The sequence below is a fragment of the Pinus tabuliformis genome, chromosome 6 (genome assembly GCF_031772625.1).
Source record: "Pinus tabuliformis cultivar Carrire ecotype Pingquan chromosome 6, CPIR1, whole genome shotgun sequence".
In the NCBI taxonomy this organism is placed as follows: Eukaryota; Viridiplantae; Streptophyta; class Pinopsida; order Pinales; family Pinaceae; genus Pinus; species Pinus tabuliformis.
Window position 1 is genome coordinate 822,298,118 of NC_142292.1, and position 72,089 is coordinate 822,370,206.

The following is a 72,089-nucleotide window of genomic DNA, read 5'->3' on the forward strand; positions in this document are numbered from 1 at the left end:
TTTACTTTAAGAAGTAGGATTAAGAATAAGAAAACTTCATACCATTTATGGCATTACCTGTGCTTCGTCTCTAAGTTTACGAAACACTGGGGTTGACAATTAAGTTTTGAGGAGTTTACTTAAGTGCAATTCCTGCACCCAACAAGGACACAATATCTATATTAACAATTTCTTTTCTTAGGAGCATGCATATATATAGGGGATATATTTGAAGGTTTCATAAAATATAGTAGATGGAGTAGTTAATGACTATATTTTCAATCAAGAAAAAAATATAACTAAAGAGATTAGATATCGTATTCAATGAATAATCTCATTAGTAGAATCCTTTTTGAGATCGTGAATTCTTCATGGATTCAATACCTAAATGTCTCACACAATTCTATCGATGAAAAACTTTCTAAAAAAATTTGGTCCATGGTGGAATTACTAGTATTCTCTTCTCCTTTCACAAAGCTATCAAGCAACTTTCTTTCCTTCACCAAATAGAATTCGCTTCAAAGGCAGTGTTCCATTACCTCCATTACACTACTAATTACTTACAACCTGCTACAGCTCCTTGATCTAAAAATTCTCAATATGAATGGAAATATATTAAATGGAAACTACATATCTATATCTCTATGATAACAAGTTCCTTGACTCAATTCTTTAGATCATCAACTTGCTAAAATATCTCAAAGAGGTCAACTTAAACATGAATAAATGTTAGAGAATGGTATCACTATAAAATGAGTAGTGAAAGTATATGAGGCTCCTTTATGTCTTGCGAAACAAGATATATATTGCATGTTGTTATAAAAGGGCCTTCCAATATTATCCTTGCCAAGGAGAAGATAGATCATTTCTCCAATATACTTGATAGATAATTTCTGTTGGGATAGTTTTGGGATACCCAAATGCTTCCTATGAGCTTCAGCTCCTCCTCTAAAGAACTATGGTAGGCCTCCTCCTAACCAATACAAGATGGACATATATGGAGTATGTATTGATCTTATCTACAAGATTCATAATATTGATAACCAATTTCTATGTCCACGATGTCTCAACACCTATCTCTCTTTAACAGACTACAAAACACTCACACCAAAGCAACTCACTCTAATACCAAAATAAGGAAACAAAGAAACAGAATAGAACTGTCTCAATATGGGACTTTTATTAGTTCAAGCTCTCAAGCACATGTTGAATACATGAAAGAGTCTCATCTTATAGAAATGGAATCAATAGATTGGATAAATACAGCAACCTAGAAAGATAATGACTCCTACTCAACTCCAAATAGCTCTTACATTGGAAAACTACGCATTCTAGAATAATACCTTCAAACTCTATATAACAATATAAAATCTTCATTTCTCTATTATCTCTAACATATCTTTAATTCCTATTTTTTCTATTCTAAAAAACTATTTTGAGTTTCCACAAGAGACACGCCTCTCTCTTAATCATGATGTCTCCAACCTATAACACCATAAATAAAGGCTATACTCAACTTATTTGTGACCCACCTGACTTTTGGTGGGAAAATAGTTTACAAGCCCTCATATAAGTATTTGTTTCATTTTAAATATGTTTTTATTAGTATTTGTTGGAGTTATAAAGGCGCAAGACCATATGGTTCCATTTTAATCAACATTCTTTGGCTTATTATTTGTTTCTTCACAATTTTTGAATAGTATTAATGTTTTTCTTATCATTTTTAAATTTGGTAATTAAATTAAACTATATGGCTATTGGATATTTTATTTATTCTTGGTACATGAACATATATTTCCAACAACAACATATCATGTCTAGTGATGCTAAGAAAGTAACATGAAATATACTATACTTCATCAATTTGGTAAAGGAAAAAATAAATGTCTACTTATTTCAACTAGATATTCAACACTTCATCATTAATTTAACCATCATACAAATTAGTATTCCAAGATTCTCATAAAATTTAAATGAAATAATGAAACATAATGGAATACACTTATTTTTACTTGATTGTCTTGGAATATCACATTAGGAATATCTGCATCATCAATTCATTCTTCATACTAAAAAATGATTGAGTGCCTTCCCGTATATTTAATCAGTTGTATCTATGTTAGTATCTCTTTCAATGCAAAAATGCTTTGTTCTATCTACATAGACCTAGAATACAAGTCTTCATTGTCATGTTATTCATGAGAAATAACCACAATATACATTTTTGTACTCCTCTTTATACCATGTATCACTGTGTATACACTATTTTGGCATCTCACTATGGGCATTTATACTATAGGATATTAATGAATATCTTAAAAACATGGTCTTGTTGAATTATCTTTGTACCCTGCCACCATTACTCTATATAATATACTGTACCCTTAAAATATTGTACTTACACGTTTTTGTACAAACATCATGTGTAGAAACATTGGATTTCCCCACACTCTACACATATACACTCTTCCACAAACTACTTCCCACACCCTCATACACTTAATCATTTTAATGTGCATCGAACAAATACATAACCCAACCCTCCACGCACCTCTCACTTCACACATCCATTTGTTCCACACGATTCATCTTGCACACAATTCAACATCCAACATGTCCTTTTCCCTGGACAAGCAATCTCCACACGTATCAAATATTCATGCACTATTGGTCATAAAATCCACTCCACTACCTTTATTCCATACTCAATGGAAATTAGTCATTTTATCCTTTTGAGGCTAATTGAAAGTTCATCTAGGAAAGTCTGATCTAAGAGGAAAAAAGAGGTTCTTGATATAATAGTATGTGAATTAGCTTCTAACACACCTCTTAAATACTTTCTCTAATTTATTAACTTCTCATTGCTCATTCTTGCATGGAATGATGAAGGTGGTATGTGAAGATGTAAAATCCTACTAAATTATATCATAAAAGGAGAAATTAACAGTTAAGATTTCCAACAAATACCGCATTATCTATCTCATATTCCTAAGTACAATGAATAAATAAGAAAGATGGTGATAGAAAGGAAGAAGGATTCATTTTTTGTTGATACAACCAACTCGCTATATTTTCAAGGCAATAACTTCCACTGTTCAACAACATATCATTGGTATTTAAATGTGACTCTAAAGCAAAGGAAAATTAATAATGTTTATAGTACAAGGTTAGCTAATGCGACATGCATCACATAAGTGTCCGACTTCGAGGAAATAGTTAACTAATGTACCCACAAATTTAACACTAATATCAAGACCACTAAGATTGACATGAAGAAGAAAAAGTTTCCATTAATTCCTAAGGTTTTCAAGAAGATATTCAAACTGCTAGAGCCCACTAAACAGTTGAAGTTACCTAAAGTTGATGTTTCTCTAGATTATCAAGGTGATGGAATGAATTCCATTCACAAATCCATGGCATGTTCTACATAGGTTCCAACCAACCTGTCTTTTATTGATATCTCTATACTCATAAACCCTTCTAAATATTTCTCCTAGTTATTTTCTTGGGCCATGGGACATGAAAATACTACTAATGTACTAGGTCAAGTTTGTATATACTTTATTTTTATTTCAAAAATGTTGTCGTATTTGACTGGGATGAAGTCATTTCATATGAAATTTCCTTTTAGTTAGATAATTTCATCAATACCCAATGAATCTTGATGAAAATATACCTAGCAATGGCAATTTATTATTGAAATTCATTCCAAATAATGCCCTGCGAAAGAAAGTTAAATCTTGAAATAGAGCCTATGCAATTATAATATCCCATTCTATGGAGGCATAAGGCCCCATTCCAATTTTTCAACTTCAAGACCAAATTTTCAAAGAATTTAACCCTCTAGTAATAGGGAAGGAGCCTTCGAGAATATCCTTAGAGGCCTAAAAGTTCTTATGGGTAAAGGGGATACATCAGTAAAATACCATACTCTCACTATACTATATGTCTATTATGATAAACCTGTGTTACTGCCAAATTTTATTTTGGATAGATTTTTTTACAAAAAAGGTTTACAGATAGTATCACCCATGCCTTATTTTATTTGAGAGAAAGAAGAAGTATTTTATAACATTTTCACTTACTATTTGAGAAATTATTGTGAAGAATTATGCTCACCTTGCGAAATTCTAAAGACCTTTAATTTTGCTAAGGTTGAAAACACCTAAGGATTTAAACCCGATGGAATATTTTTGAAAGCCTATATTTGGTCAGATATGGACATTTTCTTACTATTTTTGTTAAAGAAAGTAGAGAAAAGATATTTTTGAAACACCTAGCTTTGGTTAATATGGAAAATTGCTTACTAGTTTTGTTGAAGAAAGTAGAGAAAGTCACACCAATGCATCCAAGGACAAGGAGACACCCACACCTACTGATGATATAATTACAAAAGCACCAATACTGAAGTGTAAACCAATGAATTATGAAATAATTATATTATTGCTCCACTAGTTTCAACTCCATAGGCTTTCTAGAGTTCCTCTTCAACCTAAATAAGGAAATATATTATAATAGTTAGAGAGAGTAATAATTGCCATTTTGATGAAGGAGAATGGGAAGAACCACCTCTATGAGTCACCCTAGAAAAGTTTCACATTGTTACTTCATCAAGGAGTAAAATATTGAGAGAAATGGCATCCTAGAATGTAGAAGGACCTATAGATGGCATTGGATAGTGCCACTAGGCTAGACTAGGTGGTATCATGCATGGACAAGACTCAAAAATTAGTTAGAGAATTGGATGTTGAAGGTTGGTCACCTTTGATGGAGACTCTTTAACCATGCAAAATATCTACTATAATAGGACTACCAAGAAGTTGCAATTTGATAATGTAAGCATGTGAAATAAGAAAATTACTAATCAATGGAAACCTAAGGTGGACATTTTCAAGATTGGACCCACAAGACTCTTAAAATTACACCAAGCTACAAGAGATTCCCTTTTTCACTCTGCCAGAAAGCTAGAGGAAACTAATCTAAAGTTCAAAAGAAAAATAAAATAAGCTCAAGAACCTCTTTTTCCCACTACCCTATTCATGATCCCTTTGACTATCCAAGCACCTGAATTTTCATGAAGTACGCCTAACACACCCTAAAGCATGAGAGAGACATCGTATTTAATGGTAGATATTAGCTCTTATGCCACATAAAACATAAATAAGTGACTGGAAATTATTGATGGAGCATGGGAGTTTTCTTCTACATCTGAGAAACCTATCTCAAAGAGTTCATTCATTCACTATGTAACGCCCTCCTCCCACATCTACCCAAGCAACCAAACCGCTCAAGTAAACATACAATGAGAGGAAACTATGATATGATTCAACATCCTAAATCATGTTAAGGAAGTGGAACCAATGGAAACACACCATACATACATTCAACATCAGCTTTAGAACCTTCATGAACGAATCCAAAACTTCAGAAAACCTTCCCTTAGGTCCCACTAAAATTTTGGACAACTTAAGCCTCAGTCACTCTCATGTTATAGGCATGACAGCGTCCAGAAACCCAAAGTCACTCTCACAGGCTTGACTTCAAGCATCTAGAGAATAAACTTGTCAGTGCTATGCTAGTGTCCCAAGGATTTGAGCCACTTTTTTTAGGCCCAAAGCCTAGGTCACTGCCCAAAATTTCATGACACCTTCATAACAATAAAATAACATGCGAATTATAGTACTAAAGCAAATTCTTGAATGAAACCTTGATTGGACCCCTACTAGCCAAGGCAAGCATTTTTTCAAACATGTCACGAATATGTCAACTACAGGTGTAAATAATATCTCTGAGCATAAGGGTCTCGTACTTAGCTGAGAATCACTGAGAACCATTGATGCCTCAACACATAAACTTCCATTCTATCCATTAGGTCATAGATACATTGATGATTCATTCACAATTAAAAACATGGTGAAAGCCATACATAGTTGTTGTCATAAAACACATACATAACCAACATAATAGAAACAAGAATACTCATGAAAGTATAGCCATGTAGACCACATACGATCTATCAAAATTCTCATAGAAATACAAGGAGAAAAAACCTTTCATTAATGATACAAAATCCAAACCTGGGATGGGACTTCCATGTTCCACTCAACCATAGAATGGCTGAACCAAATTTCTCTTTAGCCATTCACCCCCGTGCCACATTCCAAGCATGAATGTGGGATCTCTTAGAACACATCAATCAAAATTCATCCAAGCCTTCCAGAGTCCATGCACCTCAACCCATCAAATAGTGATTCCACCTCACGTTCGGACATCACAAAACCATCATCAGACCGGTCTCTCTCCCAACCATCCAGGGCTCTAGAGCATTTGTTTCAACCAAGGCCCCAGGACTAGTAACCCAACCCACAGTTGCCTTCAGGCTCCAAATAATTTTTTCAACCAAGCATCCAGGAACTAGTAACTCAACCCAAGCTAAGGAAACATGAGAACCAATAAAAAACAATAAATGAAAGTAAACCCACAATCAACATGGCCATATAGGAAATTGCAAGGCTAAGTAATCCACTGTCAATCTAGTTAATCCTCCATGCCAATGGCAAATCAAAACCAACAAACCACATGCATATGCCATGCATGCAAAAACTAGTGAATGAAACATACATGCAACTCGATACATGCACTAAAATATGATATAGTTGTTGATCTCGATGCCCTCTTGCGGTTTCTTGATCTTCCTTTGCCTTCTTGATACAAGAATCCAAGTATGCCACACCCACCAAGAGTTCTCCAAGAAAACTCTAAGTCTCCAAGAGTATGAGAGAGAGAGAGAGAATAATGAGAGCGCTCCAAAAATGAACTGACAAAAGGTTACCAACTAATCCTCAAAATCCTTTTTATGAATGAGGACTCTATTTTCTTCAATTTCCATTATTTTCCTTCATCTACCTCCTCACATTCAACCTGTGAAATTTCACATCGTTTTTCTCCTAATTTCCATTATTTTCATAAATAAATGTGACAAAAATTCCATTTTTCCTTTCCAAAGGCTTATCCATTGCCTTTGCTAATTTCCTTAGCCATAAACAATCACAAGTGATCCCCATCACTAGGATTTTTCCGAACATTCAACCTAGAATAAGTGTCCCATCATCCATGATTATTATTTTTCTTTTATTTACTTTTATTACATGTAATCTTCACCAGGGTTGTTATAAAGCCCTCCCCCTTGAGGGAACACCGTCCTCAGTGTTCAACAACACGTATAACCACAAAAATGTTACAAGCAAAATATACTATCGATGAACGTTTATAACTTAGCTAGTTGTAGTATTTACAATGATCAACCTGCTAAGAAGAAAACCAACATGAAACATAAAAAGAATAACATCATAATGACATGACCCCCATACCGCTTATTGGAGATTTATAACATAGCCCATGGTGGTATTTACATCCATATACATATGTGCATAAACCATCGCCACTAAAACTTATATCAAAACATATACCAAAGCATATACCAAAACACCATACTAAAACACCAAGCCAAAATTGCTTTGCCTCAACTAGAAAACAAGGAAGGATACATAGCCCACATCTGATCTTCCATCTCCCATGTAGCTTCATCGGGACCCAAGTGGTTCCATTGTACCTTAAATTTCCCAATTTCTCGGTTCTGGAGCATGAGCACCTTTTTTTACAATATACACTGAGGCTTTGATAGGAATTCTCCATCTGGTTCCACTTGCAATACATCCTAGTCAGTCACATGATCAACATCCTTAACATACTTCTTAAGCAATGATACATGGAAAACATCATGGACTTTCATTGTTAGAGGGAGTGCGAGCTGATAGACTACTGGCCCAATCCTCTCAATAATATTGAAGGGTCCACAAAATTGTGGTGTCATCTTGCCACATGATCCAATCTGCAAGGAGTTCTTCTTCGGTTTGATGCACAAGTACACCTCTTCTCCAACCTTGAACTCCTTGAACAACATGTTCCGATCTGCATAGCTCTTTTTCCTATCATGTGTTACCTTTATATTTTTCTTGATTACCTTCATTTCTTATTTCATGTCTTCCAATATATCTAATCCAATCAACACCATGTTAACCAAATCAATCCAACTGATAGGAGTATTGTAACTCGCCCATACAATTCCTCAAACATAATCATTCCAAAGATACCTGATACACATTGTTGTATGCGAATTATACCAAGGGAAGATACTCCTCCCACTTTTTCTGTTGATGCATCACAAACATCTTTAACATGTCTAACACGATACTTGGAAGTGAACTTTGCATCCCTGTTCGACACAATCTACTTTGGAACAACATAAAATTTGACCACATATATGATGACTACCTGTGCTACATCGCTAGCTGAGAATGTAGACTTCACTAGAATTAAGAATGGAACCTTTTTCAACCTGTCCACAATGACCATGATGGAATCATGTCGTCTCACTGTTTTCGGCAATCCTATGATGAATTCCATGGAAATGACTTCCGATTTCCACTCTAGAATTGCAATCAACTGTAACAATCCACCTAGATTTTTACACTCTACCTTCACTCGTTGACAATCAAAACATCTAGCCACAAAGTTTGCTACATCCCTCTTCAAATTTGGACAATAAGAAAATATCTTCACTGCTCTTAGTGTCTTCTAGTAGGCTGGGTGACCTGAATAAGGTTTTGCATGAAGTTCCCTAAATATCACCTTCTTGATCTCACTTCTATCTAGCACATATATCCTATCTCAGAACGTGACCAATCCATCTGTTGTAAGTGACAATAATCCTTATCCTATGCACCTTCACCTGTACATGTAATTGCACCTATACATGTACTATCATTTGTACCTATACCATCACTTGTACCTCTACCTATACTATCACCTATACCTATACCATCACTTGTACTATCACCTTTACCTGTACCTGTACCAATACCCTTATGTAACTTGTGCACAATATCCATATATTTGACATCCCACTTACCTGCTTGTAAGATCCTATCCTGTAGCTTTGTCCGATAGGAGCTCATAGTTTCTAAGTGGTTTACTTGTATCTGCCTACTAAGAGAATCTACCATTCTATTCCTTTTATCTTTGATATATCTGATCTCAAAATCAAACTCACTGATTGTAGCCAACCACCGAGCCTGCGTACCATTCAGATTCATTTGGTCAAATATATATCACAAACCAATGTGATCACTCATCAATGTGAACCTCTTTCCCAGAAGATAATGTCTCCACATCTTCAATGCATGTATAATTGTTGCTAACTTAAGATCATGCATGGTGTTGGGCTGTGAATATGACCAAATTTTAAACACTTATTTCATCCATTTTTACTCTTCTTTATTAGATCATTTATTATATAAATCCATTTTATAATGATTTATGCTCTTATGGATGAATATTATTTATTTTCCTTTATTTCTAAGAAATTGATGATTACGCATGATTTTATCAATGATAGTTTTAGTTAAGTGGTTGTAACATTATTCACCATTTTTAGCCTCCAATACAATTTCCAAATTGAAGATTTGATCATTAAATATTCCAACTCAGAAATTCACAGGAATAAGAAGTGATAGTTTTGCGGTTGAAATTCTAGGCAAATGAAGAAGAATCTGGAAAATCCAGAACATGGGTTTTGTCCAAAACGGACCAAATTAACTTTTAAAAGAATGGTTTGCCCAAATTTGGCTTGTATTGAGAGAAACACAGGGTTCTTTGAGCACGATTATCTCAGATTTGCTGTGTGGATGTTTTCCAAACCTTACCTACAAAGCCAAATTCGCCTTGATCTTGTTGAAAGATGGATGGAAATATATTTTCTTGTTGATCAATTGCTTAGAAACAATCCAATTTTGTAATAATGATCATATTTTAATTATCACAGTTGTAACTACTCTCTGCTCTCTGTGTATTTAAATCAAAACAGAGATCAGAGAATGGGGAGGATGGATTCGAGATTCAGAATTGAGGCTTTAGAATTATGGATTCATGATCCATGACAGATGATTAGAGAGAGATAATAGGATAGGATAGGAAGAAAGAGAATGGGTCTCTATTATTTCAAATTGTAATTCTGATTTACAGACTTATGGTGCCAAGAGGACGTCATCATATTGTAATGCCAACCAAGTTTAATGATTAATATATGATTTGGGAGTTGTTGTTCATTCTTCTCATATGAAGTAGCCCAGCAACATCCACTAGTGGCTAAGGGCCCAGCCTTTGGTGGATCACACTGCTACTGTGTATCATATCTTTACAATTTCTGTCGTGTGATGGTTTGGTTTCATTTATATTTATCGTAATCATATTACTTTACTGTTTCGTATTGCTAGATTTAATGAATTGATCTGTTTTATATACTGTACTTAAATTGTGTTGCTATTCATTTCCTTCTTAATAGAGATCACTGCTTTTCGCAAGCAGATTGTTGTGTTGTTCATTTCATCTACAGAGCTGAAGAGCTGCGCTGTTCATTCCAGTAATTTAACAGTTTTCTATTCATTATAGCTATATAACTTTGTTGTTCATTACAGATTGTTGTTAATTTAGCTTTGCTGTTGTTCATTTCCATTAATTTAGTGTTGTTGTTCATTTCTGGTAAATTAGCTTTGTTGTTCAAATATACTTTTTGTTATCTCTTTCATGCAAGGATTTGTTTTTGCCTTTTAAATGTTATTGCAGCAAACGTGCTTATTCCATTTCTGTTGGCAGCATTATTGATTTCAGTTTATTGCTTTAGTATGGATTGTAAGATCAATGACTGTAAAGGACATTGGATATCACTGCCTAAGTTCCCAGATTGTGGATCTTGTTTATGTTTGATTTAATTTATATCAGTTAAACAAGGAATGAGTTATTACTACTGCATCCTTGACTGATAAATTGCTGTAGTTTTCTAAGTGAATGATTTAAGTTTCAGAGTGTTAAATTTCTTTTAATCATAAGTAGATTTTGTTTCAAGCATTCATTTACTTTTGGAGTTTAAGCACTATACTGCAAAACATTACGCTTGAGTAAATAATTGCCTCAGACTAAGTACCTTCTTGAAATAAAAAAGTCGCCCCTGGGTTGACAATTAATGTGAAGATAATTAGGAGTTAAAAAGAAACCTTTTATCGCTCAACACATGGGGTAGTTATTCTCGTGCTCATTCAGTTTTCGTAAATCATAGCATACCACCTATTGATCCGGCATAAGGACTCCACCAAGTCCTTTCTTGCAAGCATCTGTTCATACTACAAATTCTTTGTTCAGATCTGCAATCTTTAACAGTAGTGCATGTGTCAACAACTGCTTAAGTTGCTTAAAACTAACCTCACACTCCTCTGTACATTCAAAATTATTACATTTCCATTGCAATGATGTAATAGGATAAGTAATCTATGAGAAGTTCGTAATAAACCCCCTCTAATAGTCTGCCAACCATATGAAAGATCTCACCTCATCCACAACCTGAGGAGTTACCCATCTGATGATGTCTCTTCTCCTTTCTGGATCTACTGCAATGCCCTCATTGAGGACCACATGTCCCAAGTAGTGTACCTTAGTCTGAAAGAAAATGCACTTATTGAGGTTAGCATACAACTAATGCTCTATCAACAACCTCAAAACTGCTGTTAAATGTTCAACATGCTCTTCCTCATTTTTATAATATACCAGTATATCATCAATGAACACAATAACAATCTTATCAAAATACATACATAACACACTATTCATCAAGCACATAAACATAGTTGGAGAGTTAGTTAATCCAAATGGAACTATAACAAACTCATAATTCCCATAATTGGTCCAGAAAGTTGTCTTGTAAATTTTTTCCTCTTTGATGCGTACCTGATGGTATCCAAACCTCAAATCAATCTTAGAGAACATTGTTGCTCCCTTAAACTGATCAAACAAATCATCAATCCTCGGCAATAGATATCTATTCTTGACGGTCACTTTCTTCAACTGCCTGTAGTCAATGCATAATTTGAGAGTACCATCTTTCTTCTTCACAAACAATATTGGTGCGCCCCATGGTGATACACTGGGCCTAATGTATCCCTTGTCCAACATTTCCTTCAACTATAGCTTCAACTCAACCACCTCAAGTGTGCTCATATTGTAAGGTGATTTTGATGTTGGAGCTGCCCTTGGTACTAACTAAATATAAAAGTCTACCTCCCTGTGAGGTGGCAACTCTGTAATGTCCTCAGGAAATACATCCTTGAACTGCTGCAAAAATGGGTACCTTCTCAACACATCTATATCCTCAACTTCCTTACAATTATCACTAGAAATGTGTACTGAAAATAGCTTGCACCCTTTCCCATGGCTGCACTTTGCTTGCATAGTTGTCACCATCCTAATTAATGTGTCTTTCTTCTTTCCCTGTAAGACTCTTGGTTCCCCATTGTCATCAACACACTCAATATCTTTGTCATAACAGTCTGCCTTGGTTCTATGAAGATACAACCAATACATGCCCAACATCATACTGTATGATCCCAATGGTAATACATTTAGATGTGTTGTTGTAGTCATACCACTTAAATCAAATGTGCAAGATCTTAACCAATGATGAATTGGATTCTTTGTACCTGTAGCCAATTGTACCAACCAAGACTCTGCATGCAATTCCTTACTCAAACCACACTTATCCACCAAGTTAGGACTAGCATAGCTATAATTATATCTAGGGTCAATCAAAATAGAAATAACTTGATAAAAAGTATTACCGTACATCTCAATGATAGATACCTGATGCTCTTCCTATTTTTTATCCAATGCTGAATAGATATGTGGAATACTCTGACCAACATCCACAACAATCTGTGCTTCCTATGCACTGTAACAACCCTAGTAAAAAATCCATGTAAAAATATATAAGACCATGGTTTACGGGACAAGTATTCCAAGCTGAATGGTGGGCAAGACATCCTAGTGTGGGTGTTCATTTGGTTGTTTATGGCTAAGGAAATTGGCAAAGGAAATGGCTAAGGCTTTGGAAAGGTAAAATGGCATTTTAAGCACATTTATTTAAGAAAATAATGGGAATTAGGAGAAAGGGAAGGTGAAAGGTCATGGGTTTCATGTGAGGAGGAAATTGAAGGAAAATGAAGGAAAATTAAGAAAATAAAGGCCTCATTGATAAAAGGCTTCTGAGCATTAGTTGGCAAGCTTAATCAGTTCAGTTTTAGAGCTCTCTTCTACTCTCTGTCTCTGTCACTCTTGGACACTTAGATTTTTCTTGGATCACCTTGGCATTGGAGGAAGAAAGGCATAGAAGGTAAGAGGAAGTAAATATCAAGCAATGAAGGGCACGAACAAGAAGCTACAATAGGATTCAATGTAGATATTGATTTTCATGTGTATTTCCCTTGTTAGATTTTTCATCCATGGTATTGCATGTGGTTATTTTTTATCATGGAATGGTTTTTGCCAGGTGTGATAGCGTTCTTCAGCCTAGCCTTGTGATCTGAAAATAGGGCTCTTAGGCTTCTTTTCTGGCTTACAAGGACCTCTCTCACTTCGAAAGCTTGAATTTTCCCCAGTCTATTTGATTAACCAATGCGGAATTAAGAAATGCTTGAAAATATGGGTGTATGCTTGTATTTGTTTTCAAATGATTACTTGATTTAATTTCTATTGTTATGTTGTAAATTAGTGTGTTGATACTGATGTATAAATACAGATAACAAAAAAAAAACAGCAGAGATAATGCAGTAATAAAACACACACAGAAACAACGATTTAATTTAGAGTTCACCCATGACTCTTGGGCTATGTCTCCGTGAGCTCTAGTCAACTCTACTAGACTCTCTAGGATTATGGTATTAGTCTTTTTTACAAGCTCTTGGCCCAACTCCTGCTATTCTACATAAAAATAGTGCATTCAGACACCATTTAATCCCCTGGATCTTGAAGCTCTGGCTCTTGGCTTTGGCTCTTTGGCTCTTGGCTCTGACTCTGGCTCTTGGCTCTAGCTCTGGCTCTCTGGCTCTTTAGCTCTGGCTTCTTTCTCCCTTCTACAACCTTCAACTCTCTCGCTTTCCACTTGAACTTCAAGTGACCCCAAAAGCTCCCTCAGCTGCTCTTTTTCTTCTTGTGCTGCCTCTTTGGCTTCAATGTTGCCTCTTTGGCTTCTTCTTTGCAGTAAAACCCCAACAACAACCTTCAACAGCAACAGCAACCCTGCCACCATCAAAAATTCAGTAGCCCCGATAGTCTTTGACATTCATGGCTTAAAATCCAAATCAACACTGTCTATTGGTTTTCCCTTTCGGGCTCTCTGTATTCCTACCACAGTCTGTTCAAATCCCATCTCTGGCATTAGCAATCATTGCTAAATGCCCTTAGGGATGAATGCCACCTATTTGGTAATGGAAGGGGTCTATCGGCGCTTTGAATCCTTCAAAAATGGTCGCTCTGTGTTTACATAGAGAACATTGCAATACATGGAAAAATCCATAGAAACACTGTTCCCCAGACTTGAAACATTCATAACTGTGCTTTACAGCGCCATCGGGTCCGCTTGGGAATCGCTATCTCATATCGCAATTGGCCTACTCCATGGTTTCCCCTTTGTATTTTAAAATACATTGAAACAGTGAAAATAATGCAAACATGGCTTTGGCGGATTTCAAATGTTATACATTTTCATTCCCAAACCCTTTCGGGTCCGGTTTACATCGCATCGCGCTTCCCTTCACTTTTCGTTTACTAAATGAAATATGCAAAAATGCATGTAAAACTGCCTTTTCAATGGACTTCAAAATATATCAAATGTCATTTACCGCCCCGTCGGGTCTGACCATCGCATCGGGCATATATATATGTATATCGACCCCGCTCTTCTGTAATGTGCCGATGCGATATTGCGATGCAACTTTTCGCAATCGCATATCACATAAGCCCGTGGCCTTCCCATATACATGGTTCATGCCAACGCCGATTGCGATTACCGATCTGCATGTCACCACTGATGCGATATGTCGATTGGATCTAGACCATTGATTGGCCAGATCTGACCGCCCCTGTGCAACCACTATTCAAGCCTATGATAGCCTTGTTTTCATGGTTTTCTTCATGTTTTTAACCTTTGAAGTGTTATCTACCTTCTCCATAACTTCTCCTTTTTTCTGTGGTTTTGCCCTTTCTGGAAATTTGGAAGACTTAGAGGGTTTTTAGACCCATTATTCAAGGGATTTTGCCTCTTTTTCCTTTGAAAAAGGGAAGCTTCATTTTATGATAGCTTTCCCATTTGAAGTCCATTTTTTCCCATTTAAGTTGAGTTGGATTCAAAATGGAGGGATCCCTGCGGTGAGACTATTTCTGAGAGTGGCCCATGATTTTCATTTTCCTCTGATTTACAAAGGATTTGTGCCATTTGGCACCTTTTACCTCTTGCATGAAGTCTTTTAGACTTAAAGGTTTATCCAGGATCCATTTTTGGATCACACCTTCCCACTAAAAGAACTTTTTGTCTCCAAAAGACTGATATATTGATCTGAACAGTAAATGAGAGTGACTCACCCTCTTCTTTTAGCCTCCCTACACTTGCCTTTGCATAGTGCCTCTAAACCAAAGTTTCTAACCACTTCCCTTCTGTGGATGGGCTGGTTTTCTTAGGAAGAATTGTCTTCCTTCTTGCCTTCCTACAGAACTTCTATGGAAATGGTCATAGAAGGTAGTTTGAGCTTCTTGGCCTTGATCATATATCCAAGGTGGCTCAACAAATGTGAAGTACATTTGCTCCACAAAACATTCATTTGTACCTATTTCACAAGCTGACAATAACAACTGTTAATAAAAACAAGTATACAGACAACAAATGGATGGACTAATTCTTGCTTCAAAAAAAGAAATAGATTTCACATCTTGTGAACACCTCCATGTCTTACATCTGCATACAAATGATGGACTAGAAAACAAGCCCACAAAACATGCCTTTAAACTAATTACCCTTAAGTCAAGTAGTAGAAAAAGACCATTAGGACTCTTTTTCAAAAGATGAAACACTTATCATTATCTCCATTTGGAGACCGAGTTAACTTCCTTCAAGTCAACATGGAATCACATGCATGTCAAGGCAATCAACCCTGCAAGTTAATTATACATACATGTTCAAAAATAAGAAAATCATCAACATACCTATGCTCATGCATGCATTTCATCCTTCAACTTTCACTTAAGCACACTGTACTTTCGAATTTGTAATGAAATATAATGTAGATGCATCAATAGACATGCAATATTAATCGGATAAGAACTCTAACTGTTCCTTACCAATCCCTTTCAAAGGTACTACCCTTGCTTGCACATCAGCATCAACATGTGAATCATTTTGACACACATCATTCATGGAATCTTCACTTCCAATTTTGCCATCTTCTCTTTCCGCTTTATTCAGCTTTGGTGGAAGCATTGTTGGATTCAGTGTCCAACACTTTGTAGCAAGATGTCCTTGCTTATGGAAGTATGTGCACTGCATGTGCATCCTCTTGATAGCATGGTTTGCCTTGTCCAATGGACCTTTGGCTGCTTGCTCCTTTTCCTTCTTCTGCTTCTTGTATGTGGCCATTCTCTTCCAACATCTAAAAACATCATGGTTATCCAAAACACAAAAGGAACATGCAACACTTTCCCCATACTTATGTGGAAATTTATCATTCTTGGCAAAAGTAAAAGGAATATAATTAGAACCAAATTTATACCTGCCTCTTTCACCTTTATTTCCCTCATGAGGAGGTGAAGCAAATCAAGAAGTGGATCCCTTTGGAACACCATCAAACTCTCAAGGCTATTAGAGTCTACCCAACTCTTTGGTTCAAGTGTGTGCTTCTAAACACCTGCGTCTTGCAATTGATGTTTCAAGCTATTGCATTCCTCTTCGATACAACCTTCACACTTCTGAGGTAGAGGACATGAAATGAACCTCCTTCTTGGGATTGTTTCAGTGGCTTTCATGGTAGCTTTGGAATTCTCTCCATAAGACTACCCATAGCCAAGACCCAAATATTTAGGCCTTTCCTCAACCATTATTGGTTCAACAATACCTTTTGCATGCTTTCCCAAGCCCTTTCATTCATAGAACATCTTGGACATTAGCTTGGAACATATGCCTTTAATATGTTTTTCAAAAGAACCAATACAAGCATTCTCAAAAGAATTTGAAGACAAATTGGAATGGCTTACCTCTTCTTCAAGATGGTACTTAACTAAGGCTTCTTGGGAAACAAAGAGCTATGTTTCTAACTCATGCATCCTCTTCAGGTTCATATTTGCAATATGAAGTTGCCTCTCCATTTCCTGCAATTTGTCAGCAAGCAACTGCTTCTCTTCCTTCATGAAATTCTGCTGCTTTCTAAGCATTCTGCTCTTCCTTCCATCCTCATACATTTCTCTCACCATATCCATCATGGTGGACAACTCTTGCTTCATGTCTTCATCAAAGAATATTGTGAAGAGAGCAGAATTTGAGGACCCACTTGTAGAAGTTGTCATTATGCCAATGAACAAAAAAACTTCAACAAGATAAATAAAGAGCTTATTCAAGTAACCTTTTGCGGCAAACCCCGTGTACTCCAAGGACTGCTTTGAGGTCCTTTGGGATAAGAAGAGTGCCTTCAACCCTTCTTCCTTCTTGTCCTTCTTGGAATGAGCTATCAATAGCTTTCCCTTAACCACTGCAAACTCAGAAAATAGTGAGTCTTCAAAACAAGCATACAATCAGCCTCTTGCTGTTCAAACACCTTTCAGACAAGCAGTCTTTGCTCTATCAATCAAGCATTCTAATATAATCTTTCCTTGAAGCCTGAGTTAATCAAACTTGGCATTGATACCGCCTGATCTCAAAATGGGGCTCTTAGGCTTCTTGTCTAGCTTACAAGAACCTCTCCCACTTCCAAAGCTTGAATTTTCCCAAGTCTATTTGATTAACCAATGCAGAATTAAGAAATTCTTGAAAATATGGGTGTATGCTTATATTTGTTTTCAACTGATTACTTGCTTTAATTTCTATTGTTATGTTGTAAATTAGTGTGCTGATACTGATTTATAAATACATATAACAGAAAAAAACAAGAGAGATAATGCAACAATAAAGCACACATAGAAACAACAACTGAATTTGGAGTTCACCCACAACTCTTGGGCTACGTCTCCGTGAGCTCTAGTCAACTCAACTAGGTTCTCTAGGATTATGGTATTAGTCTTTTTTACAAGCTCTTGGCCCAACTCCTGTTGTTCTACACAAAAATAACGCATTCAGACACCGTTTAATCCCTTGTCTCTTGAAGCTCTGTCTCTTGGATCTGGCTCTTGGCTCTAGTTCTTTAGCTCTTGGTTCTGGCTTTTGGCTCTGACTCTGGCTCTTTAGCTCTGGTTCAGGCTCTTGGCTCTGACTCTAGCTCTTGGCTCTAGCTCTGGCTCTCTGGCTCTTCGGCTCTAGCTTCTTTTTGCTTTCTACAACCTTCAACTCTTTTGCTTTTCACTTGAACTGCAAGTGACCCCAAAGGCTCCCTTAGCTACTCTTTTTCTTCTTGTGCTGCCTCTTTGGATCCTACATTGCCTCTTTGGCTTCCGCTTCACAGCAAAACCCCAACAGAAACCTTCAACAACAACAGTAACCCGACCACCGTCAACAATTCAGCAGCCCCAACAGTCTTTGACATCCATGGCTTCAAAGCCAAATCAACGCTGTTTGTTGGTTTTCCCTTTTGGGCTCTTTGTCTTCCTACCACAGTCCATTCAAAACCTATCTCCGGGAGTCAGCAATCATTGCTAAATGCCCTCAGGGATGAATGCCACCTATTTGTTAACAGAAGGGGTCTATCGGCACTTTGAATCCTTAAAAAACAATCGCTCTATGTTTACACAGAGAACGCTGCAATACATGGAAAAATCCACAAAAACACTGTTCTCCGGACTTGAAACATTCATAATTGTGCTTTACAGTCCCATCAGGTCTACTTGGGAATCGTTATCGCATATCACAATTGGCCTGCTCCATGGTTTCCCCTTTTTATTTTAAGATACATTGAAATTGTGAAAATAACGCAAACATGGCTTTAGCAGATTTCAAATGTTATATATTTTCATTCTCGAACCCTTTCAGGTCCAGTTTATATTACATCATGCTTCCCTTTGATTTTAATTTACTAAACGAAATATGCGAAAATGCATGTAAAACTGCCTTTTCAACGGACTTCAAAATATATCAAGGGGGTCCTTTTTGGTAAATTTGTGTCCCTCGAGCCCGAAAAAGTAGAAAATGATACTCGAGAGAACCGCTTTACCATTTCGATCAAGGAGTACTTTTCATAATTAGTGGCTCCAATCCAAAAAAGTAAAAAAGCGATCGAAGGCACGTCGTTTCATAACCAATATAGAACTCGAAACGACAAAAGTTTTGGGATCTTTTCATGTTTATATGGTCGGAAAAGAGCTGAAAGTGGACCACCTTTTATTCCGTTTAGCGAGTCAAAGAGGAAAACTCAGCAATCTTTTCGTCTTTAAATAGTCAGAAAAGAGCTGAAAGCAGACCTCCATTTTTATTCTCTTTAACGAGTCAAAAAAGGGAAAAATACTCGACAATCTTTTCATCTTTTACGAGTCAGAAAAGAGCTTAATTGAGACTCATCCTGGAGGAACGAGTGGTATAAAGGGTAGCAACTGGTTCCGACAATGGTGGAACTGCTCAAAACATGTAATGGTTAAGAGGCTGGATAATAAAACCACTCATCGTTGCGGTTCCTCAGGAAAGGAAGAACAACCAAGTGAAAGCATATGATCGGCCCAAGAGATGGTGAGGATGGAATGAAACGACCAAGGTTCATCTAGCAGAATTTAGCAGATAAAAAATAACAATCACGAGGTGTAAATCGGGTATGGGTTCATTTTTACATAAGCTTGAACCATGGAGAACTCTGCTTGGATTTGGTTTCATGTTTACACAAGATTGAAATGAAAAACTATGCTTGTTATAAGTTCACATGCCCCCAGCATAATAACGCAAATTGAGGTACATGCCCCCCAAGCTTCGTTGCATTCAACGGAGTGGATGGAATGAAGGTTCATTTTGAGATCTTGGAAAGACTCGACTTGGATTTTATGAGATCTTAAGCAAAGAATCGATTTGGAAAGGGAGTGGTTTCATTTTTTAATGAGGTTGAAATGGTAAAAGAACTATCCTCATAACCCTTGTTTCATTTTTTAACGAGCTTGACACAAGACAAGGAACTATGCTCCATGACTCCTCGATTCATTTTTTAACGAGCTTGACACAAGGTTGGGAACCATGCTCATCACCCCTGTTTTCATTTTTTTAATGAGGTTGACAGAGGAATAAACTATCCTCATACAACTTGTTTCATAGTTCAACGATGTTGAAAACAAGATCAAACCATCCTCAGACACCTTGTTTCATTGTTTAACGAGGTTGAAAACAAGATCAAACCATCCTTGGACACCTTGTTTCATTGTTTAACGAGCTTGACACAAGACAAGGAACTATGCTCCATGATCCTGTTCATGGGGCATATGAGAACATGGCTCCCAAGAGGTCTTCGCAGGATGGAAGAAACACACTTTGGGAGGAACACATGTCATTAGACACCAATGACAGGTCAGGTTCCAATGCTCCTAGTACATGATGTACGAGACCATCTGCATGATCATCAGCAGAGGTGGGGATGGAATGGATAGCCACATAATTGACTTGTGGCAAGGAAGGTACTGCTTGCGAGTAAGAACCGATAGGAGACGACGGCTGCACAAGAGGCACCGGGGGACTAAAGAACGATAATTGATCTATAGTCACCATTATTTCATCGTGTGGAAAACAAATCACATGGAAAAGTGAAGAGACAAGGGCCCCCATGGCATAAATATAGTCACGACCAAGGAGAAGACTGAAATCTAAAGCACTTTGAACAACCATTACGTCTATATAGACGATTTTGCCTCCCAAAGTAATAGGGAACTTCACGAGGATCTGTAAAGGTTGACTGGTTCCTCCGTCAAATGCCAACAGACTTTGAGTGACTAGCACAAGTTGTGGGGAGCTTGAAACTTGCCAAGTAGTGAAAGGCATGAGGCTAACCGATGCACCCTCATCCAAGACAGTGCCAGGTATTGCCTTATCATAGGCATGTACTGTAATCTAGAAAGGCACATAGGATGGAAGGCGAAAAGCAGTCAAGTGGCTCTAGTTGAAAGAAATGACTAAACTACTTGGTGGAGGTATCATATGATTGCCCCCATGCTCTACAAGAATCGAAGAAGGACTCTTTGAATCAGCTGGGATAGGAGGGTCATTCTCGGACTCAGGAGAATCTGACAAGATGAGAAGAACATGAGTAGTATAATCATGATGTTCTTCAAGAACAGAGTGAACCACTGGTAGTGAATCCAAGTCGACACTCTTTCCGACCAATGGTTAGTCAGGAATAGGCTGAGCATAGCCAAGTTCAGGAAGAGAAGGGTGGACAAGAGAAGAATCTAAGTTAATCTCTTTGTCAACTGGGAGAAGGTCTGAAGAGAGCCTTTGATAACCAATGGGAAGTCAAGGTGAAGAAGTTGTAAGACTTTCTAAAACGGCGGAAGCTTTATCCATGAGCGGACAAAGGTGAAGGGGATGGTTGCCTTCACAGAGCCTACAAAGGAATCAAATATTCCCTTTCTTCTTACCACTGCCAATTGAGGATTGAACATCGACATGAGCTTCAGAGGACGATGAGGGACGAGCCGGATCATGAGACCATACTTCTAAGACCTTAGGAATACCAGGACAATCACGAAGAAGATGGTCACCCTTGCACAATTTACAAGGAAACTTAACATTCCGCGGAGGAGCAGAAGGTGTTCTGACATGAGATGTACTCGAGGGAATAGTTGCACGGGTGGCCTTGCACTTATCCCTTGTGCACTATAGAAAGTCTACAAAAGAAACATAATATCTTATTCAAGCATAGTTAAATAAAGGTTATTACATTAAACAAACTATCATGTTTCACAATCACATTACAAAGTAGTTTTTTGAGCCCAATGCCTTCATGGCATGGTTGTTTCCCACCTTTTGTTACACTTGTAAACTGCATTATATGATCTTTGTCTCTACGTGGAACAATAATTATACATAATAAACTCATCACCTGCAATAGTACTAGTTATAATTCATCTTCTGATTGCAACAAAATAAGCTAGTTTAAAACTATCACTCGATTCTCTGTGAAAGTCGTGATTCTTTCCTACAAACTCTATCATCAACAAACTCTCACAACATGATAAAATAAAATATCAATTCATAAAAATCATATTCAATCTCTTCCAGTTATCATTTTTATGTCAGAATCACTAACATTTTTTTATGGATCATACCTCTTTTCAAGAAAACATTTTCTTCATCATGCATAAATACAAGTAAAATTCATTTTCGTAACTAGCCTTTTACTTTTACATGCATCATCAAGTACAACACCACAACTATTCAACACATGGAACACCTTATTAGTATCTACAAGCTCATACTTTTAATGCATTTAATCAAAATGCAAAACACAACAATGATATTGTTTTCTGAGTTACTCCTCATTGCAAAACCATACTCAGCAATCCACTGGTTCCTTCTAATATGAAACCATTCTTGTTATCACCAACACAACAACATAGGTTACTAACCTAAAGTATGGTTAATCTTATTGTCTGTATTCCCAAAACAGAATACAAATGCACACAATTATAAGTGCACATCTATTTTTCCCATATTTCAAATGCATTAAATAAATGCATAAAGATTATAAAGGCATGCCCATACATTGCATTAAATAAATGTGTATATATTGCAAAATTATGTATATTCATCAATAATTCACATGCATTAAATAAATGCATAAAAATTATAAGAGCATGGGTTCTTATTCATATTTCACATATTTTAAATAAACTCATATAATTATAATATCATGCCTCCTTTTCCATATTTCAAATAATTTAAATAAATGCATTATAGTTATAAAATAGCAATTGCATTTACATAGGTCAACTTTTGTTTTGTTTATAAATGTAAAAACGATCATAATATCATTTTTGTATTGCCCTAATGCAAATATATTTCCATATGCAACCCACATTTATATTATCATCCTCCAGTGCAAGACCATCTTTAACAACATGAAATACTACTATTGTTATTACGAATGTAACATTCAAACAATATAAAATACATCTATCATTTTTGTCCATCTTAACGGTTCATGCCAAATGGCAAGAGCTCTCAAGTTCTTGGTGCCTTCGGTTTGAGGCATTTTATCTTTAGCAAAACTGATCAAGGCTCTCATTGTTTGGGACAAGGTCTATTGTTTCTTCTTTTCTCCATGGTGACGGCTACTCAATACATGGAGCTATGTAATGTTTAGATATAACATGACCGATATATTGTATCTTATCTTGGTATAACTCACACTTGCTGAATTTTGCATATAGCTTGTGGTCAAGCAGAGTTTGTAGCATTATTTCTAAGTGTTATTTGTGCTCTTCCAATGTCTTAAGAGTATATGAATATAATATATAAAATTAAGCACAAACTGTCTAAAAACTTGTAATATTTTATTCATTAAAAATATAAACATAGCATGGGCACTTGTGAGCCTCAAGGGACTGTAAATTCATAATGCTCGTATCTTGTTCGAAAGGATGTCCTTCGAATATATTCTTCCTTAATGCTTTGCCAATGATACTCGATGGTCGAGATTTGCTTTAATCAAACGACCAAGATTGTCTTGATCAGATAACCAATATTTCCCAAATATGACGACCGTTATTTCTCAAATATGATGGTTGAGATCACTCTAATTGAATGGATGAGATTTTCTAGATCGGAGGTGTAAGATCACCCAGATCTAAGGGCCATGATTTACCAAATCGAACAACTTCAATTTCTCAGATTTGATGGTCATAGTTTCCTTGATTGAACGACTGAGATCAAACTAGATGGCCACGATTTCTCATATTTGACTGTCAAGATCGATTTAATCGATCAATCGAGATTGTCTAGATCAAATGACCAAATTTTCCTAGAGCTGGAGCCCTTGATTTGGGTAGTGGATCTCACGCCACTTGGAAGTTAGGTTGATGGTTGGTGTGTATAAGTTGTTTGACACATGGCATCCCTACAGTCATAGATCGATCGGTGAGTCGATATGTGATTTTTCACAATACGGTAAGTTTGTCAGTTGGAGGCGTTGTCTGGTAATTTTGTAGGAATGTGTGTTTGTGAGGTTTATAAAGGATCAATATGATTTAATTTTAATGTATGTAGGAGGAATTCAATGTGGTTTCCCAAAGGAGATGTGCAACCTGCAAAACCTTAGTAATGTAGACAACCATTTAAATCACCTCATGGGGCCTATAATTGTAGTATTCTCCCTAAAGATTAGGAATTAGAGATGGCGGACTTGTCCCAAAAAAATTTAGGGGCTCAATACCTTTGAAAGAGGGTGATTACCACAATATGCAATAACTAGTTGTGCCGCGTAATTCACTGAGTAGAGTGATACCCTCTTTAATCAGCATGATCTCAGCTCCAATACCTCTTTTGTTGGGAAATTTGGCATGATTGAAGACTCTGGAGCTCAATAAAAATCTTTTTAGTGGAGGAATACCCAATACATTTCTAAATCTCACATCTCCATTGGAATTGAACCTATCCTAAAGCTTTCTTGTTGTAATAGTTTTGGTATTGACCATCAAAGAATTCACTACAAATACAATCACTCTACCATAAATCAGATTTGGTTTGTTATGTTTTAAACTTCTTAAACTAATAAACTAGCCATTTTTTAGTAATAAATTAGCCTTGAAGTAAAATCATGAGCAAAAGGCATAGCCTAAGATGAGATATAGTTTATAAGCCACTAGCCTTAAGTTACAACATGTATACTATTGTGTTTAGAATCCTACATACTATGAAGGTATAGGTTATTAATATTTATGATAAGGTTATTTAATGTTTAATAGTTAGTCATGTAGATTATATATATATATATATATATATATATATATATATATATATATATATATATAAACCTACATTTTTATCTACAAAGAGTTTAAAAATTTTAAATTTAAAAATCGAAAAGTATACATTGAAATTTTCTTTGAAGTTTAAAGTCTTGAAAAACATAGTCACATCACAATAAATTTATGTTAGTAAAAGGCAACAATACCTTATGGTTATGGTTATTCCCATGCTTATTCTTAGTGTAGAAAGATCATGTTATATATTAATGTTTTTATCGTTGATGTGAAGTCTCTCAGCTAATGCGGAATTTTTGACATAACAAACATTATATAGTAGAAACAAAGTCATTATGTAGGTGTATGTTGGGTGATCCCATATCCAATAATTGTACCATCTATGTTGACTTGATGGTGTAGGTTTGGTAAAGATTATGTGTTAACTTGATGGTGTAGTTTTGGTAAGATTATATGGTAGGTTTTTACCACTAAGTTCATCCTCTATTGTGCATACCATGAATTACAAATATGTCACCTCCAAGGAGTTTGTGGTGCACTACCTGGTTAAAGATCAATAAGGGTTAATGAGGTTTGACTCACTTGACCCCATAAATAACAAGTTCAAAGTAGATTTGGATTTCCATGTGCCCAAAATAAGGTATTCTAACTATGGTCTAATAAGAACTTTGCACGGATAATTAGATCCATAAATGTAGGAATTGCCCAAGAAAGTGTCCAAAATGTCAAAATGAGTGAAAGTTGGTGAACAAGGGATAAAAAGAATCCAAGGACACCACCTAAGTGTTATACATCGTAGCAAGGCCCCAAATTTATGATAATGTGAAGGGTATTACAAGGAAATGTTCATCACATTAAAATAGTAATTGAGAGGTATTATTTTGTCATTGGGCAAGTTACACATGAATCTAGTGTTGGGTTGAACCACATAATGCACTTCTTATTCTAGATAGGCACATAGGAATCAAGGATGAAGTAGGTGAAAATGCTAGGTTAGATGTATAAAGGGCCAGAGAAAGGAGGTGGAAACACTAGGGTGGCCTTATTGAGTGAAGAGAAGAGAGGTGACTATTCTAGGCTAGATTAGTGAGGACAAAAGAGAAGATAGAGTAATAGGTGTTATTAGTATGATCGGGAAAGTGACCATGTAGCTACAATTAACCACTTAACACCCAATGTCTTGCAGGAGTGGTTGTTGACTAAGATTCCATCTTCTTAATTTGGCCGTACTCAAGATAATGATCCATGAAGAGACCAATCAAATGACCAAAGTAGAAAAACGACCAAGATCTTGGAGAGATGTAGTACACATTTTCACATTTAGGGAGTTCACAAGTTTCTAAATTCTCCATATTTTTCAAGGTTCATCTAACTTTCAAATAAGGAAAAGATCCATGTAAGAAAAAAATAGAAATTGAAAGAAACACTAATATAAGAAAATGCATGCTTGTTGTTTTATTTGAAATTTGTCCACTCCTTGCAACAATATTAGACACAAGCCTCTCGATTTTTATAACGTCAAACAATTATTAAACCACATATTAACATTATATCATAATAAATGAATGTATATCATCAAATTATTATTCTCCCTCAAAGAACTATAAACTTGTGAAGAGTGAGATAATAAACACACTTTTTTCCTTTGAGGAATTTTAGATTAGATATTATGTTGACTCTCCAGAAAAAATTATTATATGTAACATTACTCCACTGGATTTATGCATGTATATTACATACATATGCAACTGCGCGGGAGATCCCATGATCTGTCAGCCCTTGTTTGTCAGCAAATCATGTTTGGAAGATCAGATTCAAGATGGCCGAGGAGGTCTCCTAATCGGTGATGAAAGTAAATTATTATTATTATTATTACTACTACTATTATCCAATTTTAAAGTCACGGCCAAGCCAAACACCAAATTGGTGTATGAGACCGACTTGTTTGTGGGATAAGGGACCCACCTCCGCATAGTGATTTTGACCTTTAAGTCTACGAAGGCATACATACTCTACCCCCTCTGGTTTTGAACATATGACATCTTAGGAGGAAACACATGCTCTTAACCATTAGGCCCACTCAAATTGTATATGTTCGTACATCTTCTTACAATAACATGAAGAAATTGAAAGAAATGTCATCATAATTGGGATTTGGAACTATGCTTGCATTTGTTATTGATTGTAATTTATCTTCACAAACACCATCATAACTCCGAGTTGAAACTATTCTTCCATTTGTTATAGCTTGTAATTTATTTAGGTTAAGAATATGGGTTCTTCAAATTAAATTTTATAATATATAGGGTTTAGAATCTAATATTCACCTAAAAAATACTTTCTTTCGTAACTCAACTCAATAATTTTATGGAGATGAATTAACGCAGTTCATTGCACAATCAGCGAATAAGCAATAGGAAGTTTAGCGAACGAAGGTAGACGAAGGTTGAGCGATCAGTTCTGCCAATTCCTTCCTCCTCCTCATTACTTAACTTAACTTGGCCATTGTACGCAGCTCTCGAAACGACCTCACCTCCAAAGGTAAACGAACGAGATGGCCCCGGGGTTGAACAGTCCTTTTATGACGAACACCTCGGATTAGTTTCATTGAAATCGGCTCATTCTGAACACCTGTAACTTCTTCTCTTTGTCCCACATTGCTAAACGCTACATAATTTAAGCCGAAGAAGTTCAAACGCAGAGTTCAGCAACTAGCCACTTAATGTCTGCCACATGGCGCGATCATCACGGCCCAGATATGGCCACTGAAAGGCTGCTACTTTGCGTAATCTGAATGGCTCAGATTGGCCAATGAGAGGCTGCCACCTGGTGCCATCTGGCTGGCCTAGATCTGGCCTTGAGAGACTGCCACATGGCGAGATCTGGACAGCCCAGATGTGCCCCTGCGAGTATGCCACATGGAGTGATTTGAATGGATTAGATCTAGCCACTCAGAGGCTGCCACTTGACGCGATCTGGATAGCCCAGATCTAGCGACTGAAAGGCTGCCACTTGGCCCTATTCAAACGGCTCAGATCTGCCCATTGATAGCTGCCACATGGCCCGATCTGGCTGGAAAAATCTCGGCCATTGGATGCCTGCCATCTGGCATAACCTGGATGGCCCAAGTTTGACCACCTAGAGACTGCGACTTGGCGCGATCTGGATGGCCAGATCTGGCCACTCGAAGGTTGCCACTTGGCACGATCTGAACGGTTCAGATCTTCCCACTAAGAGGCTTTCACTTGGCACCATCTGGCTGGCCCAGATCTGGCCATTGAGAGGCTGTCACTTGCCGTGATTCAAATGGATCAGAGCTAGCCACCTAGAGGCCACCACTTGGCGGGATCTGGACGGCCCAGATCTGCCCAATGAGAGCCTGCCACGTGATGCGATTTGGATGGCCCAGATTTAGCCACTCAGAGGCTGCCACTTGGTGCGATCTAGACGGCCCAGATCTTCCCATTGAACGTGGCACTATCTGGATGGCCAAATCTGGCCCATTGGATGCCTGCCACTTGAACGGCCCATATCTGGCACTGAGATGTTGCCACTTGGCACAATCTGGATGGGTAGATGTCTCGCAGTTTTCTTGTACAAATAAAGAAATTGAACAGGTCGGTGGTTGAATGTGGGTTATATCCAGATGCGCTCTTGACTGGTCGGCACTCAGTGCCATCTTCTCCCAACGGTGGATACTCAAATGTTAACATAATTCTTCACTGATTCATACATACATACATGAGCAGTATGCATTTACAAAAAATTTCTCTAATCGGGTTTCCTCAAAATGGTTATATTCGTAATATTAAACCTGGTAGGCTCCGTGTGCAGATTTTCAATGTTTCTCATTTTCAGGCGCAAAAGGCGATTTGATGTCCAGATTCAGCCGTCTAGGATTTTGATGGTCAGAATTTAACGTTTACAGAAGATTTCTCTACTTTTACTTTGAAAAGAAATCTAGTTTCCTCCCTACGGTTTAACATAACATTAAACGTGTGCAGCTTCTTGTTTCTCATTTTCATTTTCAGGCGGAAAAGGCGATTTGAAGTGCAGATTCAGTCGTTGACGTTCACACCAAAAGGGTGCGCAATTTTCAGTCGCCATTCCCTAAGGCAGAGAGCTACCATTTTCAATGTGAGGAGCTTTCAGACTCTAAAAGGGCCCTGCTAGCTGCCACTTGTTGTTTAAGATTTTGCATAAAACATGGGTTACAATCATGAATCTGTATTTGCACTTTAACTGAAACATAAAATATCTCTTTATTTATTTAGTGCGAGAGAATGTAAAATATTTATTTATGTTCCAACAACTTGCTAGCATGAAAGTGGTGTATACTCGATAATATAGTGATTCTAATACCATGAGAATACGTTTGGAAAAAAACAAAGGCCCAATATAATTAATTAATGATCATTATATGATATTTTTTTTATAAAAAATAGATAATTTTAATTTTAATTTAGAAATATTTTTTAATAATTAAAATATGAAATTTATTTATTGAGTGGAGAGGCTCATTCAGTAACCTTGTCTCGTCTCATTATGAAAGTTGAAATTTTATTCATGTTAGCCTACATAATAATAATAATAATAATAATAATAATAATAATAAATATTTAAATAATGTTGGTTGATAAAAAAAATTCCACTTGAAGAAATTAGATCCCTCTCAACTGATGTATTTAAGATGGATCTATGCTAGTAAATTAGTACATTTATAAATTCATTTTAAAATTAGATTCCTCTCGACTCATGTTAGATTCGTATTTAAGATGGACCTATGCTGGTAAATTAGTACATTTATAGTAAACCTCTTCACAAAATTTCAAGAAAGCTTTTTCACCTAGAGATTCTTTCCAAGCATCAAGCTAGTGATTAAAATTTACATAAAAAGTGGGTTTATGTATGTCGTTATCAAAATTTGAGCTCCCAATTTACAAGTACCCATCGTAGACCAACCAACTCAATATTAGATTCTTTTGCCCCTTATAGTTTTCACACATTAGCACTCCATATGAGAAAAAATAAAATAAAATAAATAATATAATAATAAAGCAATATTAGATTATTTTGCCTCCTTACAAGTTTGGCCCATTAGCACTCCATATGGAAAAAAATAATAATAATAATAATAATTAGTAACATAATAATAAAGCAATATTAAATTATTTTACCCTTTAAAGTTTCACACATTATATAAAAATAAAATAAAAAAATAATAATATAATAATAAAACAATATTAGATTTTTTTGCCATTACAGGTTTTACAGGGAAAAAATAAAAATAAAAATAAAATAAAAAAATAATAATATAATAATAAAGCGTAAAATGTAATAATGTTAAATAAATTATAAATATATAAAGCATATTTTATCATTTAAGATTAATTTGAAACAATTACTTGAAATACAGAGGATCTATCTGATAACTGAAACCATGGATTCAAATTTAATGAAAATATTGAAGAGTTTACTTGCAGCGAGACACAAAGTGCAAACAGAGGAAAACCATTTCAACTATTCATATAAATGGAATCTGTAAATTGCTCCACTACGAGATATGCGAGCACAACATCAAATGAATAGAAAACAGGAAAGTTAAATACCCACAGGGCGAGACACATCGCCATACGTTCATACTTCTGCGGTCTCTGAACTTTTAATCAAACAAAATTCCTCCTCTGCCTCCTGTTCTTTCAACATAAATATGAATCAACCAAAGGCCAAGATCCATGATTAAATATAACTCCTCATTACAAATATAAATTGTTATCATGGATCCTCCTCCGCCTCCGGATCTGGCATTCCTTTCCGCCTGTGGTTCAATCAGGGAGGGCATATGGATTATCTCCCGAGATATGCAACTTCTTCTCTGTTATGTGACTAAATTCATCGGGATATACGAGTTTGTGGGCTGGATATCTCCATGGATATGCAAGTTTTCTCGCCTGGATTTGTGTTTTGTCACGCGGGCTATATGCGGATTATCACCGCCGAACATGACGATTACCACCGTTGATGCGCGACTTGACTCCCCAAAATGCGAATTATCATCCGCTAATATGCACATTATCACTCGATACGCGGATTATCACCGCGGAACATGCCGATTACCATGGTTGATGTGTGAAGTTAACTACCCAATATGCGAGTTATCATCAATTGATATGCGCGTTATCTCTACATACACGAATAATCACACGATACGCGATTTTTCAAGGGATACGCGAATTATAACCATTGGATACGCGATTTTCAATCGGTACGCGGATTATCAAGTCTTAACTACTCAGATACGCTGGTTATCACCGCATGACATGCGGGTCAACTTTGCCGTTTACACGAGTGTTTTCCGACGAATTTGCGGTTAATGACCACCAAAAATACCAAATATGTGGGTTCTCTCTCCGTTATGCGACCTATCACCGCCAATATGCGAATTATCAGAGCTGAATACGCGAATTATCAAATGATACGCGAATTATCAATTCATACGCGAATTATCATCAAATACGCTGGTTATCACGGGTAGTATATGCGATTTATCACCGGAAAAGCGGATTATCACGGGAGCATATGCGAATTCTGATAGGATACGTGGATTATCACGGCAGTGCCAGGTTATCTCAACGCGGGCCAATGTGATGTCCACGAGATTTGTAAATACGGCCAATTATCATGTGATCTCCATGAAATATGCAAATTATCTGCGCTCAAACTATCAATGGTACTGATCAAATGAATTATGGCTCCGTCCAATATATGAATTACGTCATGAAAACTCGACAAGGAAACTGCTGGCCTTCGTCGTTAGGTAAACATCGAGTAAAACGAAACCTTATGTTCGGCCCGCTGCGCCTTTTATTTTATTGCAAGGGCGCCTCGAGGTAGTTCTTCCCACTTTATCTTCGGCCCGCTGCGCCTTTTATTTTACTACAATACAGGGGCACCTCGACATAGTTCTTCCATTTGATTATATTCACTGCAATTACCACCGTTCGGCTGCTTCTTCTTTGACTTTTCAAGATCGATGGAGATGGGCAGGATTGGCGACATTACTGGAAATGAAGGGCAGATCAGGTGACACTGCGCTCTTGTTAACTGAACTACATTAACTGCACGCGTGCGTAACATTCTTTACTCATTTCCCTAAATGCATAAATTCTTTTAACATTCTTTGCTCATTTCCCTAAATGCATAAATTCTTTTCTTTCCCTAAAACAGTATAGGTGTTGTTGTTCGAGAGGGTGACAATGCTATAAAGGTGCGAGCTGAACGATGCAAATATACGTTTCTGAATGTAACCACGGATACATTTTGAACCACTTCCGCTCAAAAATATTTTCGAAGGAAATGGATTGCATTATTATATATATATATATGTTTGGGGTCATTCTATTTAATATTTATTTCGAACCAAACTTGTATATCTGGATTCCGAGAGTAGCAAATCCGAAAGTAAAGCAGATTGTTAAAGTATCAAATTCCATGATATCATTACAGATAGGTGTTGGTATCATAGAATACACAGGTATATTTCAGCAGGATAGAAAGTTCGTATTTTCTTCGACGTGTTTAATTTGTGTGCATTTCTTTTTCAGGCATCTTATTATCCTTTTGGTTTAATTTGTAGTTAAATTCTTTTTACAATATAAATTTTAGTGGTGTAATTTATAACATTTGAGTCCGTATTTGAGTATTAAATTGATCTATCAATAAATTATTAAAATTTTAAGATATTGTAAATTATAAGAAATAATATGTATTTTTTTAATTAGGATAACGTGTAACCTAGTGTATATGTATGGATAAACATTAGCGAAATGTGATGTCTTCTACGTAAACATTCTTACCTGAAAGCATGCTTGCATCTACCTTTAAGTGTGCAACTAGGTGGTCTCCTTGAGAGTTCTAAGACCAACTTTTGACATCATAGAACAATGAGAACAAAATGCCACAAGAAAAGTTTCAAGAATGCTTTTCTTTGATATTCATAGAAATATTGGTAACACTTACTTGAAGAGGTCATCATAGCCTTCTTGTAAGCATGGAGGTCATTCCCACTAAAGAAACAACACTTATGCTGGTGTTGACCTTCTCAGAGGTTTCACCTATGGGATGGTTTGCAACGACTGTCTTGTTGGAGCAAGTTTGCTCCTTCTCCATATGGTTGAAAGTGTTGGGACAACCTCGTACCTTTTCCTTCTTTTTTTGAAACCCAAGATGTTTAGGGTTCGTAGGCTTGGTACCTTGACAAATCAAGTTTCCATTATCCCAATTGTTTGCCGAGTTGGAGGAACCTAGAGGAGGGGGTGGAGGAGGGAATTGAATTCCTCGAGCATGTGACATGACCCTTAAAGTAGAGCGAGCCTGGACTAGATGGAGATATATGTCAAAAATTCTTCTTTCCCTAACACACATGACCTATTCCCGATCCCTCTAACAAGAAAGCAAGTTCTAGACTTCCTCATGACCATTGCTAGAGTTCCTAAGATCTTACGTGTCCATAAATGTGACCAAGTGTCTAATATATCGAGGAAAATCTTCATCAAGTTGTTCCACCCCTTGGCCATTCCATGGTGGGGGACGTTGATGGCCTCTTTCTTTCCCTCCTCTCCTAGCACATCCTCGTTCAGAGACGATAGCTATCATGTAAGAAAAATCTCTTCCCTTAGTGCCGAGGCCATCAACCTTCACTACTTTGCAAATGCAATAGAGAACAACCACCTACAGAGCAGTTTGAATGTGGGAATGAATGCCACCCTGACTAATAATGTTTGAATCCATGTCCCAAGTAAGGTATGTATGTCGATTCCTTTTCCATCCACCGCCTTCCCCTCTACATCAAATGTGATCTACAAGGTTGAATCAACAGTATCACCAACGAACCTCATTCATTAATGCTCTAGATTGAGTTGGCATGGGAGGCATGACATACATAGTAATTCGAGAGGGCACATTGATCCAGGGTTTGTACATGGAGTATTATATAAGCTTTCAAAATAAATTAGTTATGATGATAGAAGTTCTAGAATGTTTTCTAGGAGGAATTAAGAGTACAACTAAATTATTATATAAGTTACTTTATAAGAAATTTGGAAGAAGTAGATTATGTGTACATTAGATATGAACCTATAGATCTAATTCCTACCTAGAGGAATAAAAAACTAAGGGAAATTAGAATTTCCAATCTAGGATTGACCTAAGCTTGAAAGTAATCTTAATGCAATATAAACCATCTAACATATTCAAATTGAATTTTCAATTGTTGAAGATGCAAGAATTTGTAATCACAATTGAAGATTATTGCAAACCTATAATTAATATTTAAGAGAATTTTCATTCATTTAATTTCAATTAAAATTTTGAAATAGAAAAGAAAAGGCTACTACTTAATCAGAAGGAGATAAAAAGAAAAAGAATGATAGGTTATTAAAATAAGTGGAATTCAAGTAGTCTTCCTAAATGCCTTACAATAGTAATAGATGGGTGTGGAAATTTGAAAGCCAACTAGTCAATGTGAAGGAGATCAAAAGAAAAAAGATGATAGGTTTTTAAAATAAGTGGAATGTAGTTAGTCTTGAAAAAAACTTTACAATAGTAATAGATGGGGGTAGAAATTTGAACAAGGATAAAAAATTGAGTGTAAAGCTTGTGGAAGAAAAAAGATAAGAGCATCATAGTGGATAAGTAATAAAAGATACTTAAGAATAGAGCCATATGGATATAACCATAGTGATGACAATACCAATTATTTTCTTAGACATGTAATAATGGGAACAACATGAACTCATTTTGGAAAATTGACAAAGGAAATGATAGTTCCACAAGACGTTGCCAAAGGAGTCAATTTCTTGTAGGAACCCTATGGTTGATATAATTATCTAAGTAGTATGGCTATCCAAATCATTTACTAGACTTGTAAATAAGAGAGAAAAAGAGGTTCTAAAAGAAAAATTGAAAGAAATTTTATAGACATTTTAAAAGGATAATATGGCCACATGGCCTTCCTATATAATTATTCTTAGGATTTTTTCATTTCTTCGAAAATTACTTAAAGAACAGGAGATTATAACACTACTTTTCTAAAATTTAATCCTAAAAAAGAAATGAAAACAACCTTCAGAAAAATAAATCCAATATCCTTATACAAATCCATCTATAAAATTATCTCAAACTTTATTGAAAAAATAAAGAAATATGTTTTATCAAAGAAAATTTATTGCGAATAGTTTGATTTTTTAGAGGGAATGGAAATCCACAAGACAATTGGGATCACATAAGAAAATATTCACTCAATCAAGATTAGGGGTCAAAGATAAATGGTGATTAAAATGGAAACTCTCGAAATCATATGACATTGTAAGATTGATTTACACTAGACTTATTATTATACACTTATGTTTGTTATTTGGGTGATGATGTATATTACTTCACTATCTCTGGATCATAATCAATTAGGTGACAAAATGATGCCCTTGAATAGGGAGGGGTATTACATAAGTGTTCCCCTCATTGATTTTTATATTCTTTTTAATTTCTAAAGTTCTAACTAGGTTAATAAAGGAGGCTTCAAAAAAAGGTTCTTTCAAAGTGATAATCATTGGAACAACATATAACAAAACACGACTCTTTTTTATGGTTGATGTCAAAAAATAAATAAATAATGGGACATGAAAATAAATTTAAAAAGTTGGAGGTATATTGAATATATTTTGCAAAGAAACTCGTAAGATTGTAAATCCTAAATATTCTTCTATCATTGTGGGGTATAACTATGCAAGAAAAGGATTATTTTGCTAAATTATTTGTCTACCTATTTATATAACGACATGTTGGCGGTGTTGAAAGCCGCAAATAGGGAATGAGGTATACTCAGTGTGAATTCCCACTTGGAGCCCACACAAATTGGAGTACGAGTCATGACTAGTTGCCAAAAGTGGTGGTTTTAAAGGTAGGCCTTGGCTGCAACAAACACATAAGATGAATTATGCATGACTTTGGTGATAACAAGTGTATGAATTTATTTGAGAGTGTAATGTATCAAAGGTTCATTCACATCAAAGGGGGGCAATGTGACCCCCTTAAAAGAAAGTAATAATAGATATTTTAAAATAGGCACACAAGAACCATTAGTTAACTTGCAAAATAGTTCACAAGATAACAACTAAAATCATAATATAGAAACACAAATTCAATGAGAACATACTAAGGTTAAAAAAATAGTTCATTAACGTTAGCATAGTGACACCACATATATCACAAATATATAAAGAATATTCTTACAACATTCACAACATATACATGAGGATGTGGCAGCTCTGAGAGCTTCTCATTAAGAAATTGAAAGTCCCAAGCATACAATTAAATTGATGTAGTACTAGCCCCAATAGTGGATCATGAAGCCAAAACTTGCTTCTCTTAAAAGAATGATACTCTTCCTATTCTAACAAGAGAAGCCAAGGCCTCAAAATCTATCTCCAAGCCTCTTTGGTTCCAATCCATTTGCTTGAGTTATGAGGGCTTATTTATAAAAAATGAGACGACTCTTCATCTCCCTTTGTGACATTTGGACTTCCCTCATGACTCTCTTACATATTTTGTCTTTTAGTGACTAATCGCTTTTCATATTCCACATTAAATTATTTGGACTTCCATTTACATTTATTTCAAAGTAAAAAAAGAAAAGAAAAAACCCATATGAGACAAAAATGGGCAGAGCCTAATAAGATGAAATAGATGTTAAGTTTGAGTTTAAGGAAACTGTAGCCCAACAACTTCAACTTGAATACCTTCGATTACATAGCGATTCCAAGCTTTGTATTATGCGATGATATCCTCCTACTTTGCAATAATTTTAAGGTGCAAGCAAACTCTAGCTTCCATTGTATCAGAGTAGATAGTTTTGGAACCAGATTGAGTGTCCTTCTTCAACAAGAAAAACATAGTGTTGATCTTAGGAGGGCCACCAATGTACTTCTGCATAGTATGCTAGTCAATCTCTAAGTCTGCTTTGGTGGAGATCTTCTTAAGCTAGTCAAAGTATTCTGTAACTTCTTGCATGCCTGCATTTCTTCCTTTAGCCTATGTGAATGTGCCAACTGAGGGAATCTTATGGGTTTTCACCAAGGAATCCACATTATTGTAAAATCGTGCATAAGAGGATACGATACTAGTTATAAATGCATTAAGTTATTTGTTGTTATGCATGAGCATTATGAGCTCTGCCTTTTCCAAGTCATCTTATTGCCTTATCTTCTTAACCAGTTCCGGTGGTGCACCTATATATTTCATTCCCCATTCATGAATCACAATGATAGTTGCATTGACAACTTTTAGAGATTTTGCATTATCTTGTGATTTCTTCTACATGTTGTGCTAGGGAACACATGCCTTATGCAAGGTGAGAAACTCCTCATAAATATTCATCATGGTGTCTCCCAATGCATGCAGTAGTGGCTATGAACTAGAATAAATATTCAAAAGATATATAACATCATCATATATTGTTAGAGTTTCTTGATGCATTTCTAGAAGAGTTAGCTAGACTACCATTAAAATGTGAGATATAATTTACCGCTGAACTTAAACCACGAATATAAGCTATTTCCAAGCCTCTATATTGTATGATTATTCTAGAATTGTAGGATTTACACATGCAACTTCAAAATATATTGAATGGTTGATTTAACCTAGTATATAAACTTGGGGAGAACTGGTGATTTTTATATGAAATAAATATGTGTCTTAGAGGCATTTCATTGAATACAAGTAGGTAAATACAAACACAATTAAAAATGAATACACCTTACCTCAAATTGATGATATTTTGATTGAATGAAAGAAGTCATGGTATTTTCTAAAATTGATATATAATGGTCTTTGATGTCTAAATTGAAAAATAAGGAAGAAGATATTGCAAAGGAAACATTTAAAACTTGGTTTGGATACTATGAATTTGTGGTGGTACCTTTTGGGATGACCAATGGTCTAGAAATATTTACAAGTTTGATGAATCAATGTTATGCATCGAAACACCCAAGTAGCAGAAAAAAGAGAAAAATAAGTAACTCAATGAGTTGAGAATGAAAGGGAAGAATGATTGTGAACCCTATTTAAAAGGGAAACCTCCTTTCGCAATATAACCAATGTACAAGTTGATATGCTCTCTAAAACTAGGTATCCTTGGTATATATAGGTGACAATGGGTACAATTAAAATAAAAGGGTCTAGAAACCAATAAGGACAGTATTAATATAATAATACAAATATAATAATTCAATATCTATGGCTTAAGATGCTCTCCTCTTCAAAAAAGTGTTGCCTTCATAACTTGATTAACTGTGGATGCTTATGCATGAAGAACTCATATTACCATGCCACCTCATCTACTAATAGGTTCTTCCACTTGATGAGGAATTCAATAATTATTCGATTTCGTAGTTTCTTCATCCTTTATTCAAAGATTGTTTTTGCTTCTAATATGATTTTCTCTTCTTCATTAATATCTACCAAAGTAATATGAATTGGGATATTGTCATTGATTACCTTATTTAAGATAAAAATATGGAAGAGTAGTTGTATACATGAAGATGGATGCAACTCCAATTTGTATGCCATAATTCCAATCTTTTACAACGCCATCTAGGGACCATAGTGTTGATTTTTCTACGACACTAAGAATCAGGTTTGAGTCTAAGATCACGATCAAAAACACATTCAAATGCCACAAGATAAGAAATTTTCACTACAAAGAACATACAACAGTGAATTAGCTGGTACAAAAGACAATTTTTAACCCACAACTTGCTATATTACAAATCTTAATACAAAAAACTTAGGGACCCCATACTAGGGATCACGACCCTTACATACATCTATGATACTCAAATGACTAGGGCTTGGTGTCAATAACTATGATCACCAATATTTCCCTGAACAAGATACACTTGACCTACTCGCTAATGTAGCGCTTCTACAACTGTTTAAATCCGCGTAGCTTCGACACATCTCGGAAGTACTTTTCCTCCTCTTCTGCTGATCACCACAACTTGTGCAAATTCAGAATGCTTACATCTCCTACAATCAATACTGCCACTATCAATCTTCTATCTTCCTCTAGAATGATTGAACATAGGCTCAATGATGTGCCCTCTACCAACCCTCTTTCTCCACCAAGATGGAATGCTCTTTGGGACTTCAACATTTGCCCTCTTATCAATGATTCTCTAAACCAAATCTCTGGCCTAACGATTCATCATATCTGGCTCCTAACTATCCCTTAATTGATCAAAGGATCACTATACATGAGGTATTCATACTCAACCCTCTTGTCATTCCTATAGCTGCCCCTTTGGGGGATATCCTTGAGGTTGTTCCTCCCTCATGCATCCTCCATGGCTAGTATATACAATCCCTCTAAGCCTATGAGATCTTCGTCTTCTGTCATATCGACATCCTCAGTGTGTGCTGAGGGGGTCTCCGTGCCTTGCATGGCTGGGGTACCAGGAGCTACTGTGGTGGATGATGTTGGAACTTGCCAAGGATTGACTTTCCCAGCCTATCCATGGCTAGGACATGGGTTTCTTGGGTTCTTGGAATAGAGATTGAGGCTTGCTCTTTTAGACTTTTCTGAAGAGATGTAGGCACTTCAAAGCTGTTGCGAGTGGCATGCTTTTTGGGTGCCTTGGATCCATTGGATTCTTGGTATACTGCCATTTGGAGGGGATTTTGTCAATACATCGTCGTCCTTGGTTGCTTCGCCCTTCTCAGATCACTTGGGGGAAGTGAGTTGGCAATGAAAATGTTCATTGCAGTTGCGACACATGAAGGGGGCATGTTCATAGTCAAGAATTTGGATCCAATCAATGTCCTCAGATTCTAGGCCTACGACTTATGGAAGAGTGTCTGATATGCTCATATAGAGATAGATCTTAGCGTAGGAGGTGTGCGTTCCTTGCTTGGTTTGCTCCGAGAGATGAACGTATTTGCCTAGCTTGTTGCCAATTTCAACTAGGGTTTCAGGGTCCTAGTACTCTTGTGGGAGAGAGTACAACATATCTAAATTGGTTTCCATGAGAATTCATATTTGTCAGGGTAGAAATTTCTACACATTAACGCATGTAGAGGCTAATGAAGTTGAAGAAGTAAGGGCCTCCTTCCATTACGACACAGAGATATTAAAACTAATAAAATATCACAATGAATAACCCTTTATAGCTGAGTTAAACATTGTAGTGGGATTTCAGTTTCCGCCTGAGCCCAATTCACTGCAGAAGGGATTTATTAGTCAGCTAGTTGCAAAGCCAAGATAACCACAAGAATTCATATTAATGTTTAAATTACATAAAGAAATTTAATTCTATTAAAGGATACTATTTTTTATATTAATATTAAAAATACATGGAAAAAGATAAATTATTTTGTAAATATATTTATATTAAATATAAGATGAAATTTCATTGTTTTTTAAATGAACTTATACACACTTCAACACTTGCACAGTACTCCAAACATTCCACACGTCATATTTGTTTAGAAGACATTCAAATCATCAAAAAAGAAAACTATTAATTTAAGAGAATATTTAGAGAGGGCTTGGAAATTATAAAGCATCGAAACAATCTCAATAGGGATACTGGACTTGAATTCTACACAAATTCGCTCTCCTTATTACACTACCCATACTATATGATATTCCGCTTAATTTTCCTCGAATTCTACACAAATTCGCTCTCCTTATTAGACTACCCATACTATGTGATATTCCGCTTAATTTTCCTCCCTTTGTCCTCCCTTGCCTCCCCCCTATGCCCCCCTTTCCTTTCCCTTGTTTCTCTTCCATTGTTGGCCCCACCTTCCCTTTTTCCCCTCAGCCCCGTTTTCCTTTCCCTTGTTTCTCTTCCATTGATGGCCCCACCTTCCCTTTTTCCCTTGTCATTGGTCCTTTATCTAGTTTATTTTTATTTCTTTATCTTAGTATTTCCTTAAGTAAGGCATCACTTTTTTATTAATTCTTCCATCTCTGCATTATATCACATTTGTATCTTTCTTTACCTATCTCCTTTGCTTACTACAATATCTTATTCATCTCTATTATATCTCTATTTTTCTTATGGAATTCTCTCTATATTCTAAAAAAAATACTATTAATTAATTAATTTATCCATAAATTTATTTTATGGGTTAAGGTTACCTTATATTATTTTTGAATTGATATTATCCACATATTAACCATTTATATTACATCATACAATCACTATTATAGTAAATCCTAAACCCTCAATGAAAATAAAACTTTTATTATTTCAAAGTGCTTCTTTGAATTATATTATCCCATATTGAATTACCTTTATTTTTAGGGTTTTTCCTTTTTTTTCTTTGGCTCTTTCGTCTACATTTTTTCTCTAGCGGATTTTCTTAAGATTTTCTATATTCTCTGCTTCCATTATCCAACCATCCATTGGTTCTCTTCTCTCTCACCCTTACTTCTATATAACCCTTCTCTCTCACGTTACTTCTATATAACCCTTAGATCTATGACATTCTTCTTTAGGCACATATGTCCCGATGAGGGGATATGCCATTGAATAAAAACATCCACAATAAAAATAAAATGGATACCCTGGATTTATTTCTGAATAACCATTCTTCAAAATTTGACCACAAAAATATGCAATCAATGTTCATTATCTTAATATTTTCATAATATCATTAATTTTTTAGATTAAATTATAAATGATGAAAATTTGATACTTTAATTTTTATCTTATATCAAGATAAATTTATTATTGAATTGAGGCTTCTGTGATCCATATCACGTTTACGAGAGATTTTTCAGCGTAAATCACAAGATATATCATTTTTCGACGCGTTTCGAACCAACTAGTGTGGTTCAAAACGCGTCGACAAATGATAGATCTTGTGATTTACGCTAAAAAATCTCTCGTAAACAAGATAAATTTATCTTAAGATATGGATATACTACCCCTCAGAGAGGGATCAAATTTCTCAATTGCAAATCTCTTTGTGATTGAAATTTGCACCTAAAGAAATTTGATTGTTGTGGGTGCTAGTAGATCCGAACTTAAGATGGATCTATATTAATATTTATCTTTATATAAATTTCACACCTCTATATCCTTATTTTTAGTTTTATGAAAATTCAATAATATATGTATCCTTATTTTTAGTTTTATAAAAATTTGATAATATATTTAGTTACATATATATGGGGAAATTTTCTTTGATATTTTTATAAATTTTTAAAATTTAAATTTTTTAATGTTTTATGGAGTGTTGATTATAAATATATAGATAAATAGGAAAAACTTTTATTGCAAAATATTGATTTTTTATATACTTATTAATTAAATTTGAATAAGAATGTTGTAAATATAATAGTTATGAATATGAATTTTAATTTTATTTTCTAGGGAAAAATTAAATTAATTAAGTTTTTACATATTTATTAATTGTATTTTATGATTGCGAATATGAATCATTATTACTTAAATCCTTCTTTTTTTCCTAGTTTGTAAGTGGTTTGAGTAGCAGCGGGCCTGTGCCACACCAGCGCTTAAATTACTTAAATTTCTTTTAATGTGATATGCATATTATGGTTTTTTTTAGCAAAAAATATTTATAATTTTATATCAATGTTTTCAAAATGTTTTTAATTGAGCCAACATTATGTTTAATTATTATCATTATTTTTTGATCTAATTTTTCCTTTTAAAAACACTACACCAATTTCTCATATTGAACTAATATTTAAATGTTTAGGCTCAATCCCTCCTATCTCCTCTATACTAAATTATAAAGAACTAATATTTAAATGTTTACGCTCAATCTCTCCTATCTCCTCCATACTAAATTATAAATTATCCTTAAAATTTTTGTTATATCTTTTTATAAATTATAAATTAAATTATAAAAATAAAAACGTAAATAAATTTCAAAAACTAAAGTGTTAATTTTTTCTTTTCCCTTTCAAAAGGGCCGCTAAACTACACCTACATGATAACAAACACACCAACATACGCAAGAGTACCGGGTGGGGGACCTCGTTTTAACAGAGCTCACTCAATGGTTTATGGTCCAAATGCTCCATAGTCACAGGTTGGCAAATAGTTGCAAATGCTTCATTGGGAACATCTGTGTGTCTGTTTTAGTTGTTGATGTAAATGTTTTGTGTTGTGTTAGGATTAGTGTTGATATCATGATTTTTGGATAGGACTTGTGATTTCCCGTTTTAGTTGTTGATGTAAATGTTTTGTGTTGTGTTAGGATTAGTGTTGATATCATGATTTTTGGATAGGACTTGTGATTTCCCCTCCTTATATCTGGGAGATGCTTTGAATTTGATCTTTTTTTATAATTGGTGGGTTTTATTTTTTACTTAATTGGTGTAATTAAGTGGAATTATTTTTTAGAAAGTTGTGATATTATTTATAGATTTATCATTTTAGTTTTACAAGTCAATTTTTTGATAAATATTAGAGTTTTAAGGTACTGTAGTGAGTAAATAAGATAGTTGCCAACTATTCAAAATTATTTTGTAAATAAGCCAGAATTCAAAATTATTTTGGAGTTGAAGGTAGAATTATATGAATAAAATACTTTTTAATAATATAAATAACTATAAAATGCAATTAACATAATAATTTACTCACAAATTTTTATTAAATAGAAACAATTATCTAGAAAATAGAAGTGAAGTCTACTTTACATTCTACAATTTGTTTCTACAAACAAATTTATTCTTTTCTTTGATAATCATATGAGTGTTGAATGCAAAAGTTACACATAAATTTTATATAATATGTTAAGTTTTTGATGTGGTGTCGCAAGTTTTTGATATAATATAGTCTTAGCATTTTAGTAAATAATATAATTTATTAACTTGTTTTAAGCGAAAATATTTAAAATATATTAAAACAAAATACAAAATCTATATGGATAAAATAAATACAATTGTCATTGAGCTGCTACTTATATATTTAATTTATAATTCGTCACTAAATTGATTGGTGAGGTAAATATATGTTTCGTTAAAAATATATCGGTCAAGGAAGCAATAGGCTTGAAACTAGAATTTATTCATACAATTAAACACATGATTTTATTGTTTGATCTAGAAGCTACACATAAATCCAACATAATATGTTATGTTTCCAGCAAAATATCCCAATTTTCTGATCTACTATGTTTTTAATAAACTCTGAAATCATATGCAAGTGAGAATAAATGCTCAATTATCAATTTCTCTAAACACTAAAAAAAATTAAATTACTACTTGTATATTTAATCTATATTTCAATACCAAATTTCTCTATGACGTGTAAATATATATTTGGTTAACCGTCAAAGAAGCAATAAAATTGAAACCAACGTCATATCCCAAAATAAACAGCGCAACATGGTATGATACTAAAACTATTACTTATATATTTAATCTATATTTCAATACCAAATTTATGTGTGAAGTGTAAATATATATTTGGTTGATAATACAATGGTGAAAGAAGCAATAAAATTGAAACCAACCTCATATTCCAAAAGAAACATCCCCAAAATAAACAACCTGGTTAGATACTAAAACTACATGTAAACCCCACATGATATATTATGCTTCCAACATCGAAAAGACTCTGAAATTTTAGTTTCAAATATTTTGGTATTATTAAATAAGTAAATTTCTGCCCATCAAGTTAATAAGGTAGATTTTTAATTAGTTGAATTTATTTTAGTCTCAACCCTTAAAAATGGTATTATTGAATACTTAAATTTCTGTCCATCAAATTAATAAGGTAGATTTTTAATTAGCCTTATTGTGCTTGTCTCTCCGATATCAGAATTTTCCTAACACATTATTAATTTTTTTTAGAAATGAGAACTACCTATTAATTAAAAAAATACGATCCTATGATAATATTAAGCAGCCTACTTCAAAAAATGAGATAGGATGGGCAAAAAGAATAAATAAAGCATAAATATACGAGAGAATATTTCTTAGTGAAAATCAGAATGAGACATATGCAAAACAGAGAGAAATGAGAATGTGCTAATGCAAAAAGCATAGCTAACCACTCAAATGATTAACTGATTTTTTTGAAATGATTAGTTGCAATTCTTTCAAAAGAAAAGGCTTAAAACTATTTTAATCCAATCAAAGAATGGAATAAAAAATAGTGTTTAAATCCAATCAAAGAATGGAATAAAAAATAGATGAAAAATCAATGGGGTAAAAAAATATGAAACCATTGTTGGATCAGTTGTGGGGAACAATCGGTTGTGGCTGCACAAAATTCACACGTATTTGTTGCCATTGGTGGTTTCCGGAAAATATGGTTCATATCTATTGAAATTCTACACAACCCGCCGGCCAGCCCATTGTTTGACTACACAATTCTTTCAATTCCTGCTCAGTGTTAACCATTTCTTATTTTCGCTATCATATAACTTTAAAAGTAAAAGCATTTGACCATACACTGTTGTCCAAAAGGATCATATAACTTTAATAGTAAAAGCATTTGACCATAGACTGTTGTCCAAAAGGATCGGCAGACCGTGGGTGTTTTAAGAGATATTTCACAAAATAAATATTGCCTTGACATAAACATTAGTAAAGAGTGAAACTGCAAAACTGCCCGGAATTGCACTCATCAGAGAATCTTTCAAGTCTCTTAAACATTAAATTCCTCAACATAAATGGATGCTTCACGAAGTACTTGAAGTGGAGCAATCGAATTTTCTGGGAAGATATTCTCAAATTTGGGGGAGTATTTCTGTACTTTATACCACCAAACATTAATTCTCATATATAGATATATTTTCCAAATATACAAAATTAAGCAGACAACCCCTCCCCTTTAATTGAGGTATTAATTTCATCATGTCTCATTCATTTTTCTGGTGAGGGTTCATCATATCTCATTCTCCTTAAAGGCAACAATTCTTTATACGGAATTGAATCCCTAGACAAAGATCATTGTAAAATGTATTGTTTAGAATAATTTTATCAACACATTCACATAAATCTACTGCAAATTCCTAAAAATTGAGTACTCTGTCAAACATTTTCACAAATACCATGCCAAATAATTTCATAAGTATATGAAAACTTAAATTAATTTAATCTAATCTTTACAAAAACTAAGGACTTGGTTTTTTAAGAGCACAGGCAGTTGGAGCTTAGTTTATCGGGAGCCAACAGCATAAGTAGAGGCACCGGTCGTTGCAAAAGCAGAGGAGAAAAGTTTTTTAGGAGCACAGGCAGTTGGAGCTTAGTTTATCGGGAGCCAACAGCATAAGTAGAGGCACCGGTCGTTGCAAAAGCAGAGGAGAAAGCCACAGAAGGTAGAGACAAGAATTATTTATCTGGAATTGAATCCTTGCACAAAACATATGCTACAAACGTCTTAACATACCCTGCAGAATGATTTCATCAAATATTTCAACATAAATATGCTACGAAGGCCGCGAAAAAGGAATTCTCTTCGAATATTTTACACGTACATGTTAATATTTTACACATAAAATTAATTTTATCGAAACTTTAAAAGAAATCCAGAACATCAAAAGGCACTTTCATCAGTACTAATGTCAAATAATTTAAGAAACATATTAAAATTAGGATTTAATTTAGCCACATATTCACAAAATCTGAGAAAACAACCCACAGTCTAATCATATATCTCATTTTCGCTATCATATTTAACTTCAAGAGTAAAATCATTTGACCATGTCATTTAATTTCATGAAAAGAGTCATGGAGAGTGAAGCAGATATGGCTGCGAGAAAGCAGAGGCAACAATGCCTTATTTGGAATTGAATCCTTGTGCATAAATACAATACAAAAGTTTTAAAAAATGTATTCTGTAATACATATCAACATAAATTTGTTACAATGGACATTAAAAATGATTACGCTTTCAAACCATGCCATGTGATACGATTTGTATTATATCAACATAAATTTGTTACAATGGACATTAAAAATGATTACGCTTTCAAACCATGCCATGTGATACGATTTCTACAAGTATTTTAAAATCTAAATTAAGTTAATCGATTTATACAAAAATTCGAAAAACTTAAAAATAGCACTCCAACAATTAAATTAACTTTGAAAAATAAAAAAAAAAACTACTCAAATAATTTCATTAATACATTAAAATTTAGAATTAATTTAATTGAATACTCACACAACTTCGAAAAATTGAAAACCAATGCATTAAAAAAATTTAATAACTCCCAATTTTATCAAAGAACCACGCCCAAAAACCAATGCATTCTCATCCCATCTCAATTATCAGTAATCGCCAGTTTAATTGATATTTTCCCCCAAAACCATGATAGAAGTTTAATTAATTTCTTCCCATGATAGCAATTTAATTAATTTCCCCCCCCCCAAAACCATGATAGTAGTTTAATTAATCTTTTCCCCAAAACCATGATAGCGTGTTATGGTAATCGAAAATACCTGAAATTTTAATTCGCAAACCGTACCACCTGTGCACCATCTCCGAATCTCCCTCCCACAACACCTGTACTGCATCACCGCGATATTGCTGGTGAGAAATTTATTTAATGAAAACTAAGACATTGCAATTCTTAGCTAGAGTGTTGTGTTTGATCCCTAATTCCATTGAAAACATCACACAACTTTGACAATGGACGGTTGTCCAATAGCTAGCTTTAGTTTTCGAAAGAATCGGTGGGTGTTTTAAGAGATCTCACATTGAAGAAAGCATCGGATGGTTGAATGTGTTTACCCTTGGTTCCAAACTAATGAAAACTGAATTCTCTTCTAACATTTTACAGATACCATGGCCAATAATATCATAAGTCTATCAAAATTTCAATTAATTTAAACGAATCTTAACAGAAAATTAGAAAGCATCGATTTCATGAGGAATAATGTCAAATAATTCAAGAAATATATTAAAACTAAAATTAAAATTAGTTTAACCACATATTCACACCACCTAGGAAATTAAGAACGGATAATCTAAGAAATTTCAAGAGCGTCTAATTTGAAACAACCGAAAATAATCTCAACTGCAATCGAAAATACCTGAAATTCGCCAACTGAGCTTTTTTAATTGTCTGGTCAATGCAGGGCACAAACATTGCTATCGCTTTCGCAAACTGTACCACTTCTTTCGTACCATCTCTAAATCATTCCGCTGATTAACCAGTGAAAATAAGAATTATAATATTCTTACTTATGGTGTTTAGCCCTAATTCACTGAAGAATTTGAAAAGATCGCACAGTAAACCAAACCAAACCACATTTTAAAGTTCCATAAACAGATTTAACATGCCAATAGAGAACACTGCAAACAAAATAAAAAAAGACAAAAGCCGGCCAAATCAAATAAAAATATATACACGATAACTGAATCAAATCGCCCAGCAATAAACCCAGAGAAAACGAAAACAATAAAGCCAGAATCGCAGAGCAATAAACCAGAGAAAACAAAAACAACAGGTGAGCAAGAATTTGCCGATCCCCTGATGCTTGAAACAAACACAAGACCATAAATCTCCCAAAAAACAAGGCTCAAACATTTACTACATCGAGAACAATGGTAAAAGGTGCGGCCATTATTTATATTGGTATGAAAAGCATTCAAACGGCAATGTAATGGAGGATCCAAAGCTTTTCTTTTAATTTTTCTCCATTAAAGGGTAATGGAGGTTTTAATTTTCTTTTAATTTTGATCTATTAAATCGTTCATACAACTTTTTTAAAAACGGAAAGTCGTTCATGTAATTTTTTTAAAAACAGAAAGTCTTTCATGTAACTTTTTTGAAACTCTTTTTTTTTAACTTGTGTTTTTATAAAATTAATTAATAGAAATTTTATTATTGTTTTAATATTTTTTTTCAATAATAAATTTCTATAGAAGAGAAATAACCATCAAACATCTATTATCTTGTTGTATAAGTAAATATATCATGATTGTCCAACCGTTCAATTATAAAGGACTATTTGAGCATGACTCTGATTGTAATCACATTTTTATAATAGTAGTAATATTTACAAGTCATTTTGAATATTTTTTTAAGACCAATAATTAAATATTTATTAAACTCTTTTAGTTAGCTTAGTTATATGTTTATTAAATTTTTTAGTTGGCATAGGTTAATTGTTTAATGTTGCACAATAAAATAGTAAAATTTTATACATCATGTTATTTTAATTAAATAAGTTTTACCTAGCAGCAAACATTTATTACTAAATGTGTTATGCAAACAATGTTAGAAGGGTAGGTAATCTAAACTTTGTAGTAGACGTATTTAAAATCCACTGGAGACCCAAATTAATTATCATGATTTATTATCATTTTTTTAAGAGAACAAAAGATTTTGGTCTATTGAATGCAAAGACAATGAAGGCATTCTTTGCCTAGAGAGGTTTAAGGTTGAGTGAACTCAAAATAGCCAAAAAAGTTGAATATAATTTTTAGGAATGAAGTTATTGCTTTTTTTTATTAAGGGTTGCGGGTTGGTGTGGGTGTGGACTTCCATGGCATGGTTAATTTATTCACCAGCCAGTGCTCTAGATATCATAAAATATAATTGGCCTACTAGAAACTTCTTGCAATTAAAATTTGCAAGAAAGTGACCCGTTAAAATTCCCTCAAGGGAAAGCCAAAAAAATGAAATAATCATAAAAGCTAATTGGACTTGTAAGTTACTATTTATTCATTCCACCAACAATCTAGAAAGGACAAAATAATGCTTTTTGATTTAGACACATTCAAACGGAAATGTAATGGAGGATCCAAAGCTTTTCTTTTAATTTTGATCCATTAAACGGAAATTCATTCATGTAACTTTTTTGAAACTCCTTTTTTTTTTACTTGTGTTTTTATAAGATTAATTAATAGAAAGTTTATTATTGTTTTAATATTATTTTTTTCAATAATATTTGTAAATATCTATAGAAGAGAAATAACCATCAAACAACTATTATCTTGTTGTATAAGTAAATATATCATGATTGTCCAACCGTTCAATTATAAAGACTACGGTATTACATATAGAAAGAAATGAATTCAACAATTTCAATGATTTAAATTTTCAACTACTTTAACTGGCATGACTATTTGAGCTACTTTAACTGGCATGACTATTTGAGCATGATTCTGATTGAAATCACGTTTTTATAATAATAGTGATATTTACAAGTCATTTTGAATATTTTTTTAAGACCAATAATTAAATATTTATTAAACTCTTTTAGTTAGCTTAGTTATATATTTATTAAATTTTTTAGTTGGCATAGTTTAAGTGTTTAATGTTGCACAATAAAATGGTAAAATTTTATACATCATGTTATTTTAATTAAATAAGTTTTACCTAGCAGCATACATTTATTACTAAATGTGTTATGCAAATAATGTTAGAATGGTAGGTAATCTAAACTTTGTAGTAGAAGTATTTAAAATCTACTGGAGACCCAAATTAACTATCATGATTTATTATCATTTTTTTAAGAGAACAAAAGATTTTGGTCTATTGAATGCAAAGGCAATGAAGGCATTCTTTGCCTGGAGAGGTTTAAGGTTGAGTGAACTCAAAATAGCCAAAAAAGTTGAATATAATTTTTAGGAATGAAGTTATTGTTTTTTTTATTAAGGGTTGCGGGTTGGTGTGGGTGTGGACTTCCGTGGCATGGTTAATTTGTTCACCAGCCACTGCTCTAGAAGATTGGAACACATAGTGGGAAACCATTTAAATTCAATCTAACTACTAAATGACTATATAGATATCATAAAATATAATTGGCCTACTAGAAACTTCTTGCAATTAAAATTTGCAAGAAAGTGACCCGTTAAAATTCCCTAGCGGGAAAGCCAAAAAAATGAAAATAATCATAAAAGCTAATTGGACTTGTAAGTTAGTATTTATTCATTCCACCAACAATCTAGAAAGGAAAAAATAATGCTTTTTGATTTAGACACATCAAAATAAAATTGGGTATGAGCAAGAATTAATAGATAATTTGGAAGCTTTGTTTAGTCAAGTTGTAGTTGGTTTCGATGATCAAGTTTTTGAATAATAACGAAAATAATCATATACTTAAAGTAGAGCCTTGTGGATTCCTAAAGAAGATGAAAACACTAAGTATTTTCATCATTTTGTGAATCATAGAAAGAATGTTAACACAACTTGGAAAATGTTAAGATATCATGGTGTAGAAGTTACAGTATTTGTTGATTTGGGTTTTTTGGAACTAAAACATATACATAGAGAGGATAATAAGGTTTCTATTATTGAGGTTATCAAAATGATTTCTTATTTATTAGGTTTATGGAGCACAAGGAAACTAGAATCTTTCAGAATAACTATAAAAATATGAGCTTCGAGGTGATGAAGAAGTCTCAGTTATGAGTGTAACAACACTTTTTCATGACTTTAAATCTATCATTAGTAGTATCGATGCACTGTAGGATTGATGTGTTTATGCATTGTGTCTCTTAGCGCTTGCATTTGCTTGTCTCAGTTTTGTCTTAAGTTGGGAATGAACTCTCTACCTTTCTGTAAGTAGGTGTTCATCGAAACGAAAGATGCTTTACTCATTCTAGCTACATCCTAGGGTTTTTGATATACATATGGTAGGGCCTGGAAATTGAAACCTAATTCAAGATCAACTCTAAAATGAATTGAATGAACTTAACAACGCATTGGAACATAATGCACATTATTTAGAGGTCTAGGCTAGAGATGTGCTCCGACGTCATTAAAGCTAGTCACTATTCCTTTCACTTAAGGTTGGGTGATTCCTCCTTCTGTGACTCAATAGTTGCTAGTACGGACTTGCGCTCCCAGTACCGTCAAGTATATGTTGAGAGACCCCACTAGGTTATCATCCTATATCCTTAGGAAGCTGTTTCTGCTGCCTTGCAAACCGTAATGCACCGAACACAGCATTCGGGAAGATTGACTGTCGTACGGAAAGTCTTTGGCTTTCATATGATCGCCAAGGTGTATATGCAGTTTTACGGGTTGTTTGGTAAACCTTTTGCCCAGTTCTCCAGAGCAGTCACTTTTGTTCCTTTTCGGACTCCTTAAAAGAAAAGGTCCATTTGAGCACTTGTCCTTTCAGGCTCATTAAATATTCGAAGGCAACTAGAGTCATCTTTTCATCCTTTTCTCGACTCTTGAAACATGAAAAGGTCAAGTTTTGTTCCTGCATCATAAAATTTATTGCCCACGAAATATTCTTGGTAATAGTTTGAGTTCTTTGTTTCAGTTATGGTGTTTTTCAGGCTCCTTCCCGGTGCAACAGTCCCTGAGTCTACCAGCCAAGTTCTTCCCCCAGATGGGAATCCTAGTCCGTTTCCTTCTTTTGGAAATGTTGGTGCTCCGTATATGGCAACATTGTCTTTGCCTAGGTTAACCATCAGTTTGCCTGTGTGGTTGTTTTCAACCTCGATGGTCACGAGCGTCATGAACCCTGTTCTGTCGTCTCCTTCATTTGAATCACGACACGATGATTCCAGGGTTGAGCTTGCGCCTTCTTCCCCTGTTTCTTCGTCTTCATCTCCTACTTCGCCTGGTGAAAGTTCCACATCTAGTAACCAAGAGACTAAGAAGAAGAAGAAGTCTGATAAGTGCAAGGCCACCCGTGCAACTATTTCCCCGAGTACATCTCAAGTCAGAACACCTTCTGCTCCTCCGCGGAATGTTAAGTTTCCTTGTAAATTGTGCAAGGGTGACCATCTTCTTCGTGATTGTCCTGGTATTCCTAAGGTCTTAGAAGTATGGTCTCATGATCCGGCTCGTCCCTCATTGTCCTCTGAAGCTCATGTCGATGTTCAATCCTCAATTGGCAGTGGTAAGAAGAAAGGGAATATTTGATTCCTTTGTAGGCTCTGTGAAGGCAACCATCCCCTTCACCTTTGTCCGCTCATGGATAAAGCTTCCGCCGTTTTAGAAAGTCTTACAACTTCTTCACCCCGACTTCCCATTGGTTATCAGAGGCTCTCTTCAGACCCTCTCCCGGTTGACAAAGAGATTAACTTAGATTCTTCTCTTGTCCACCCTTCTCTTCCTGAACTTGGCTATGCTCAGCCTATTCCTGACCAACCATTGGTCGGAAAGAGTGTCGACTTGGATTCACTACCAGTGGTTCACTCTGTTCTTGAAGAACATCATGATTATACTGCTCATGTTCTTCTCATCTTGTCAGATTCTCCTGAGTCCGAGAATGACCCTCCTATCCCAGCTGATTCAAAGAGTCCTTCTTCGATTCTTGTAGAGCATGGGGGCAATCATATGATACCTCCACCAAGTAGTTTAGTCATTTCTTTCAACTAGAGCCACTTGACTGCTTTCCGCCTTCCATCCTATGTGCCTTTCCAGATTACAGTACATGCCTATGATAAGGCAATACCTGGCACTGTCTTGGATGAGGGTGCATCGGTTAGCCTCATGCCTTTCACTACTTGGCAAGCTTCAAGCTCCCCACAACTTGTGCCAGTCACTCAGAGTCTGTTGGCATTTGACGGAGGAACCAGTCAACCTTTACAGATCCTCCTGAAGTTCCCTATTACTTTGGGAGGCAAAACCGTCTATATAGACGTAATGGTTGTTCAAAGTGCTTTAGATTTCAGTCTTCTCCTTGGCCGTGACTATATTTATGCCATGGGGGCCCTTGTCTCTTCACTTTTCCATGTGATTTGTTTTCCACACGATGAAATAATGGTGACTATAGATCAATTATCGTTCTTTAGTCCCCCGGTGCCTCTTGTGCAGCCGTCGTCTCCTATCGGTTCTTACTCGCAAGCAGTACCTTCCTTGCCACAAGTCAATTATGTGGCTATCCATTCCATCCCCACCTCTGCTGATGATCATGCAGATGGTTTCGTACATCATGTACTAGGAGCATTGGAACCTGACCTGTCATTGGTGTCTAATGACATGTGTTCCTCCCAAAGTGTGTTTCTTCCATCCTGCGAAGACCTCTTGGGAGCCATGTTCTCATATGCCCCATGAACAGGATCATGGAGCATAGTTCCTTGTCTTGTGTCAAGCTCGTTAAACAATGAAACAAGGTGTCCAAGGATAGTTTGATCTTGTTTTCAACCTCGTTAAACAATGAAACAAGGTGTCTGAGGATGGTTTGATCTTGTTTTCAACATCGTTGAACTATGAAACAAGTTGTATGAGGATAGTTTATTCCTTTGTCAAGCTCATTAAAAAAATGAAAACATGGGTGATGAGCATGGTTCCCAACCTTGTGTCAAGCTCGTTAAAAAATGAATCGAGGAGTCATGGAGCATAGTTCCTTGTCTTGTGTCAAGCTCGTTAAAAAATGAAACAAGGGTTATGAGGATAGTTCTTTTACCATTTCAACCTCATTAAAAAATGAAACCACTCCCTTTCCAAATCGATTCTTTGCTTAAGATCTCGTAAAATCCAAGTCGAGTCTTTCCAAGATCTCGAAAGTGAACCTTCATTCCATCCACTCCGTTGAATGCAATGAAGCTTGGGGGGCATGTACCTCAATTTGCGTTATTATGCTGGGGGCATGTGAACTTATAACAAGCATAGTTTTTCATTTCAAGCTTGTGTAAACATGAAACCAAATCCAAGCAGAGTTCTCCATGGTTCAAGCTTATGTAAAAATGAACCCATACCCGATTTACACCTCGTGATTGTTATTTTTTATCTGCTAAATTCTGCTAGATGAACCTTGGTCGTTTCATTCCATCCTCACCATCTCTTGGGCCGATCATATGCTTTCACTTGGTTGTTCTTCCTTTCCTGAGGAACCGCAGCGATGAGTGGTTTTATTAGCCAGCCTCTTAACCATTACATGTTTTGAGCAGTTCCACCATTGTCGGAACTAGTTGCTACCCTTTATACCACTCGTTCCTCCAGGATGAGTCTCCTTTAAGCTCTTTTCTGACTCGTAAAAGATGAAAAGATTGTCGAGTATTTTTCCCTTTTTTGACTCGTTAAAGAGAATAAAAATGGAGGTCTGCTTTCAACTCTTTTCTGACTATTTAAAGACGAAAAGATTGCTGAGTTTTCCTCTTTGACTCACTAAACGGAATAAAAGGTGGTCCACTTTCAACTCTTTTCCGACCATATAAACATGAAAAGATCCCAAAATTTTTGTCGTTTCGAGTTCGATATTGGTTATGAAACGACGTGCCTTCGATCGCTTTTTTACTTTTTCGGATTGGAGCCACTAATTATGAAAAGTACTCCTTGATCGCAATGGTAAAGCGGTTCTCTCGAGTATCATTTTCTACTTTTTCGGGCTCGAGGGACACAAATTTACAAAAAATGACCCCCTTGATATATGTTGAACATGTTATAGAATCCTTTGATCGAAGGTTAATGATTCAACCTATCGTCAAAGGCGAGAAACCTGCCATTAGGGCATGCAGATTTCAAGGTACTGACAATTTCTAGATCATCTTTATAGATAATGAGTTGAAGTCGATAGAAAGCGATCTGTCATAGGCAAGCCCACAACACGAAATCATAGATCAAGTTTTGAAGAAATATATTGGCAAGGACTGACTCAAGGATGGTCAAAATGGATGAAAGATATTTTGCAGATGAATTGTTTATTCAATCTAACCTCTTGAACACATAACGACACTACAGATGGTTTGGTGACAATTGACCCAAAGCTAATAACCAGAAACCAACTGAAGACTTTCAATATGGTTTGATTAACTGTTAGGCAAAGGATTTCCCAACCTAGGTGAACAAAAAGTGTCATGTTCAAGAGTGGTTAACTGCTTTTCTAAAACACAAAGTGTAACAAACAAGTTCATTTTTCTCTCTTTTCCCCCACCATTTCTGGCAAGTACCTATTTATTTTTTTACAAGCTTGAGGAGGATAACTTTTTCTTGTTTATAAGCTCATCCTTTGGATGAGTCCAACTTAGTTTAAAATTCGAACCCTAAGAAGGAGTGGTTTGTTCCTATTTAAAATTGAACAGGTCATTTACTGTTAAATTTTAGCGAGTCCAGTATAGGAAAAACTCGATATTTTTCAATTTTAGGGAGTCGGAAGAAGAACTTAAGAAAACTCCATGGGGGTCATTTTTCATAAATTTGTGTCCCTCAAGCGCGAAAAAGTATAAAACAATACTTGAGAGAACCGCTTGACCATTACGATCAAGGAGTACTTTTCATAATTAGTGGCTCCGATCCGAAAAAGTAAGAAAGCGATCAAAGACACGTCATTTTATAACGAATATCAAACTTGAAACGACAAAAGTCCAGTGATATTTTCATGTTTATACGGTTAGAAAAGAGCTGTAAGTGGACCACCCTTTTAATTCCGTTTAACGAGTTAAAAAAGGAAAAACTCAGCAATCTTTTCATATTTTACGAGTCAGAAAAGAGCTTAAAGAGGACTCCAATGTTTCTCTTTTTCATATATTTTTGAAAGAGTTCAAAAAATTGATAAAAGTACTCTTTGTTGAAAAATGATTGATTTTCCTTGAAAAATCCAATATTCTGCACAAAAACTCAAAACATTACTCATACCTGTTTAAGATAAATAAAAACGTATTTCAAAAGTTACATTTTTAAAGTGAAAAATAAATAAATTAAGAATTCATTTATTCAAAAAATCTTATAAAAAGGGCTTTTCCAAGTTTATTTTTACCATTTGATTTCAGAGTGAGAAGTGAGAGCTTTTGCGTAAAAAAATTCCTGTGAAGATTTTGGAAAGTCCGTCTGTTGGAATCGAAAACCGTCAGCTCCAGGTAATCTACATCCTCTTTATCTTGCATTTTAACCATTTACATTTCATTTTTAGGCTTTAATTTTGATTTTTAAGGGAAAAATTAGTTTAGAAATTCGCTCGTGGGGGTCCGCAGGTGCAACACGCGGCCCCTGTGGACCTCAACTTTTTTCTACAAAGAAAAAAGTCGTGGGTCCGCACTTGTTGATTACATCCCATGCAGACCTACGCACTGTCTGTAAGTGGTTGGTGTGGACCCCACGAAAATGAATTTTAAAATTGATTTTTCTCCATTTTTGCCCAAAATTTTCCAAACAAAATTGTTCTAACATGTCTTATTTGCATTATAGGACACTCAAAATGCTTATTTGGCGGAAATGCGAGCATAAGGATGTGTATCTTGCCACAATAAATCATCCACCCACAATACAGGCATTGAAGGCATGTAGAATATTTAAGTTCTCGGCCATACCAGGCATGAAGGCACAAGCAGACTTCTTGCAATGGCTGGTAGACAAGTGGAACATAAGGACTAGTGTTTCATGATTGGTGGCCACCAGCTTGAAATTGAGCTAGAGGACGTATATTTTTTGACTGGTTTTCCCAAGAGAGGCAAATTATTATCTCTTTTTGGGTTTAGGTTTTAGGGTGTATGGTTTAGGTTTGTGAGTTGGGTCTGACCATCGCATCGGGCATATATATATATATATATATATATATATATATATATGTATGTATGTATGTATGTATGTATGTATGTATGTATGTATGTATGTATGTATGTCGGCCCCGCTCCACTGTAATGTGTCGATGCGATATTGCGATGCGACTTGTCGCAATCGCATATCGCATAAGCCCGTGGTCTTCCCATATACATGGTTCATGCCAACGCCGATTGCGATTGCCAATCCACCAATCACCACTGATGCGATATGCCGATCGGATCTACACCATTGATCTGCCAGATCCGATGACCCTTGTGCAACCACTATGCAAGCCTCCAATAGCCTCGTTTTCATGGTTTTCTTCATGTTTTTAACCTCCAATAGTGTTATTTTCCTTCTCCATATATTATCCTTTTTCCAATGGTCTCGCCCTTTTAGGAGATTTGGAAGACCTAGAGGGTTTTTAGACCCATTATTCAAGGGATTCTACCTCTTTTTCCTTTTAAAAAGGGCATCTTCATTTATGATAGATTTCCCATCTGAAGTCTGTTTTTGCCTGTTTAAGTTACATTGGATTCAGAATGGAGGGATCCCTTCAATGAGACTATTTCTGAGAATAGCCTACGATTTTCATTTTCCTCTGATTTACAAAGGATTTGTGCCATTTTGCACCTTTTACCTCTTGCATGAAGTCTTTTAGACTTAGAGGTTTATCCAGGATCCATTTTTGGATCACCTTGCCATTTCTTGATAGACTTGATGGGATGGGTTCTCATACTTTAGTTGATGTGGGATGGCCAGATGGATTCAAGGCTGAGTGGGGTGGATCTCCAAAATGACAAACACATGGTCTAGTGGTCCCTAAACTAGATTATGGATCATGGTAAAGCCACTGGCCTATTAACCCTCAGATAGAGTGTGGGTTGCAGTAAAGCCAAGATTATGTGCGTTAGTGGGCCTAGGAATCCTTGTTGGTGAATGGTAGGATATAAGGTAAATCCAAGAGTTGGATTTCTCTCCTTTGGGCCTAGTAGTCCTGGGATGGGATGTATGGTGAAGCCTGTAGAATGTGTCTTAGTGTAGGGCCTAGTAATCCCTAGATAGGAGTGTGGATTATGGTAAAACCTGAGGGACTAGGAGGCACTCAAATCCTCACAGTGTAGGTGGAGAACTTGGATGGAATTCATGATTGTTTTGTTGTTTTTGGTGTGTTCTATGAGTCCCACATTCATGCTTGAAATATGGCACATGGGTGATCGGCTGAAGAGAGACTTGGCTCAACCAATCTATGGTCGGGTTAAACGTGGTAGTCCCATCTCTGATTGGTTTATTGTATTCATTAATGAGACATTCATTGGACCCTTGGTTTTCATGTGTAAACATATTGATGTATATGTGGATTTTATGAATGATATGTTTATGATATTTGTGTCCCTATTATGTTGGTTACATGTATATTCTATGAAAACATCTATGCATGTCTCTCAACATGTTTTTACTTGTAAATGAAGGGATAATGTATCTATGACCTAGTAGATGATGATGCAACAAATGACATGAGGGAACAATGGTTCTTAGTGATTCTTAGATAAGTACGAGATGCTTATGTTTAATTATGTTGGTTACACCTATAGATTACATGTTTATGATATATTTGACAAAATTCATGTCATGGCTAGTAGGGGTCTGATTAGGGTGTTGTTTAACTTATTTCTTTTGGATCAATCTTTCCCTGTTCTTTTACTAGTCTTAGGTTATATTTCCATTCTCGATAGTGACACGGGCTTTTGGCCTAAAAAAGTGGCTCAAATCTCGGAGATGATGGTACAAGTCTACTGAAAAGAGTCTAGGGACACTGACACATAGGCCTATGAGAGTGACTTTGACTTCTAGACACTATCATGCCTATAACATGAGAGCGGCTGCGGGTTGAAAGGCTTAAGACTTTAGTAGGACCCAAGGGAACGTTGTCTGAAGTGTTAAATTGGTTCCTCAAGGTCCTGGAGATGATGTGGAATGTATGTGTGTTATGTTATCGTCAATTCCAGTTCCTTAATGTCACATAGGAGGTTGAATCCAAACATAGTAGCCTCTCCTCACATGTCTACCTAGGTTGGCTAGTTAATTGGGTAGATGTGGGAGGAGGGTGTTATAGAGTGGTATCAGAGCATGGTTCACCCCTCAGACTAGATGGGTGGTGTGTGTTGGTCATGAATGCATGTCAGTTGCATGTGTGTCTCTTACACTTGCATTCCATGTGCTTGCTTCATTGCATAATGTTGATCATGGTTGTAGTAAGGTTGTCACGAGGAACTTGATGTTGATTTTGTGGAATTCATTGTCATGAGTATATGATTGGTTACATATTGTTATATATCGCTTACATGTTGTTGTATGTTGCTTGATTACATCCTTGTGTGTTAGGTTGCATTCATGTACATTTGATTACATGTATTAGTCTTGTAGGTTGGTTACAAGTATTGATCGCTTATGCTAAACTATATGTGTTCATGCGTATAGGTAGTTGATTATGCATTGCTTATGCATGTTGATGGTTGCATTTGGAAATCCATACAATGGAGTAATGTTTGTTGTCATTCAAGAGGTCACATTTTTTGAAGTTGATACGGCCATGCATTGATGACCAGAATCTAGCTAGAACGATGTGTATATGGTTTTGTACTCATGTGTTATATGTCTATATGCAGTCGTTACACATGTATGATCCTGGTTATAGCTATGCATGAATAGTAGGTTAAACATGCCTTCAGAATTCATGGTATGCAATTTAGGCCATAATTGTTGGCCGGATAAATTGATCTTGCGAACAAGACCGATCTCCCTAGTATCAGAAGATAGTCTAGCAACAAGCAGACAAACAAATCTATCTTTCTCTAAACATATGCGATTCATAAATAAAAAATATAGAGGTGTTAAGACCCTACCTTAAGTCCAACACTAGTTTGTAGCAGCCATCCTTTAACCGTTCGAAAGAGTTTCCTTTTGAGAACCTACAATCACAAAGAAGCAAACATGAAATAGCACCTGCATAGCTAATATCATAAATCATGTCTATTATGGTGATCAAGGAATCCATAAAATAAACCATACATCAATAGCTTATTGAGAAAAAAAAACTTTTTTTGTATTAACTTTGAAGTAGAAGAACCTTACAACCTTTTCAGCCTTGATGTTGAACAAGCTCTTCTTGGGGTCCGAAATAGGAACTTTCTTTACTTTGACAAGCCTTTCACTTCTCCAAATGAGATCTTAGAGGTATGTAATCTCTCCTCATAAAAACTCAACTAAGAAGACTAAGTTCCAGCAGCATTTGATCTCAAAAATATTCAGCTTTCCACCTCTCAAGTAACCAGCCCAATGCTTCATTTTATAGTGCAAAGGAAGGAGGTTACAGATCCACCTATGAAGGGATAGAGTCCTCCTTCAAAGGGATAAGCTCCTCACATCAAGGGGTTAGCTCCTTAAGGTATGGGATGCATGAACCTTAAGGGAGAGAACTTGCCACCTCAAGATTCCTTCCAGAAGCTTCTAGAAATGACTAAAAGTGAGTTTTTTTAGAATATACTCATGCCTTTTAACTTTTACAGGGGTCTGCACCCATAACACAGAGACAGAGCGGTCAGGTGCGCAAGAGACATGACACTTAGGTGCGGGACCACAGGTAATGCAAAGAGAAAGTGTGGAACCAGAGTTTTAGAGACTTTTGAGGGCTTTCTCTTATTTTCAAGGCTTGATATGAGGACCTGAGGCTTAAGACCTGCAAAGCAGGAAAGTATGAGTGGTAATGGACTCACACAGATTGCAAAATGTCAAGGTGACAATTTTTTGTGCAACATATTTCCCTCTAAAGTGCGAAGTCTGTAATAGATGAGGATAGAGTTTGTCATCTATGAAGAGTGAAGTACTTTATCATTTCAAGGATCATCCTGTGGACACCCCAGTCGAAACCTCTAAAAACATTCAATGCAAAATATATATATGTGAACATATCATCGCTGAGGTAGGCATTCCTATACTCAGATCAAAACTGACTAGAAAATTGACTAAACTGTTCTGATACAGGAATGCTTTTATAATACATCAAAAGTATAGAAATATGTAGACACAGTATGGGTGCAACCATCTGTTTATGAATAGTCCACTGTATAATGAATAACAAAATTCCTCGCAGCCTGGATGGTAGAAACTAGATCCAGGGTCTTGATTTCTTCTTCCCGAACTAGTACGATTCTATCCATGTGAATGAATGTGTCAAAGTCGAACATGGTAGAAACCACTTGATTACCAGTCAATGATGTGAACTGTTAACAAGTGTGAGTGAAACCACTAGTAATGTCAATGGTTCTCAAAGTACTCAGTACAATCCATGAAATGTGAATAAATGAGCTGATGTTGAACATGTCATAGAATCCTTTGATCGAAGGTTAATGATGCAACCTATCGTCAAAGGCGAGAAACCTGCCATTAGGGCATGCAGATTTCAAGGTACTGACAATTTCTAGATCATCTTTATAGATAATGAGTTGAAGTCGATAGAAAGCGATCTGTCATAGGCAAGCCCACAACACGAAATCATAGATCAAGTTTTGAAGAAATATATTGGCAAGGACTGACTCAAGGATGGTCAAAATGGATGAAAGATATTTTGCAGATGAATTGTTTATTCGATCTAACCTCTTGAACACATAACGACACTACAGATGGTTTGGTGACAATTGACCCAAAGCTAATAACCAGAAACCAACTGAAGACTTTCAATATGGTTTGATTAACTGTTAGGCAAAGGATTTCCCAACCTAGGTGAACAAAAAGTGTCATGTTCAAGAGTGGTTAACTGCTTTTCTAAAACACAAAGTGTAACAAACAAGTTCATTTTTCTCTCTTTTCCCCCACCATTTCTAGCAAGTACCTCTTTATTTTTTTACAAGTGTCATGATCTATCCAAAGTCATATATAAAAAAAAAAAAATTAAATATCATGGACCTACCACTTTACCATTCATCCAATCGATTATAAAGTGATTATGATGCAAAGCATCATCTCCCATGGTATAAAAGTGTTGCTGTGACTATACAATATGCAACAATTCCTAAGTAATAAGGTTTCCTCCCTTGAGTTAACTGCTTGTGAACCATTTGGCAATCCCTACGAATTTGGGGCTAAATTAAAGACAATCCCCGTCACCGGCGCCAGATGGTGCACGGAAACCTTCCTCACCTCACCTACCCGCACCAGGTGGCAATTACTGTGCTGAGGCCACGTGATACTTTGGATAAAGTGCTAGGGTTTACGCGCCAACTCTCAAACAATCGAACGGTGTGGATGATGAGATGAGATCCAAGGGTCCGAATGCACCCAAGGGTTTTCTAGTGGTTTATATACCGCTGAGCTATGTTTTTTAGTCCATTTGCACATGTTTCGGAAGGTGGAAGTTGTTCAGCTCGGCGATGACCCCTTTGCTTCAGCTACCAGATCTGTAACACTCCATTCAGGTATCCCAATAACCATGGACCGTCGACCATAGCCCTCTTCCACGACTGTTTGAATTTATAAGTAATTTACACAGTACTTTGCGTTCACTATCAGTTCATGAGTTCTGTTTATCTCTGATCAAGCTAATCTCATTGCTTTTACTGTGTTAGGGTTTATGCTACGAATCTTCAGCCATTCAACAGATAATAAGCAGCCGTGGCTCCTCCAGGTATTTACCCATCGTAATCTTAACACAGAACTTGCATTTCAGTTAACGGGTGAGATTTTACCCTTGAGTAATGTGTTGAGTTGACTCTATTAGCTGAAGGAGTTCCTTATGGAGGTTTTCCTTGAATGCTTCAGGGTTATATTCTTGGACAAACCCTAGGCTTGAAACGTGGTTGGCCCTTCCATGCCGGTACCCGCGTTCTCATGGTCTCTACTTTATGTTAAATAGTTGTTTGGCCATCATGCCAGGTTGCTTGTATGTGTATATATGTTAAAGGGCCACGGTCTCATGGCTGGAACCGTTTCGACTCACGGTCCCAAGCTGTTACCTCCTTCTGTCTCCTCATAGTGTTGAGAATGTTAGTCATTGATTCATAAGCTGATGTCTGTAATTTACGAGAGAACGAGCTCTCTGGATTCTTGGTTAATGTACTGTTTAATACTTAACAGGGTTTTTCGATTAACATGCTTACCTCTTGAATATGATAGGTATATTTAATTGTTTACAACTGTTGGCACCAATTCTGTGTATTTATATGCGTATTGCATCGTTTCACAGACATGTCTGAGCTCGATGGAGTTCACAGTTATTGCATTTCCTTCGGTTCACCGTTTGACATTATTTTTGATTAGGGTTTTATAGTCACAGTCCTGTAACTGCTCAATGATCTTGTCTTTAGTACAGCGGCCGCATGGCCGTTACCACTGTGGGGTTCTATTATCCGGGGACATCATGTCGCCTTATGGATAATAGTACCAACCCGCACTCTGAGTCAAATGCGTTCAGACGAGTGGTAATACAGTTGATGGTTCATACTTGTTTCGAATGTAAATGGCATGTAAATCTTGTTTCAAATATATGAATGTAACCCTTGTTTCAAGTTTATGCGTATAACCCTTATATGAATGGAACCCTTGTTTCAAGTTTATGCATATAACCTTTATATGAATGTAACCCTTGTTTCAAGTAAATGGAATGTGTATCCTCGGTACCGGGTTGACTAAATCTTTGGTTACAGCTTCGTTATATGTTATAAATAACGGTACTTTCTCAGTTTATTGTTCCTGTTGGTTTAGAATCGCAAGGATTCATTGGTCGTTCTGATGCTCTATAATCAATCTACTGTTACAGTTGTTCAGCGAGTTCTTCCGCTGTTACACAGTTTGATGCGTTCTTATATTATGCACTTTTCATTCCTGCATACAGTTACGATCTTCCAGAACTTGTACGATTTCTATGTATATAGCACGTTTCAGTTTCTATGCAGAGACATGCACTAATTTTCTGTTCTATTTAATAGGCATTGGTTTTCATACGTTTAACTTGCAATGCTTATAACAGATAGTCTGCAAGCACTGATTTCTGTACTGTTAATATGAATCAGTTTTCGTACATCTACTTGTAATGCTTATAACAGATAGTCTGCAAGCACTGATTTCTGTGCTGTTAATATGAACCAGTTTTCATACATCTACTTGCAATGCTTATAACAGATAGTCTCTGTTCTCTTGCTTTAATAACTAGTACTAAAATGCTCATAGTACTGTTTCCTATTAGTAAACATTCTTTTACTTTTACAAAGCAACAGAGACTTGGATTCATTTCCTTCTAGTTTCCCAATATACTGATTAAGGAAAAACTGAGTCTGGTGAATAACTCGTACCTGGTCTTCCAGCTACAGGAGTTAATGCTCCAGAAGTTCACCTGCGTTTATATAATTTCTCTTATCCACCCAACCATGAGATCCAGTGATACATTGGATTCTCCCCCCGAGCTGTCCTGCAGGCCTGCAGCCCTCAACAGGATTTCTGCACTGTTGTGCTAGGGTTATCTGGTCCTCACCAGACTTAACCCCTTTTTTCCTTCTTCTTTTCTTTTTCTTCAAATTTCTCTCCCCTCTCTGTCACCACAGACCAGGGGTTTCCCTTCCCAGGACTTTTCCTGGCTGAAGGGTTAGTTTCTTTTCAGTTATATAACTGTTTCTTTTTCCTTTAGCAATCCTCCCTTAGGAGACTGCCAGCATTTTCCAAAATATCTTTCATTCATAAAATAAAGTAATATTATTTAATAACAGTAACTAACAGTTCACATTAGTTTCCTACCATAGTAACTTTTCATAATTACATGTTTTACGGGGTCATCACATCTTCCCCCCTGGGATTGGACATCGTCCCGATGTCTATTCCCATTAAATAAGTCCGAATAAACTTTCCTCATAAACTCCTCATCTTCCCAAGTAGCCTCCTCAGGCCCATAGTGTTGCCACAACACTTTAATTTGGGTAATAACCCGTTTCCGCAGCCGCACTTCTCTCTGGTCGAGAATGCTCTGTGGTTCGACCAGAACCTCGCCTTCTGGTTCGACCTGCAGACAATCAATATCTCTAATCAGTTTTACATCAAATATATCCACATGTTCAAACAACGGGATTAACTCTTACCCGAACATCCTGCCATTTAATCACATGTCTAGGATCATATATGTATTTCTTTAGAACAGAAACGTGGAACACGTTGTGTATTCTAATATGGCTTAGCAAGGCAAGTTGGTAAGCCACCGGCCCCACTCTAGCCAGTATCTAAAAAGGTCCAAAGTACCGAGGAGCCAGCTTGGCACATCCGCTCCATTGCAGTGTGCTTTTCCTGGTTTGGATCCTCACAAATACATGGTCACCAACCTGATACTCTTTAAACCTTCTTTTCCTATCTGCAAAACTTTTCTGCCTGTCCTGTGCAGCCTTCAAATTGACACGCACCCTTTTCACCATGTCTTCCATTTCTTTAAGCATTTCCGGACCCAAACTCAGCTTATCCTCAGGTCCACCCCAACTTGAGGGTGTGCGACATTTTCGCCCATACAACACCTCAAAGGGGCTTAACTGTGTCGAGGTATGGTACCCATTGTTATATGCGAATTCAACCAGATGTAGATAATCTTCCCATTGGTTTGGTTTCATCATCACAAATGCTCTCAACATATCTTCCAACACTTGATTTACTCGCTCGGTTTGACCATCGGTCTGTGGGTGGTAAGCTGTGCTAAAGTTCAGCTGGGTTCCCAACTCAGCAAACAACGTCCTCCAAAAGGCGGATGTGAACTTTACATCCCGGTCTGAAATGATTACTTTCGGTAGGCCATGCAGTTTAAATACATTCTGCATAAAAATGTGAGCAATTTGCGCCGCTTTATAAGTGGACTGCACAGGTATGAAATGTGCCGCCTTACTCAACTTATCAACCACCACCATGATGGAATCATGGTTTTTCCTTGTTCGTGGCAAACCAGTTATAAAATCCATGGAAATGGTTTCCCATTTCCATTCCGGAATAGGCAAAGGTTGTAATAGCCCGGCCGGATGCTGGTGTTCTGCCTTAATTTGCTGGCACTCTAAACACTTTGCCAGATACTCAACCACTTGCTTCTTCATTCTAGGCCAGAAATATTCCTTCCTAAGTGCAGTGACCATCTTCTGGTATCCTGGATGGCCAGTGTAGTGGCTGGTATGGAACTCGTCCAAAATCAGATTCTTAAGGTCATCTGAATCAGGTACATATAATCTTTTATTTAAATACAGCATGCCAGCACTGTCCAGTGTATAGCCTTGCTGTAATTTTTCATTAACTGATTGTTGTACCTGCTGTTTTAACTGCTGATATTCAGCATCCTGATTTGCTGCCGATTTAATCTGCTCAAACAGAGTGTTTCGCCACTTGCTGACTGAAAGTTCACACAAACACTGCACCTTTCGACTTAGCGCATCAGCCACCCGGTTCTCTTTGCCTTTTAAATGCTTAATCTCGAAGTCAAATCCACTTAGGAAATCTGCCCAACGACCTTGTCTTGCATTCAAGGTAGGTTGACTGAAATAATTGGTCAAGCTGTGGTGATCGGTCATCAGCAGAAATTTCCTCCCCAAGAGGTAATGTCGCCACATTTTCAGCGCATGAATAACAGCTGTTAATTCTAGGTCGTAAGCAGAATATTTCTGCTCATGATCTTTTAATTTCCTTGACTCATACGCAATTACTTTCCCTTCCTGCATTAATACTCCTCCCACACCCTCTTTACTTGCATCAGTACACACAACGTAATCCTTATTAGGATCAGCTATACTCAAGATGGGTGCAGTGGTGAGTAGGTGCTTCAACCGATCAAAGCTCTGTTGACATTCCGCTGTCCACTTAAACGCCTTTCCCTTTTTCTGCAAAGAAGTGATAGGGTAGGCTATCCTTGAGAAACCTTCCACAAACCTTCGATAATAACCAGCTAGTCCCATAAAGGATCTGATATCAGCTACATCCTTGGGTATAGGCCATTCCATGATAGTCTTTATTTTCTCAGGATCAACCGCAATTCCTTCTTTAGTAATCACATGGCCCAAATATTGAATTTCCTCCTTGAAAAAGTCACACTTACTAAACTTAGCATAGAGCTGGTGCTCCCGAAGAGTTTGCAACACCATCCTAAGATGTTCTTTGTGTTCCTCATGGGAACGAGAATATATCAGAATATCATCAATAAATATCAGCACGAATTTGTCCAAAAACCTGTGAAACACGCTGTTCATCAAACACATAAAGGTGGCAGGTGCATTGGTCAAACCAAAGGGCAGCACCACGAATTCGTAATGCCCGTAACGTGTTCTGAAAGCGGTTTTGGCAATGTCCTCTTCTTTAATTCTGATCTGATGATAACCAGATCGCAGATCAATCTTGAAGAATACCTTTGCGCCTTTCACATGATCAAAGAGTTCGTCAATCCGAGGCAAAGGGTATTTGTTATTCATTATGAGCTTGTTCAGCTGACGATAGTCTATACACATACGGAGGGTCCCGTCTTTCTTTTTGACAAATAGTACTGGAGCTCCCCACGGGGACACGCTGAGGCGGATATAATTCTTATCCAGCAACTCTTGTAGTTGCATTTTTAATTCCGTCAATTCAGGTACGCTCATCCGGTACGGTGCTCGTGACACCGGGGCTGCCCCTGGTGTTAACTCTATAGTAAAATCTATATCTCTTTTTGGAGGCAGTCCTGGTACCTCTTCAGGAAAGACATCTACAAATTCCTGCACTATCGGAATGCTGTCTAGTGCAGATATTTTGTCTTTCTGATTTGCATATCCCACCTGAATAGCATAAATCTGACACTTCTTCCTGAGACATTTAGCTAGTTGGGACGCAGTGATAGGCCTGATCTGTACAGGATGTTTAATTCCCTGCAATTCCTGCTGCTGTCCCAAGTCATCCCTGAAGTAAATGGTTTTGGTCTTGCAGTTTACCAACGACCAATGCTTTTCCAGCCAGTCCATACCAATCAGGATGTCATAGGACCCCAATGGGAGCACATTCAGGTCTGCTGTAATTGGCTGTCCAGCTATGCTGAAAGAACAGTTATTAATTTTGGCTAAAACTCGTCTCTTAGCTCCTGTGGCTAGCTGTACCAGCCATGGGTTTCTAAACTTTTCAGCAGATAACTTACACTGTTCTACTAGTTTTTGGCTAACATAACTTAAAGTAGCTCCTGGGTCAATAAGAACAGCTATAGAAAAATTTGAAATTTTACCTTCAAACTCCACCATGGTCGGCTGGTATTCCGCTTGACGGTCATCCAAAGCTGCGTTAATTCTTGGCATGCTGCGCGCCACCTCTCCAACAGTCGATGCTTCTTGGATCTGCGATATTTGGTCCACTCCTTTACGCTGAGGACAGTTCTTAACGTAGTGTGGTCCTCCACAACCCCAACATTGGACTGGAGGTCTGGTTGCCCCCTCAAGGTCCGACCTGACAGGTGGTTCACTGATTCTGCTCTCACTTGGTTTAGTCCGGAAGGTACTTTTTGCTACATTTCTGCTAATCTGTCCCTTACCAGCACCCTTGCCGCCACTACCACGACTTCCCTTGTGGTTACCAGCAATTCTGTTGCTTTTTCTTTCATTCCACCTTTTATTTGAAATATCTCCTTTCTGCTTGTTTTGCTGGTAACAGATTCTTGCCTTACGAATCGCCTCGTCCATTGTCCTGGGATTATCAAACTCAATGCGTTCTCTTATATAGGCTGGTAAGCTGCTCACAAATCTCTGCACTTTGGCCTTCTCCTCCTTGATATATGGCACATAGCGAAGCAGGGAGGTGAAGCGGTTAATGAACTCGTCCATGGACTGCTGTCCCAGTCGTAAATCATGGAATTCCCGTGCCTTCTCATCATAAAAACGCTCGGTTAAATATCTCTCTTTGAAGTATTTCTGGAACTTCTCCCAGGTTATGTTCTGCTCGCTTACCCCTTTTACAATTTTAATTTCCTCCCACCACAGGGTTGCTTTTCCCTGTAGCTGGAAGATGGCCAGCCGCGCCTTCAGGTTCTGGTCATATTCATACAGCTGGAAGTACTTGTTAATGTTAATTAACCAAGCCTCTGCCGCTTCCTCTTGCTCTCCATCAAAATGTGGAGGTTTAATTCTCTGGAACTCACCCTGTAATTCCATTTTCTGTCTCTTTGAAGTCTGTTGTTCTAACACATTGTCAGAATGGTCATACTTTTCTTCTGAGATTTCAGGTGCATAATTCCGTTCTTCAGTTGCCCTTTGCTGTTCTGCACTAGGATTAGCTAATGGTGGATTTTGTCTATCTGACAGACTCTTCAAAATTCTTTCCTGCTCCACTGTTAATCGCGCGTTGTCTTCTCGCAGACGCGCCATTTCACTTTTCAATTCTTGAACTGTTTGCAGTATCGCCAAATTGGTACTGCGTGTCTCCGCACCAAGCTGTACCCACAATTCTGGATTTTCCAGAGGAACGCTGCCAGCTCCCTGCATGTCCTCCATCTTTATTGTTGACTGTTAACGGATTACTGTTTCCGTAAGTGTTCCCTAAGTAATAAACAGAGAACAGTTAGCGGAATTTAATTCTTCTTCATACATGTATTATATGATAATTTTCCGTATAGCTGAATCTTACTGCTCCAGAGGTCACAGTTTTGAAACCTCGGCTCTGATACCACATTGTCATGATCTATCCAAAGTCATATATAAAAAAAAATTAATTAAATATCATGGACCTACCACTTTACCATTCATCCAATCGATTATAAAGTGATTATGATGCAAAGCATCATCTCCCATGGTATAAAAGTGTTGCTGTGACTATACAATATGCAACAATTCCTAATGTAATAAGGTTTCCTCCCTTGAGTTAACTACTTGTGAACCATTTGGCAATCCTTACGAATTTGGGGCTAAATTAATGACAATCCCCGTCACCGGTGCCAGATGGTGCACGGAATCCTTCCTCACCTCACCTACCATCACCAGGTGGCAATTACCGTGCTGAGGCCACGTGATACTTTGGTTAAAGCGCTAGAGTTTACGCGCCAAGCTCTCAATCGATTGAACGGTGTGGATGATGAGTTAAGATCGAAGGGTCCGAATGCACCCAAGGGTTTACTGGTGGTTTATATACCACTGAGCTATGTTTTTTAGTCCATTTGCACATGTTTCGGAAGGTGGAAGCTGTTCAGCTCGGCGGTGACCCCTTTGCTTCAGCTACCAGATCTGCAACGCTCCATTCAGGTATCCCTATAACCATGGACCGTCGACCACAGCCCTCTTCCACGACTGTTTGAATTTATAAGTAATTTACACAGTACTTTGCGTTCACTATCAGTTCATGAGTTCTGTTTATCTCTGATCAAGCTAATCTTTTTCTTTTACTGTGTTAGGGTTTTGCTACGAATCCCCAGCCATTCAACAGATAATAGGCGGCCGTGGCTTCTCCAGGTATTTACCCATCATAATTTTAACACAGACTTGCATTTCAGTTAACGGGTGAGAGTTTACCCTTGAGTAATGTGTTGAGTTGACTCTATTAGCTGAAGGAGTTCCTTATGGAGGTTTTCCTTAAATGCTTCAGGGTTATATTCTTGGACAAACCCTGGACTCGAAACGCGGTCGGCCCTTCCATGCCGGTACCTGCGTTCTCATGGTCTCTACCATTTTATGTTAAATAGTTGTTTGGGCATCATGCCAGGTTGCTTGTATGTGTATATATGTTAAAGGGCCACGGTCTCATGGCTGGAACCGTTTCGACTCACGGTCCTCAGGCTGTTACCTCCTTCTGTCTCCTCATAGTGTTGAGAATGTTAGTCATTGATTCATAAGCTGATGTCTGTAATTTACGAGAGAACGAGCTCTCTGGATTCTTGGTTAATGTACTGTTTAATACTTAACAAGGTTTTTCGATTAACATGCTTACCTCTTGAATATGATAGGTATATTTAATTGCTTACAACTGTTGGCACCAATTCTGTGTATGTATATGCGTATTGCATCGTTTCACAGACATGTCTGAGATCGATGGAGTTCACGGTTATTGCATTTCCTTCGGTTCACCGTTTGACATTATTTTTGATTAGGGTTTTATAGTCACAGTCCTGTAACTGCTCAATGATCTTGTCTTTAGTACAGCGGCCGCATGGCCGTTACCACTGTGGGGTTCTATTATCCGGGGACATCATGTCGCCTTGTGGATAATGGTACCAACCCGCACTCTGAGTCAAATGCGTTCAGACGGGTGGTAATACAGTTGATGGTTCATACTTGTTTCGAATGCAAATGGCATGTAAATCTTGTTTCGGATATATGAATGTAACCCCTGTTTCAAGTTTATGCGTATAACCCTTATATGAATGGAACCCTTGTTTCAAGTTTATGCATATAACCTTTATATGAATGTAACCCTTGTTTCAAGTAAATGGAATGTGTATCCTCGGTACTGGGTTGACTAAATCTTTGATTACAGCTCGTTATATGTTATAAATAACGATACTTTCTTAGTTTATTGTTCCTGTTGGTTTAGAATCACAAGGATTCATTGGTCGTTCTTATGCTCTATAATCAATCTACTGTTATAGTTGTTCAGCGAGTTCTTCCGCTGTTACACAGTTTGATGCGTTCTTATATTATGCA